Source organism: Acanthaster planci, linkage group LG10 (genome assembly GCF_054643075.1).
Source record: "Acanthaster planci isolate LZ-2023a linkage group LG10, COTS_SCS, whole genome shotgun sequence".
Classification (NCBI taxonomy): Eukaryota; Metazoa; Echinodermata; class Asteroidea; order Valvatida; family Acanthasteridae; genus Acanthaster; species Acanthaster planci.
The window spans coordinates 9,457,636-9,518,583 of record NC_141786.1 but is presented as its reverse complement, the minus strand read 5'-3'; the positions used below and the strand labels follow the sequence as shown (position 1 = coordinate 9,518,583).

Below are 60,948 nucleotides of genomic sequence, written 5' to 3'. Positions count from 1 at the left end.
CGTATTTCTAATTTCAGTTAAGCATTATAATGAATATTTTGGTACTTTTGGTTTTAACTCTGTAAAATCTTTACGGGCGAAATTGTGATGTTATTTCCGGTAAAAGCCTCCACGAATATTATTTTATTTGCTCAAATCTTAAACTTGTAAGTCTTTTTTTACGTTATCTAGCCTATCCTAAGTTTCCGTTGTTTTCAGCGCTTCACTGTAAAGACATTACGGCGTTATTGGCCGTACAGCAGGTAATTTATAAATATATAAAGTTGCACGAGAGGCAGCAGTGGGGAGTTGCCCCCCCCCCGATACGCCACTGACGAAAGGTGTATCTGAGGAAAACTCATTTGGACCCGATCTTAAATGTAGGGTGTTTGGATGTCTCTTCGGCAAGATCCTGCAAAGACTGTGCTGAGGTGGGATGGCTCTCTTTTGAGGGAGGGGGCTCATGCATATTCATATATTGGAGATACTTTACAAGCCCAACCCTTTATTCCTTCGCTGCATTCGACTCGTTTTTTGGTTTTTGTTTTGGTCTCATGCTTCCTGAAATTTCGCTTGGTTACCTAAACGTGCCATGGGTTTTGCACGGGGCAATGCCAAAGCCATTGTTGACCAGGATTGCAAGGTATGTTAATTCCTTTTTCGTTTTTAGTACTTTTTCATGGAACAAGAATGAGTGAATTTTTCCACCTTCCAGTGGTCTGGTCAAATATCTTTCACCGCGTGCTGTACTATGTAGGCCTACTGTGCATGTATGCTGAGTTTGCAAACAGGATGTGCGCAGAACTCCCTTTCTGCCTTGGGTTTTTATTGCATACACAGCCTTTGATCCAGACTTCTCAGACCCTGTCCAAAACGGACCACTAGAGCTACTGGGTCTATTGTCCGCGCGTCTGTGTATATTTCCAGTGGACTGAAGGCCCAGACCTACCTCTATGGGTCATTCCATGAGGTTGGGGCACAATTTGTGACGGTGTCCATTGTTACGTGGGTTCCATTAAAATGAACAGCTACTTCCCTGCAGGTGGATTCCAAATTGACATTGTGATACATCTTGCAATGATGAATACAGAAGCGTGTGTTATTTTTACAGAGTAAATGACCTACTCTAAATGTCATGTGGTAAAAGCTACCCATGTAACAAGGAAACCGTCATGAAATTGTTTTCCAACCTCGTGGAATGACCCACATACAACAGATTCCGATGCAGCTTGACCTTTTTGCACATGGCTTATAATTCGAGACGGTAGTTATACAGGGTGTCTTAAAAAAGGAAACCGAGATTAAACTTCAAATATCTTGGATACTACTCAATATTTTGAAACATGGTAGGTACAATATGCACGCTTTTGATCTCTTCTTTCATTTGATACCAAGACATCATAGCTACCTCGGCGGATGACTGAGCACTGGAATGTTTGAATGACCATGTCCAAAATGTTGGTGTGCAGGGTCCTTCACTAGCACTGGCCCCACCTGTCATGCTGCTGGGCTACTTAAACTCATCCGTGGATGCCTAGGACAATGCCAAGGTTCATAAATTAACTGGAATTAACTGGAAAACTGTGTTTAAATCAACGCATGGACCAACCATGAATTGAAGTCGGTGTCTAACTTCAAGTCGTCTTCCTTACAGGAGGAATCACGCTTCATTGCGTGCGAGCTTAGACCCTTGTGACCCCAGAACCAACACATACGTGTCACCTCGCTTAATTTCGCTTGGTGCAGAGGCTCGGTTTCACAGCTGCAAACTTCCTCACATATCACAGTACAATAGGTATACTGACAACGTACCTAACGAAGCCATGCAAACTCTGTTGGAATCAGGGAGAGTGAATATTCTAAGGTTTACTTGGGAAGGCCTATTGCAATAAGGACCATTTCATGGTCAATGACAATTCGTTTTCACTTGCCTACGATGGACAGGGTTCATAAATGCGGGTGTTTTGGACTCTCTAAGACCAATGTCATATATCTGTCTTAACCCGAAAAGCATCCCAAGATGTTGTGGTCAGCGTTGGTGTACAGTAGTACCAGTCAAAATGCTCCACCAAAATTTCCTGCAACAGCCGAATAACACTTTACATTGTGGCTCCACTCCTCGCTTCAATGTGGTTTCTGTGGCCGAACCACCTGACATCTGGCAAACATCAATTAAAAGTCCCTGCTCTTGTCAAGGCAGTCAGTTCCCCTGTGTGTTATTATATTTTGCGATCTGCCTTGAGCAGAAGCACCCCCCCATCGGTCTAAAACGCCATGTCGATGGTGAATCTTCATTTTAATGGTAACGATGCAACCGTAAAGTGTGCATTTTACAGCCGTTCACGAATCAGCGAAATACAGTTTCCACCGAAGGAGGCCCATTTGCTAAGAAAATCACGCCCTCTCATGGTCCAGCTTGGGGCTAATTGAGGCAGAAGGGTATTTTTTTCTGAGAGGTGACCTGTTTTCCGACGTAAGGTGTAGCGTCGACCTCTAAAGAACCCTGTTGAAAACTATAATCTTTACTTTTTTACTCGAAGTTCATTCCATCCTTAACAAATAATGCAGTCAGATGGAAAGGGTGATTATCTAAACAAAAAAGTTATTCAGATGTTGTCACCTGACATCAGTGCTAAGCCTATCAGAAGAAGTATAGATCATTAACGATCGATCTTTAATAATTTCTGAAAGTCGCATATTTGATGAGATTTCAAAAAAACTTTTTAATAAAATAAAGCCGTCAAAAGAACACGTTTGATTCTTCACATAGGTATTTATGTCAGACCCTGTGTAAGTTTGGGGAAAAGTATCATTTTCATGGTCCGGCAAGATTTCTTGTGTCTGAATTTCCCACGGTCAAACTCCCCCCCCCGGGCAAAAGTCCCCCAGATATCACCCAAGCAATGTCAGGCTTGCAGTTTCGGCAAATAACTGGGGAAAAAGTATCATCACGCTGGACAACGTGGACCAAGACTAGGACCAGATTGGTCCCCAGTTGTCCAAGGTTTTCCTTTGAAATGTTGTCCACCATCCACTTTCTGGTTGATTATCCCGTAATTACCCCATTGTTCTAGCAGTAGGGCTACTCAACCCTCTACCCCTACCTCATGTCTTAGAATGCCCCTTGCACTTTTTATTGTTCAGTTTGGAAAAGAGCCTCCTTAAATCGACTTTTTGTCACGTTCCTAACCTCTCGCAGCATCTTGCCACATGCTCTGTCGATACAGAGCACGATTCCCCCGCAGGCCACGCTTTGGGGAGCCGACCCAGTTCGTCTCTCCGCCTGGCCCGCTTCTCACCACCCAGTTTTCCGTGGGACTGCCGCCTCCCCGGAGTTACCAAGACGCAACGTGGACTTCGCCTGGGTTAAAGATCGGCTACACCGGTTATGAAGAGAAACCAACTGAGGCATTTTCATTTTTGACACTGTATTACGTTACATTGACTTATAATCGCATCCATTGACACCTGTTCTTAATTAGTGTGTATAGTTCAGTGGTTTGCGCTATAGAAGTGGTTTCACCCCAATACTCTAGACATTTCTAAATTGCTAGTGCTCATTGATAACTTTCCTTTTTTGAAACTTTGTTTAGCTGTTTCCTTTTTTGTTGATTTCACGCGTGTTACTCCCAGTTCATCCGGTTAATAATTACTGAAACACTACACGCTGAATACCGGTAGCTGACGTCTGTATTCTGCTTGGTTAACCAATAACAATACTTGTGTCCAGGAGAAAATGAGGACCAACTGAACTCTCGCTATCTGTGTGACCGGCACAGTCCCGCAGACCATGCTTGGGTCAGCCTTTGACAATAACAAATCGTGCCACGATGACGTCAAACAAGGGCTGTCTCTAAACACACAAATTCTGACTCAAATTGAAGGTTTTTTTTTCCAGTTTGACACTTGAACTCAGAAGAAATAGAACGTGATCACTACCTTGTTGATGTATATCTAAAATGTAATTCCCTTAAAGCAGAGAACAGAAAAATGTAAACAACGTTTAAGGGTTCAGGGGGAAGAACAAACAAACGGGAAGAAGGTAATCAGAGTAAAGCAGTGAAACATTCAACAACCACGTGGAGAAGTCCAAAATGATAAAAATAAATGAATAAATCACCCAAGCCCGAAAGCCCAGAACAATCTAAAGAGTCTAAGGTCATACCGTACTCATTTGGGATGATAGGGTGAACTGTTTTCCATGCTCAAAGTTAGCACTGTCTTAACTTCTGATATATTACATTTGACTTCTAGCTCACCACAATTATTTACTATAGGCCTGAAGAAAACCGTTTTTTGGTACGGCCTTTATCAGACACACAGAAGAATGACGTACAGATGTACAAGATAGCTTGCACGTAGTGCTTTTTAATTCTTATGCGAGTTTGAACCCTGCAATCTGGCCTAAATCAGCACTAAAGCACAGTTAGATGTTGCATCTCAGTTGATACCACCGGCTTTGTTTGTAGCACATCAGATGTTCACATTTCAAAAAATGTCTCGAAATAAAATGTAGGAAACAAGGAACAGCCAATTTACAGATTACGTTATTTTACAGGAATCATTAAAATTACCCAGAATGCATTGTTTTGTAAATTTTCTTTGTTCCTATTATACGAAGTATACATATTTATACAAGCATTGTGCTAACGTGGATACTTTAATGAATCGTTTGACAGTCATTCCCTATTAAATGCCACTTTGGCGCCAACAGCCACATGACGCCTTGAGTTGGCATGACATCTAACTTTATCACAGCATCAAGATTAACAAGAAAATCGCTTATTCCAGAGTCCACCTCAGTACACTGCAGGCAAGAAAGGAGAGTGCTCGATGTCCAGAATATTATGTTCAGACAATTCAATGTAGATTTTTTTCGGGTTGTACATGTGGACACGGTGCTGAAGGCTGGCCCTTATAAACAGATATGTTACAAAGCAACGCCTCAGCCTGTGCATTGGTCGAAAGAATCTTATTTTGGTCGGCATATTTTCCCATTACTGGAATAGCGCCCCCGGCCAAGGTCCATTTTCTCTGGTCTTGGAACATGGATGTGTTATACTCCAAGACAGGAAAGCAAGTACCCAGTTCCTCGTGTAAAGGGGCATTTCCAATAGCTGCTGGCCTCCGATCAGGAGCTACCTTTGGCTGTGGACCTGGTAAGGTTTATTACTTGCAACCGTGTTGGAGTACATTTTCATGAGGTACTGCACCCTGCGTTAAAGTGTGATTTGTTTCTTGCGAGTATAAGTACATTATCTTGAGTGCGAGTGCGAGTAGCCAAAAGAGCTCGAGTACGAGTACGATTAGTGACATGACTACACCGCTACAACCTTTTGTAAGTCCAAACACAACTCTGTTAATTTAATTAATTGATTTAAAACACTAGTGAAGATAAAATAATTCTGGAAAGTGCTTGAAAGTGAAAATGACAGTTTTCTGAAATGCAATTCTTACTTTCTCTTTGTTTTCCCGGTAAAGGTTCATTGAACTGTCATTTGAATGAAATGTACGTACCAGAAAAAGTTTGACACCGGTATCGAGTGTTAGTTATGTTCAGGACAGATTACATGAAGTGTGATAAATGTTAGAGTCAAACGGTAACTCTTGCACGCTTGACCACTTTTTCCAATTTGGTATTAGCTGGGAAGTTGAGGCATGTTTGATTATAAACAAACACGCCACATATAGGAGCCAAGACTCATGCAGTTAGATTATTTTCTTCTGGCTGTGACACAATGTAAGTTGTGAGCGTGTCCTTGCCTTCATGGGTACTTTCAGCAAATGAAAGAAATTACGGAAACCGTGCATGGAGTTATTGTCGATTACAGTCACTAGAGTTGAGCACATAATTTCATAAGCACGGGTACTTTTGGCACGACACCTAATACATTTTCGTGGGTACGATTGCCAAAGACATATACCTGAGTATGAGCCCAAGTACGAATGCTAGAACTACAACACTCACCCTGCCAGTGAGTTTGAAATCAAGTAAGCACTTTGTCAGAGTTGGGAGAGAAAATGACTGACATTCGGCATTCCTCTGGTCGGTATATATTCCTATAGTTCCAAAACTACCCTGATAACTGCTACTCAACTTTGCATAGCCTATTTTATAATTAAACACATAAAGTTTGCAATTTACAAAACTTAGAAAATCGTTCAGATTGGCTATTATCTAAGGTAGATTAAACTCTGTTTATACACACAGCAATGTAGATGGCTATTACATAATATTCTCTGAGATTTACGCAACTGTACAAAAATGAGAATTATCTCAAGATGGAAATGCTGTAAGCAGCATATCTAAAACAGCCAGTGATTAATGAGTGCGCCCTCTTAAATTTCATGCTCGTCAACCCGCCAACAATGTCAGTGCATCAAAATTTTTGTGCAAAAGAGAGAACAGATTCTAAGAACAAAACATGCAGTCAAATTAGATCGGTGCAAATAATTGTCTGTTTAATTACTTCATCTCTCGCTTTTTTTCACAGGCATCGCAATATTCTTGTGCTGGATTTAATGACCCTATTATTTTACGCCCCAGAGGGCGCACCTCCTCCATCTTAACTGTCATGGCAACAGAGACAGGAACTGGGCTGGTCTCATTTATAGACTTCCCTGCAATGTAGCCCCATCACCAGAGAGATCGACATGGTCAGTACCATTGCCATTGAGGGCGTGCTTTGGGGGGCAGCTGAATCGGGTGGAGTCCAAATGCGTTCTGCGTGGAAATAAAAATGGTTTATCCCAGGGACGCAACCTGCAAGGGGCATTTATCAATCTTTTTGTGGTCTTTTAAAATATACTTTTGTGTGGTTACTGCAATTATTGGCAACGTTGCAAGAGTAAAAAGAGCCAAAACCCTGAGTACAGACCAAACAAAGCGGCAGTAACAAATTTTACCATTATTAGTGCAGATGGCTAAAGTGCTAAAAATTGGAAAGATGTTATCTGGATAAAGTTTGTTAATATTATGCATTTTTAAAGAAGAAACAAATATTTGTTTTATTTACTCACCACCACGGATCGGTTCTAGATTTTGATTTTCTGTCAAGATAAAGACCAAATGAGGAATCAGTAATAAATCATTATATTACGGGAACAAGTATTTGAGTCAAATAAAAAGGTCTTTTTGGGAGAGGTTTATGACCCTATACGCTCTGCATATTGACCGATTGACCATTCCTTCTGTTCTCCCGCATTCGTCCATGCTTGGATGATTTCCCGTTTGCTTGTTTGTCCTGTCTGCTTGTTATTTTGTCTCAGTGAAAAATTATACTAGGATTGAAACGTTAGCCCCTCCTTATATTATGATGTGTATTTTAGGTCACTCTAGGCAGCAAGCAGTTTGTAGCAGTTTTTGTATTCACAAAATAGAGTATAAAATATACCATAGAGTGAATATCCATATGATTGCTAACTTAATAGCATACGCTCACCATTACATATGAAAATGTGCAAGGGTAAAATTACAATAAACAATAAGGAACAATAAACGTTTGTAAATTCCATTAAGATGGATCACTGCTGTCTAATAAATATTGCCACAGGCTTTAAAACCCCCATTAAGATATCTTGCAACTGTGTTAAAAGAGGAAAGTTGCTTCCTTTTTGTTCACGCCCTACTGATCTGAAAGAGTGCGTTTGTAGGATGAGCGTCATGTGCAGCTACTGCACGAGCTCGCTGAAGAATTGTAACCTATTACTGGTTCCCCTAGGAGCACGGCATGAGTGAAAGTTGCTCAATTTTTGTAAGCGAACTTGAGCATAAAAATGCAGTTGTCTGGGTACAACACGACCAAGCAATCGTATTCCGACGTTGATTAAAGGGGCGGGGGTTGTAGACCCGTGTATGTTAAATATGTCTTTGGTTGACTCTAAGTCAAACTTTATGTTTTATTGAAAGGAACAGGCTACGCTAGATTCCAAATCACAGGGACATGAAAACATTTTTTTAGGAATACATCATTAGGTTTGTTAGACCCAGAATCCGAACAGTAACAAAGAATGTGTTAGTTTTCACGGACGCTCTATAGCCCCAAGAGTAAGAAATCCTCTGATTTCAATAAGATTGTACGTACACTCTAGGTGCTAGGGTTAAATGACTTTTTTCGATTCGTTAAATTAGGCGCGTTTTGCCACAGAACGGGTTTATCGCTGCCGGAACCAGTTACTCGGACGATTCAGCTGGACTTTGGTAAACATTATTCCTCACTCTCTTGCACATGATCAGAACTTTACTCAATATATTTGGACTTGCAGGCCAAATACTTGTCGTGAAATGTTTTACAGCTTTTGGATAGATTTCCCATCCCTGTATTTATCGCAGTGTCTGGAACTCAGTTGTAAAACGTACGTCACTCTGCGCTGTGGTAGGTTACAGCGCCCACTTGGGATCGAAAGGTGTTCGTCCTTTTATTCCGAAGCTTTTGCCAAGATGTACTTGACGTCAGAGAGATGTCAATTTTAATTACGGGTTTTGCTCTCACTCAACGCATAAATATTTATAATCATTGTACATTCAATGCTTGTCCGAGAGCTTGCGAAAAATATCACAAACTTACTCATGTGGGACTCCGGAGCTTTTAGTTTTATAAGTTCAACTGTTTTATTGCATGTGTATTTTTGGTACTTGTTGAATTTTGATCGTATTTGACGTGGCATCGGGCGGCTGTAATGGCACCGGAAGACATTTTTATATCGGCAATGGGGGCGGTGTGCAAAGCGGTGTTTACAAATTAATAATGTGTTTGTGAAACAGGTCGCAGAATCCCTTAATTAAGCCGAAGTACCAGCAACTCACCTCCTCTACAAACTTTGAACACCTAGACATGGTTGGAACCGCTCTTTTGATTGTTTCAACGCATGGGCGTGCTGGAAACATACAGCTCTGTTTCTGAGGCATGTTCTGTATTTTTAATTTTCTCGTACGGCTTTCAATAAACCATTTTGTAGGAAAGTCAAAAGTATGCACACTGTACCTATGCGCTGACACATAATAACCTAAAAAATGGAAAGAACTAAAATAATATACTTGGTTGCATTGGAAGCGGACCTGTAGCATCTTCGTTAGAAGTTGTCACTTCGTCTTCTGTAAAGAAAGAACAGAGAAGAAGAACGTCATGTTACAAGTTAAAGTTATTAGGCCAAAATCATCTCCCAATTTAAAAACTTCCGAGGTGTCATTTTATTTTTCAATGAGTTTTCATTTTCTGTCTTTGCGGAGTTTTATGGATTCTAGGAGAGTTTTCATGAACTCAAACGGACATCGTGTTGGTTGTTGTTATCCTTGTTGTGAAATCAAACCCCTCTTTGCCAAATGGACACACGGCGTTTATCAACTTCGAAACGGACAGACAGTTTAAAACTGTAAGAACTTGGAAGAATAACACCATCTAATGTCCAATCGGTTGCTTGCATTATGCTAATGTTTAACTCATTAGCGAATTCGAATCACCAAAATTACGCAGCTTCTGCTAAAGTGGCAGCCTTACACTGGACAGATTTTCCTTTTTATTAGAACGGATTTCCATATTAAATTTTTGGATTCTGACGGTTTTAAGCAGTGCCGATCCAGCAGGAAGGGAGAACGTTTCCTCTGGTACACCTGATTTTTTTGTACTCAAAAAGCTCCACACGTCTAGACACGTTACTTTAATTTGGTTGGATTCTGTTAATTAAGGATGAAGAAACAAACATGGAGGGTGTAACTGACTCATCCTCGTAGTTAAGAAGATTGATCTGTAGGTAGTTTGGCAGTCAAATTTAAGGGGTTAAGAAAAACCTCGACTTTCCCGATTAACTGCTTTGGGAAGAGCCTAATTTGTTTTATTTCATTTCCAGTTATCTTCTGTATTCAATGTATTAAGCAAAATATAGCAACACAGCTATTTTCCTCGAGTAAATAATCATCCAGTGTGCGCAGAAATAATTCAAGATACAGAATTGCCTAGTTAGATGTATAGCGCTATCAGACAGAACAAACAAAAAATCCAGTAACCATTTACTCTGAAACTGACCAGCAGCGACGAGCAAGAAAAACACCATAAATAACCTGTTGACCTCAATAGTTTTCGTAATTGCTAATTTACCTTATTTACATGCAATATGTCAACAATGGGACCAATTTACCATACAATGAAAAATAACATTATTTTGAAAAGCACAAGGAACGTGCATGAATTGTTGAGATTATCGTGCAGATGAGTTTATATCGTTTATATAAACTGAGTTGGCCATTTGTTCCGCCCGTGGTTATCGAAGGCGAAAAAGGACACTTTAGCTTCGCTAAAATAACCCGGGTGTTTCTATGAAATGATGCACCGAGAGGGCGTCCCAGCAGGCCTTGAGAACCCTCTGAGGTCGGAAATAATTCCGTCTTACGGTGTACTAGCTTTGGTGACGCTGTGTATCCTAAACACCCCGCCATAGGGGAGGAGATATCATGAGCTTTTTATCGGGGGGGGGTATCCCGGTCCAGGGCCCCACACGAGAGATTCTCACCCAAGCAACACAGGACATCCCTTTCTGTGTTAACATTATTATTTCACGATGTTCACCGAATGAAAATCTTTCATGATGCGAATCAGTGGCGTAGCCAGGCTTTTGGGGAGAGGGGGGGAGGGGCAAGAGTTTCCGCTGGGGGCATTCGTTGCCATGGTTTCGTAGTCAGGCTCTCTGGGGAAGGGATATTTGACCCCCTTACGCCCCTCCCCCGCTTAGCTAAGCCACTGATGAAAATGCTACACTGAGAACTACTGAAAAAAATGTTAGTAGGCAGTTCAAAATCGTGCAATGTCCATCTAAGCCATAAACATCCTCAGCCTCCAACTCATTTAAGTGGTAAATGTCTTGAACCAAACAAGGAGCCGGGTTCTTTCGGAACATCTCACAACCAGCGGAGAGACAACCAGCCCCAAGATCTCACTGTCTCTAACACGGTCTGTTAGTTGCCCTGTCTGTTTGCGCCCTTAACCTTGTCAGTTGCGCATAAGAATTTAGGATGCCAGTGGGAATGCTTAACACTTTTTTAAGGAGACTTGTCTGGAGGAAAATAATTGTTTCGCAAAACAGAATGTCAGACATTCGTGAAACAACGGATAATCTCCTGAAGTCTCCATAAGCGGGAGAGGAGACGTAAATACATCAGTAAAAAGTCTAGGAATATTCCGCCCAGCTCCTTTAGGGTTAAAAGACGGGACATAAAATAGATTTAAATAGAAAAGAATTATAACAATATAACAAATCCATATCTTAACAGTTTGATTATAACAAATCTTGTCAAGATTTTAAAACGTAAAACTGGATGGAAAACGAGGTTTTGTCCCCTCCCCCGAAAAAAAAATAGTTTTGGCAGGCCTACCCATAAAAAAGTATAGGTTAGCCAACTTGTTTTAAAAATGGCACATTCGTGTAATCCACATACAATGAGAGGAAAAAAGGGGCTCATAAAACGGGATACGCATCTGCCGACAGGCTTGGATGTTCACAGCTTTTGAATGTCATCGGTAGTGCGGGGTTAGTCTACATGTATGATGCACGTGATAAGCATTTGTCACACCAAAGTGACAATGCAATTTTACCAGCGATGACATGCTTCTCTTCAGTCTTTTCTGGCATTTCTTTTTAATCTTCTGTACTGGAGTAATTCAATGTACTGTCCATCACTAATAATTTTTTTTCCGCTACGGGTACACAGGTATAGACAACTGCTTAAAAGGACAACTTGAGGTGCACACGAATCAAACAAATAAAATGGCCTTTTCCCTTTTTGACATATTGGCCATAGTTTTCACGTTTTGATTGGTCCTTGTTGGAATCATGCTATGATGACGACAGCTTGGAGATAATATGGACCTATTTAAACCTACCGACAACGCAATGTGACGGTCAAACAAAACGAAACAACCCCTGTATAATCATTTGCGGGCTAGCATGCAACGGAGACATGCACATGTAGCATTCGAGAATGAAAAGCGTGTCATTCCGGCGTGAAAGCGTAGTGCAACTACTGCGTCGGACATTACCTGTACCGTTGTAGTCGGCTCTGGCTACGTGGGTTGTTTGTGCAAGTGTGCATAAGGTGCAGGGCAAAGCAATGTACACAACAAGAGGTAAACGTCATTCAAGTAGGCAGGGAAAAAATCTTTAAAATATCACAATTGCTCAAAATTACAGTGCCCTGAATTTCCATCACTTGACCTGAAGACAAAATCAACCTTGACACAAAAGGACAACAGATAATATTGAATCATAGCGACCACTAACCATTTCTGTGCTATTAGCAAAGAATATTTCATTGGAATATCGAAATCAAGTTTACTCAGATGTGCTGTTTCAAAGAAAGAAACAAATCCCATATTATTATTAACTGAATATAGCACGCTTATTTCAGGTGATGGAATAAAGAAGGAAACATATGACCACTGACTAATTCGACACTGCAAAAATTCAGCATACATAACTCAAAGGCTGAGAAACAATTATCAGTAATTTGTCCCAAAAGCTAATGTGTATTTTGCACAAAGGTTAAAACTGTTGATCACTTCTACAACGAGGCACCAGTGGTTTATATGTCACTGGTGTGCACTTGGGGCGAAAAGTTTAAATATACCTAGCAGAACAAAACCAGTTTTCCTCAAATTTCATAACTTCACTCATTCCTAGCAACATTTTTCATGAGGACTGACAAGATGGGTCTTTGCTTAATGTATATGGTGTATGCGTCAAATAAAAAAACAACAAACCCACAAAAAAACACGAGAGACATTTACATATGATTCACATTTGTATTTACCAAAAAATCAATATTTTACGTACTCTAACCCTAATTTAGTGCCACTTTCTGCATTTTCTTGTCACATTTCATAGTCGCAGTGGACCAATTCCTGAAGTGTTTTTGAATGACAATAAGGAGACTAATGTAAATTTTGACAAAATAATTTTTCAGAAATATTAATATTTTGAACAATAATAATCGTTTCTTAGTATTTTCAATTGAAATTCACACAATGAACTTTACGTTGAGGTCCAATTTATCTGACCTCATAAAGCGAAGATAGGCAAAACTATTTCAAACGGCGAAAATTGAGGAAACAGTTTTTCTTCCAAATGTATGTAAACTTTTTGCCCCACCTGTATGTACCACAATCAACATTTAGCCAGACTGAAGAGGCGAAGCAAAACAACTGCAGGCAATTCTGAAGACTTACCCAAGGCTGTGTAAAATGTAAAATTGACCGGGTCACTCTCACCCTGGTCGTTGACGGCGTACAGCTGCAGGGCGTAGGTTGCGTTGGGTCGAAGGTCATGAAGACTGCAAATCTGCCTGACTTTATTGGGGTCCGGATAGATGATTTCCTCCAACATGTTTGCCTCATCATCCAGGGAAAACACCTTTTTGCGATCCCTAGTGGACTGGAAATTGCGAAGAGAAGAAACAATGCTTAGAAATGGATGCTGACAAAGTACCAAGCAGGGCTAGAGAGGGCGCAATTTTCCTAGCAACGCAAGATCTTTGCGCAGAACTGCACTTAGGTGGTTCACAACGACTATGAAATGCACGCATCATGACCGCATCGCTACCAAAACAAAAATAAGGAATACTCCCTGTCAACTGGATCTTTTCAATCGATGACGGGGGTGTTCGAGCTTCAGGTTAGAAGCCGTTTTAGTTCAAATTTGATCAGTCGTTTGTATGGCCACCTTTTAAGCACAATAATTTACAGCTATTTCCCGGGTTCCTGGTGCAGTTCAACCCACAGTTATGGAAACAGAATGGCGTCATACACTTCGTCATGCAGGACCTCGTGTTGCACCTCTGCACATCTTTATTGGGAATAGGCACACTCTAAAGACAACTACCAGTGCCGAGCGATGGAGTGTTGGATTACTGGGGAATCAGACCCTAGGGCAAGGATTCACCGCTGGCTATTAACAGCTGTTTTCACGACTAGATACAGAGGAAACCTCTGTCATGAAAATGATTGCGCGAGACCGGTGAGACTGTGAACGCAGCAACAGATCTAGTCGACAAGAAAATAAAAGTGTTGATGGGATGCAATTAGAACTGTCATTAAGGACGTAATCCTCTGCTGCATGAAAAGGAAGCAACTAACTGATGGATGAACTATATAGTTTGCGCTTCATTTCACACGTGATTTCCAGATCGCACCTTCGTCACTCTTCGTCTTTTTGAAGTTTTGTAGACACAAAGGGGCTGCGCTATTTAAATTGGTTAAATTTTGAGTGAACGTAAATGATTTTATCTGCAGAGCTGTTCATAGAGAGTATTGCGACACGTATGTGAGTTGTCTGAACCAAGATAGTGGATTGGGCACATGGACAGTTAGCAATTTTGTCTACAAGATCTACGGTGGGCCTTATACTCTCTATTATACAGTTCTGGTTTCCCGAACCAAACAGCACCCTTGTATTGTGTCCACCATATCTCGAATAGGCTAATGCTTACCTGCCTCCACCAGCCTCGGTACATGACTTTGTAGTAATTGACCGGGATGGTCCCTGGGTGGTTAGGAGGTTGGTTGCTCGGTTGTAGCCATGTCAACTTGAAGGTGTGCTTTCGTGTGCCCACGGAATCACTAATGATGGTTGGGGATAACGGCTTCCCTGTGTGGCAAAGGTCACAATTAGCCTTTTGCGAGTTAACTTTGACCCAAATCTGGTACACTGAGTTCTTTAAATTCACGTGAACATAACAACCTTAATTCTCCATACTAAAACCATTGTTGTTTATACCTCGTGACTCGGGCAAGCTTGTGCTTACTTACATAGATACCCAGGATAACTGCGGAACCAACCAACGGTGGAAGATGCTTATTTCAGTTGCTTCGAGTCCAGAAAATAGTACTGTGTAGCTAACGTTCCAATGACACGTACTCTGTATGAAGGTCAATAACTTAACCTTAAAGGAATTTGGTCTTCAAGCATAGACCGATGTGACCGTCAGGTTGTCAATACGAATCTACTGTATGTTATCGCCAAATTATGCTGTACACTGTGCACTTCCCGAGCAGGCTATAGTCTGGTTCCCGACTTGATGAATCGGACAAAATATGTAATTGTGAGACTTACCATTCAGAGTGATGTTCGCCTGTGCTGTACCCAACAGGTTGGTTGCTTCACACGTGTACACGCCGTAGTGGTGCGGCTCGATACTCACAATAACCAAGCTGCCAACAATAATGAATATTTTGTCAATGTGTTATTCACAAACATCTCCTCATTGGATGTGCACGTGTAATTACGTAAGCAGCACGATGTCAAGTATAACCGTGATGAACTTGAAAAGCGTTTGATTTAACAGTGCCAATTCACAACCGAACGTAAAAGGGGGTAGGCCTATATCTTTTCCAGGAGATCTAAACTCGAATAGGGTTGAATTATTGAAGGGATAAAAAAGTTGGTAAATATTTTTAAAATTACGTGCAGGTCTAGCACTGAAGGGCTTGTTTGGAATATCTACTCAGACCCCGGAAACTGCATTTTGTTTCTTCCAACTAGTGTAGTTGGGTTAACGAGCGGGCTTCTCAGTCCTACACCGATGGAGAAATCATCTTTTGCCTCCCCCGTGCTCCCTTTGCGGTCCAGAGGAAGGACATTCTCCGGAGACGTCGGATTAAAGTGGTCATTAGATGAATCATCCTGGTTTAATGTTGCCGTCACGCAACCGACACAACTAATCTGTGTGGATGGGAAAAACAGAGCCCGGGTTCGCGCTGTTAAACCGCGCAAAATTGCAACAGCCCGGCTAACGTTCAAATTAACAAGCGTAAAGTCTTTCAATGATAAAACCTAACAATCCAGTTGCGGACAGGAAATTTTTTTGTCTTGAGTAAGAATGGTATCTTTTGACTCATGAGTTTTTGAACTTTGATTATTTCACAACCTTTAGACTGCTCTGTAGAAGTCCCTCAGAATACGTAATTGGGCAAACATTCCCAAAGTAGACAGGGTGAATAATTGTGGTACAGAGGTACCCTTACAAACCGATGTGGAGCAAAAAATGAAATTAAAACCAAATAAAAACAAAACAGGTGAACTCAAGAAAGTTAAGTGTGAGGACCTTCAGTTCCGCCGGGCACTGGCAACTGCGTAAGCCAGTCTACCTTTTTTTCTGCCAAATTGGCGGTCCATTACAACTTCTGTATGAAAATCTCTGTATCAAAGCAGCAAGGCCCAGGTTGGACAGGAGCTGGACTGCCTTATATCGAGGATGCGTAGGGTTTAAGTCTTCGTAATCTATTGTCATCTCAATTGGCAACAGCGTTTCAGCACTATGAGCCGAAATCAGCCTGGTTTACCCTACGACGAATTTTGACACGCATCTCCTTCTCCGGCTTGCAAAAGAAAAAATATTTCGAACGAAAACATTAGCTATTGTTGCTAATGTACCCTATTTAGTCCTCTGACTAAATTTGTTTTATCTAAATAAGAAGATGCTGTTAAAATCAACAAAGACAATTTCAGACTTTATTTTGATTATGTACTTGGACATTAGTTCTGAATATGTACAATCACTCTATGGAAACAATGGAGCAAACAGCAGGTTAACATTAGCCAAAGGAGGCGGGGATGGTGCACCACTATTAAAAGATTGTTTCGAAGTGTGGGTGTCAATTTCTAAAGGGCAGCGTTCTTGTACTCGTTATTTACAACTGGTTGCAAGATTAATTAATTGGCTGAAAGACCTATCATCCTAACTCATAAAAATTTCAAATCTTGCTCATCTCACGAGCCTTGAGCCCCAGGTGCGTCGCCGGACCAGCCGACCCCGTACGCCGAAAGAACTGGAACGTGTGATTAAATACGTGACTGCGCCATCTCTGCGCTCCTTTTGAGCGAGCTATTACGAGAGTGTAGGTTTTGCAGGTGAACCTAAGCAGATCTTGATAGATCGAAAAAGCATATTTATATTGCCAACGAATGAAATCCAGTGTCTGTTTTGGCGACGTGACTGTGCACCTGTTTGACTAGAGATGGGCTACAAACTTTGTTTACCGGCAAAGTTACTTGAAAAAGAGCCGGTGACAATGATTGGAAGATTTTTTTCTTTGCTTGCTCGGGGGTTATTGCAGGATCTTTTTTGTGGGGAAGTGGCCACGGACTGCCGATTCTCGTTCCTATCCGGTTCGTAAGTGACTTCGTCACAAAGGCAGTCGGGCCACGATTTGCAGGCTCTCATTGGACAATCGCTGAACTTGCGCGTTAACTTCCGGTTCCATGGTTCCACGTAAACGGCGATCGATGCATGTGATTCTATGTGCGGTGCACGTGTGCATTGGGCGTGATTAAACTGAAGTGACTTTACACTTACGAACCGGATGCCAAAACACATATATTTGTTCATACTTAAGTGAATGTGAAAACGATGCAAGTTTGTCTTTACGAATCTAATAGTTAATTTTTCGAATGCGCAACTGTAACTACCTTAAGATCCACCAAGAAATCCGGTTGTATTGGTATATCCCACTACCCCGAAAAGAAGAAAAAAAATACAGCGCCGCCACCGGCTCTACAACATCTCAGAGACAGGAGATTTTGAGATGCTTGATTGCGACAAGCACAGTGACAACGGTCCAACGTGACCAGCTCACTTATTGTTAGCCTCACGTTTTAGTTGATATGCAAATCCTCAAAATAGCGCAAACAATCGTGGAAAGATCACGTGGGACCACTTTGTTTGCCGTCACCTAGCATCTAAAACGTATCCCCTTACGGATAGGAGAAAAAAAAATCAACCTGAACGAAATTAACACTCTGTCTGTAATGGTTGCTGCAAATATGCAGGGAGGGGGCGGGACACTGCAGAGGTCCGTAATGGCAGTGTACGGACATAGACAGGTAAGGGAGGAGTGCACTTTGCAATCGCCATTGTTTGATGCAGACGGTTCTTTCTACATTTATTCACAGGAGAAATACAGACCAAACAAATCGTATATCAGGAATCTGAAAGGGGGTAAGGGATACGTGGGTAGGGAAATGCTTGGTTGGTAGCAAAGAAAAGTATTGTTTTAATGCTAGAAAATGTGTCATTTATGCCCATTCGCCCAGTCCAATCCAAAAACAGACCTGACCATTGTTCTCATACAATGGTGAAATAGGGACACTCTGGTGTTGTTGTTGTTGTTTACTAAATCCAAAACTTCACATATTTGCTCTGACCTTTTCCACGAATATGGATCTGGTGTCGAAACAGATACTAGTTATTACTGTAAGATAATAACTTTATTGTCCCCATTGACCCCTCCACGAGTTGTGACGACTTGGCAACATCAATTACCTTCCCTTCACAAACACGTGTGTCAAAAACAAATGAGGTAAATGAGGCGTCGTATGTTCGTACACTACAATAACTACGGTGTATCCACAACACCAGTCATGAATGTGCCTAGTGGGTCAATTCAGTACCATAGTTTCGTGGTTTGCTGCGTCTTTGGGAGGATGGAACAATGACACTACGACATAGACGGTGGTACGTTTTAAGGTAGAAGTTAGCATATGTAGACATTCATGCATTCATGCGGGCGTACTGGCTGGTGCGAGCATGCGCTTTAGGAGACGTGGGGTCATTTTGAACGACACATCAACAATCATACTTTGAAAGACTACTTGCCTAGACGTATCAACATCACAACTTATGTGGATCCTTGGTTAGTAAGCACACGACACGGTAGGAGAGGAGAAAATATACAAAATGTTTCTGATAAGACGAAGATTAAGCTGAACAACGTACTAACTGCTCGTGGCCAACCTCAGGAACTTGTCGTTGAGCCTCTTGGATGTGTACCTAAGTGATGCACTAACTTCCACAAGATAGAGTCATGCAACTGTGCAGTATTGTTTTCATATGTATTTGTTTTAACCCCCCTTCAAATGTGAAAACTGCAAAATGCCCCCTTTTGAAAATGCTTGAATCTTGCTTTTCAAACTGTTATCCTGTGAGGAAATCAGTAAAGTTGGGTTCACAAGCGACTTAAGAAGGAGCTTTTCTAGCTTGTTCAATCCCACTGCCAAAAAAATAAATAAATAAATGTGCAGGTGTCCATAAAATGGATCAATTTTAGTGCAGACAGAATGTCTTGATTTAACCCTCATACTTCCAGCTAGCAGGTTTACATAAACAGTGCAAATCAAAGTAAAACAAATTCAAAGAATTCCTTGCATTGTTAGTAAGACAATGACCATTTAACACATCCACACAATATCAGCACAGGCCACGGAGGGTTCTGGCTGTAGTCACAGACGACGTTTCGAAAACCCCGTCTTTGCATTTTGCTGGCTGGATGAAAGCTGAAATGAACATCGGACTTTGGTAGTGTACGTAGCCGTGAAATCACCAACACAAACGATTGCAGCGGAATTTGGGCGGTAATGCAAACAGCAGCATTCATTCCTGCCCGTATATAATTGTGAAGAGGGAATGAAAGCCCTTGCCAAAGAGATTAAAATGGAGATTGGCACTGAACATACATCCTTTTGCAGCTATCACTGGCAACGGGCCCGTGAGTATACGAATATACGAAGATATTTCTGGGACAACAAAAGCCAACATGAAACCACTCTTGGCTGCGAAACCAAAATGCAGCAGCAGATTCGGCTGGCGAGGAGGCAAAGATGCAAACATTTTACCAACACTTTATCCTATGGCAGAAGTTAATTTGAAGCCGTGTCCGAATTGCCTGGCTGCAGCTAGAAATCACACACAAGTCTATGGTTGTGGCCGCAGCCAGTTTCCATAAAGTTGTGTGCAATTTCAAGCCGCAGCCAAGTGATTCGGACAACTTAACAACCTGGACCCGATTTCACGGCGTTGCTTACTGTTAAGCATTTTTGCTAACCACAGTACAAAGATTTGTCACCAAATGAAGTAACTTTATCCTCTCAGTAAAGGCCTTTTGCCGCGCTTACTGCTTACGGTTTCCATACGATGAGCCTCTGCTAGCGTATAATTGTGTGCTTAGCAGTGCCATGAAATTTGGCCTTGGTTGACACATGCATTATGTGAAAACATCAACTTTTTAAAGCTTTTTGTTATGACAACTATGTCACAAATTGGTATAAGACCACACCCTTAAAACACCCTAGTTCATGTGGATTGATTTTCCTAGTTATCCAAAATTGACTAGTATACAGATTCAGTCAAACACCCAGGCTTAAATTGGCAAATCATGCTTTCTGACAAGATTCTTATTTGATGCCTTTTGAAATATCAATGAGCTGACTAAAAAATCTAGTCAGGTAGACTAATTTCCAGTTGCACCCAGCTGTCCCTATTACTGACTTCTAGTTAAATGTAACTGATTAGAGTACAAGTTTTGTCAACCTTTAGTCACATTTGGTACTCAACAACGAAAAAAAAACCACCGGGAGAAGTTTTAGTCAATTAGGGTTACAAAAGGGTAGATCCACTGGTCTGGTAAACATATTAGACGGTCTAGTATCAGAATCGTCAATGGAAACCAAAAATACCGGGGACCCGCAAACCCGGAACAACGCAAGCGCAATAGGGGACTGTTATGCACTGTGCCGGCATTGAGATTTCGATGTATTGTGTTCACTTCAATACACTTCACTCTAAAGAGCGTTGTATTTTTCCCCTGACAATCTTACAGCCAGCGGCGGTGAGGTGGCAGGATCCAACCCGGGATACTAGCTGTTTCGTGCCCTTGTTGAAACTTGGTTCGAAAAGACTTTTTCTGGGGGGGGTACATAAGTGAAGTTTACATGAAATCCATCATGGCGAGGCTTTAGTGTTGTTATTTATATTTCACCCCCTTACACACGTCGGCCAACGTACAATGAGCACGTTAAAGAGATAACGAACGCCTCTTTTAGGGTGAAAGTGTCTCACGAGGGTGCCGTAAAAATCATCGGGTTACAACGTCCCTGGATGGTAAGAGCCGGACATGAGCTACGTTTGCCCTTCCTAAATTACAAACCATCCCCAATCAGGAAGAATTCGCAATCCCTACATTGACTGCTGCTGCCGGTTGGTAATCCTTGAGGACGGCGGTACCAGCACGCCGTCTTTCCTCCATGTGAATGTGACCCGCGGCGAGGCATCAGCCCTGCAAATCATTTTCACATATCTGCCCACAGCCTTGCGGATTTCGACGTCTGTCTGATACAAACGGATCTCTGGCATGTCTGAAGATGCAAACGGAAAACGAAATTCATTTGTTGGCCGTTAGACTGCGAATATGGCCTGGTTTCATGTTGGACAAAAACAGAATCATTCAGGCTCGCCAAAAACTTCAAGCACATATATTCGAAGGCTTTAGGTTAATCTGACATTCTCAGCTGCGTTTGTTCTGCGCACGCTGGGACATTGGATTCATAAACCTAAGATGTCCAAACAATGCAGGAAGGGAGGATATTTTGTGGACTTAGCTGCGCCCACAGCACGTTTTTCCCTCTCTGAAAAAGAGGTTGCGAGGCATTGTAGGTTAGGGTTATCAGTCGCAAAATTGAGGATAGTCAAGGAAATCATTACAAAAATCCGTTATAGCTTAAAACAGCTTGCACAGATCAAGAAAAACAATGAGTAGTTTTCTTAAATGGACGGAAACAGAACAAACGGTAATTTACTGTCCTTGGTGGTAAACCTATTGCCCTCGATGGTAAGAGCCTGTGGTTATTCTGTTGAACAATGTTACACTGTAACAAACACAATGCCCCTTCCCCGATGGCCGAGCCATGGAGGAAGGGCATCATCGAGCACTTTGATGTGCCAGAGTTGTTACTTCTGTGTCCTTCCTCCGTGGTATAGCAAAGCACGACCGTGTCTTGTCCTCCGTGCGCAAACGTGTTACGCAAGTACACACAGAGACAGACACAGGGGAGACACATCCAATCTAAGAAAGTGGTTTTCAGGAACTTCAACTCACAGTTGACTTTGATGGTAACGAAACGGACATCTGGGACGTCATTGAGGCCGTTGTCAGCTTCGCATCTGTAATCGCCATCCTGGGTGCGGTTGATACCGTCAATGCGCAACGTTGTGTAACCCATTCGCTCGCCCGTTGGACCAATCCACGTCAGCCTAGGCATGTAATACAGAGTTACACTTAAACCCCAGGGCTCACTAATTTTACTGCCTACAAATACGTGCCACCGAAGGACACTGGTAACTATCACCGACATCTAGACGAATACAGACATTAAAATAGGCACAAAACCCTTGAGAATATTGGGAAGGCACGTGAGCCTTTTTTTTACTAGCATGCGGCAAACGTTGATGCAAACGCAGGACTGAACGGCCCCATTCAGTTGCAAATTGTTTTTCTTATTGTCACAAAGTAAGAAATAACCTGAAAAATGGACAATTTTTCGATATACAGGGCGTCCCAGAAAGAACCGAACCCTGCGGAATGGAGTTAAAAATGCCCAAACCATGTGATATGATTATAATGTATAAGTAAAAGAAGTATTCTTTCTAATGATATCTTGATGGTATCCCTCCCGTCATGCATGACTGAACACTGTTGTCTTGAAAATGGGGCATCCGAACTCAGTTGTAACACTTTGGATAAACCAGTGAATGAGGTTGTCTTCATGGTTTAGGCATATCAACCCCTTTCCTCAGGGTTTTTTTTTTTCTAGGGCACCCTGTAGATTTTTTCCTGCCATTTCATACGTTTGATTTAAAAGGCATCGTTTTAAAGCATATTTTTGTTTATTTTCATACCAATGGCACAAAAATATTTGACAAAACGTTTGATAACTGTGTTTCCCCGCTTTCAGGAAGTGACGCAAGTCACCTCGTGAGTGGGGCAAATAGGCAGCGCAATGTTCTGTACGAAACAGGATGCGAGTTTATGCATGCATGAGAACGATGTTGAACATAAACACCTGCGTAAGTATCTAAATATTACATAATGTATGGTGAAGTTCATAAGGGAGTCCGAACCTCCAGACAGAGTCGTTGAACACCTTATCGGCCACAGTTCTACCAGATTTGTTGCTTGTATGTTTTTGCAAAGTGACAAAAACAGTGTGATATGTTATAAAAAAAGACCCCCAGGTGGTGCTGTTTTCACGAATCAAAAAAAAATATATTAACGAGTAACTATCAGAACCAGTTTTCTGCAACTGAGTGTGTATTGGCATTTTAATACTCGCAGATGTCATGAATGTGCACAACATTCCCGAATCCCTAACAACAAAGTACCCGAAAATGTGTCGTGAAATAGGGGAATATTTGAAACGCATTTATCATGTTCGAATGTCTGTTTTGCCTGACATGGGGTTTTTGTGACCTTGCAAAAACACTGACGATTAATACCTGTCCGCTAATTGTCCTTTTTTTCTGCGACGTCATTTTGCGCTCATATCTTAACACGCATGCATGATGCCTTGCAAGTGCGTTACATGCATGTACGTGGTGTCAACACTTGGCTGATGCATTAAAGTGCTACGGGCCTACCACACCCGTATTTGATAAATAAAGCACTTCAAATATCGTTCATACATTGATGTTGTCGAAAATTATCCGAAGAAGAAAGTACTTTAGTGCCTGACTTATGTGTATAGAACACGCGAATCGCCTGCCGTGCATGCCTTTGATGTCAAAACGTATGTAGCTTATAAAGCACTTTATGTGCATGACATATACATGTACCTGTATCCGACGTCAACACTTGTTCAGGTTTTAAAGTACTTTAAGTGCCTGGCATACATTTATATGAGGTCAAACCTTATCTGATGAATAAAGTATATTTGTAGTACCTTATATACGTGTATCTGACGTCCAAATTTATCCCGTTAATACATGTCGTAAAGCATATGGTATACCTGACGTCAAAACGTATCTAATTCATACAACACTTCGAGTACCTGACATTGACATCTATCTGACGTCAAAATTAACTCGAGCGATGAATAAAGCACTTCAAATTCCGGGCATCTATTTACAAGATGTCAACACGTATCTGATGAATATAGCACTTTTCGGTGCCTGCCATGCATGTATTCTCTCCCACGAGTCAGGCATTTGTTTCTGGATGGTACGCAGCTGTTTATCGTCCAAGAGACTTTTTTCTCCCGCCCAGAGAAACTGCTCAGATTCCTTTATATAATATCAATTTCAGAGATGTATGATAAAGCTCACTCTCTCTGCATGTTGTAGGAGAGGAACTTCCATCAAGTTATTCACGAAATGATACATTTCCATGTCAAAAAAAATAAATGACTCAATATGAAATTATGTAAATGAATATTCGAATATGAGGTCTTTAAATACAATATAACGTAACAATTTTTAATACGCGTTTATATGTCTTCCCGAAGTGACTAGCAGTTTTACAATGTTATAAGAAAACAAAGATTTGCCGGTGGTGCTGTTTTTATGAAGTAAACAAAAGTTTTATCTACGAATTACTTTTTATTATAAAACAAAGTTTCTGTAACTGGGTTTATGTTTTCCAAAAACTAAACAATAGAAATGAGGAAAAACAAAAAGGAAAAAGACAAGTAGAATCCATGGCCTTGATGTTGGGTACATGCACTCAAATAGAATTTCATAATTTTGCAAAACATTAAGAAGTTTTTCCCTTTTTATTTCCTATATTTTCACCACTGAATATTAGATTTCGCTAATGAATGGCCTAATCTTCGATAACAAATCAAATTACATCCGATCAAGCAATCATCTGCGCAGCCCGACTACTATGTTTTTCCCCGAATACGACAGCCGACTGGGATGGTTGCTTATTCAACACCACCCGAGATTTTTAAACGCATAAGCAGTGATCTACCAGGGGCCATTTCCACAACCCTCCCCCCTCGAGGTAACTTACCCCGCTGCCGGGATGCCCTCGCCAATGCATTTCAGCTCCACGATGTCGGACTCGTTAAAAACGAACATACGCTTCTTGTTTTCCGCGACTGTGGGCGACACCTGCTGGACGTCCTTTACAGTTGCAACGGCTTTGCGGGTAGAGATGAATAAAAAAAAAAGTTTCAAAAAGAAGACGTAATGGAAGACTTTGAGACCGTTGGTGGCGGCAAACAGACCAATCCTTTTCCACAATTGTGCACGTGCTCAGAACTACCGCGAATGCCCTGAACTGCGTGCGCACGCGCAGAACTGGTCGAGTTGACTGCCGCCACAAATTTAAGCTTCTCAAAGCCCCCATTGAGGGAAACACCTCAACGTGGTGAAGAACCTCACAGCTTGAGCTTCTTTACAAGGTCTGCATCGAAGCTCTTAAAACGTCAGCGCGCAGATTAAAACAGTGTCTGAAGTTATTTGACAAAATAAAAAAATGCTTTGGAAAGATGTAGATTTTTTTAATTGCTGCACTGGTATTTCAGTTCAGTGTGATCTATTTATTCAGGGTCACCTCTTTTGTTGACAATTTGGGTTCTACATCAGTCATCAGGAAAAACCAAATATCGAAATATGACAGCGTGTACGCTTGGGTGTTCCTACTCTGAAAGAATGTGTACGTGACATACCTTTGGCGAATATCCGGGTCTGGTTTTATAGGGGGGGGGTCAGTCGCACTAAAGTGTCTCCATTAATTTGAGACTGGTTGTCTACGTCTTATTACGTCAGTATAGGAATTAGGCTGCCTGCCTGATCACGTATCAGAACTTTCAGTCAGACTAGTAAACTGCATGTAATTTTAGTTACCGAATGTCTCTGCGAGTTGCATGCGTGTACGTTTTGCTTAGAGAGAGAATACATCTATGAATGGCGATCAGTGGATTTGGTCGGTAGGGGGTTGATCTGTGTGCCGTGGCGCAGTAAATCTCGGTACGATTAAAGGAAAGGGGGCGAAGAGTACTTTGGTTTGCTGAGGGTGAGTAGAAAGCCGTGTGGAGTGTAGGCGTGCCAGCTCTCCATGCGGTCAGTATTGATGGACTCGTTTAGTGGATAGGGTGTTATTAGGGTATCAGTGTTATGTTGGATGGACGTATGATATCCTAGGGCTAGGGCCACGGGGCTTTATATTCGAGACCTTTAAGGCCATCACAAGATACCACATGGACAGCACCAGACATCAACTGACATCAACAGCACCAGACATCAACTGACATCAACAGCACCAGACATCAACTGACATCAACAGCACCAGACATCAACTGACATCAACAGCACCAGACATCAACTGACCTTTAGTTTGAATTCGTGGCCTAGGGCATTTCATTTACTTGCTACGAATGCATTCCTCTGTCTATGTCCAACGTGTTATACGCACATTGTCTTGTGCCAGGCTTTGTGATGGTTTCTACTGCATCAAACATTGACGGTTAAAAAAGGACTTACAAACAATCTGGAGACTGACATTCCACGATATGGGAGGCTTCGTGTTGACAATACAGGCGTACGTCCCGTTATCAGCTCGGGTCAGTCGCTCGATGCGCAGGTGGAACGTGCGATTGTTGTCCGTTTCAATTTTGTATTTGCTATCAGAATGGAACATCGCATCTCCCACGAAGATGACGTCTAGTGAGTGATACAAATATAAACAGCTTAATTTACATGTACATGTGAACCTTTTTAAGGCGATCCCCAAGGACAACCCCCAACACCAAGCAATTCTAGCTACGTCGCTGTGGGCCTATCGTTTTGAATGGGGCGCTAACTTGCCCTCCTTCCTTCCTTTCCCCTTCCATTGTCACTCTTGCCGGCAGCACCGCGATCACTGCCAAGTAAAATAACTAATGAGGGCTTGGCCAGAGCTATTTAGGGACAGAGTTCCGGCATGGGTGTGTCACTTGCTCGAACCGTGGACTTTGCAGCACTTCACGTGGACAAATTAGCGCACAATGGCTCAATGCCATTGTACTGCTGTACTGCGCACACAACGAGAAGCCATTTTGGTCCCAAGGTCTGACGTTGGCGCTATTTACAACTCAAGGTTTGACACAAAGTAACCAGAGTAAAGCTAGAGGTGTTGGGCCTGTTCTTGAACGCTACGCCAAGTTTGCGCAAGAACAGGGCCACATGATGTTCCACATAAACGCGCACACTTTTCGGGATCACACGTGCGTGGGCGTCTGCAAAGTTCGAAGTTGTTCGAGCTTAATGGTGCAATTGTACGTGTCCCACGTCGACTCTACTTCTACTTACGATCTCTATGGTTTGGCCACCAACTGCTATTAACGAAGTCTGCGCCAATGATAACAAACATCAGCGACTGCAACAGCTTTTATTTATTTTTTTTTTTTACAATTGTTGCACATGTCCTGCTGAAATGCAAAGCTGACTGGTTAACGCGTGGTCCCCTCCATTATAGCATGCTGTAACCTTCATCCCGTGCGTTATTCGTGCGTGCTTTTGTATGCTGGTCTGATTTTTAAACAGTGCGCGCACGTTTGACCTCAATCACGTCATTTGTGATAAGTGCGATTGACATGGGGCGGGGCTTTTGGATCAGCCTCATGAAGTTGCAACGACAGTGTCTATACGTGGGCCCTCACCCGCATGCGGTCCTGTCCTCATCCAGGACACATCTCTGTCTCCCTTGTTCTCTACCGTGCACCTCAGAACCGCTGTGTCACCGACGAATTTGGACAGAAGAGTATGCGCATCGATGCTGTTGAACCAAGGCATGCCGGGAGCTGTCGATGAATGAATGTGGCGAGGTGTTATGTAAGAATAAGATTGAAACTCACAAAAGTGCGGGCAGAATCAGTGAATTTCACAACATGGTGAAGTTATAACTTGTTTGACTAACTAAAATGAAAATTAAATATTATGGCAAGGGTGTCATTTTGAAGAGAAATCCTAGTGTTTACCAAAACGTGTTCAATTAAGGACAGCTGAAGTAATTCACCGAGTGAAATGCATTTTCCACGAGATTTAGTTTTTCGTTTATCATTATTGGTAATGTACCAGGAGACATGCATTGCATTATGGCGTTGATGTATAATTTTAAGGGTTGATTTTGTGATATCAATTGTGAGATACAACAAACAATAAGTGGGAAATACCAAGTGAAGGTGGGTGAAAAGTACATTTGTTCACGTCATGCAGAAAAAGAATGTGACCGTGACGGTTAATCGTTGGCGAGTTCATGCACATGATTAGTTGGAAGTACGTACTGTGAGTAACATGGCAGTAAGCTGAAACACGTGGTTAATTAAGATGTTAAGCTTCTTGCGTAAGCTGGGAATCGTTTCAATTGGTGTGCAAGCGTCATCGAATAAGTACAAGTAGTTATACTCTGAACTTGTGTTGCCGGTGACTTTGACGAAATGCCATGCTCAATGGTTTCCATGCAATTTACAGCATGTGTAACCTTACAGAGGCATCCATGCAAATATACGTTTTGTTTCTCTAGTAAGGGTGCCTCCTTGGATGTGTAGGCTTATTCAAGGATAAATACATAAATTAAGGCACCGTAGAAATGACATGTATCATTCTATTGCCAGGATTGATGAGAGATGACAAAAAGAGGGCGTCTGAGTACGTTAAAAAAGGGTTGCTCAGAGTTGCAGACTAGGAAGCCGACGGACGTAAAGATTGAGAGAAATGAATCTTAAATGGACCCTGCGTGGGAGCATTTTGTTGGGTACGTTAGGCCAACCTCGTCCCCAGGTGTTACTTTGTTCTTTGCATAGTTTCCAGTTGTAAGCGCCTACAGTTCATAAATATCCCTTCGTTTTAAATCGACACTGTGTTAGCAAACCAATAAATTCATATCTTGTTCTTGTTCGTTGTAAAGGTTTGTTTTGTGTTTAACGCACGTTGTGAATGCCTACGTCCTCTCCACTTACCCAGCAATCCTTTATTTATCACATGTTTTTCATATTGATACCATCAGATTGCCAAATGGCACATAAGCCCTAACACGAACTAGTCTGAAAAATCACGTTTTTAGTAAAATCGCGCATCCCGCATACCGAATAGAACGTTACTTGTATTGCGCAGCTATAAGCACCAGACTATTCCTCAATAACACAAGTGGGTAATGTTTTGGAAATGCAACTGATCTGTTATTAGGCTGGAGAGCAATAGCGTTGGGGAGCACAACTCAACACCTTGGGAACGAGGTTGCGGCGTTGTGTGCCCAAAGGATCCACTGTATGACCGCTTAAATCTAAACGTTAAAGGGTAGCTGTAATCAATTTGTTTTAACACAACTTCAAATGCACCGGTGTATCCCAGTTAACCACAGTGTTAACTTTCGTTTCGCTATTTCAAAGGGTAGTTTACTCCCTTTTTGTTTTTTTTTAAAGATGAGTATTTCCATATTCATGAGCAAAACGGAGGTGTTATGCCAGGAAGAACCCCTCAATATTACTTTATTTTTACACAAAAAAAACTGCATTTCGGTAGAATATGCTGGACTAAATCTTTGGAAGTGTTTTCATGAAGCAAAGGCGGGGTTCCTAATTTTGAATGGAAAACCTATACACTGAACCATATCTTCTCTGGATGACACCACAGCAACAGCGCCTTCAGTTGCCAATGAAAGCATAGATAATTTGAAGTGTTCAGAAAGCGCACTAACTTTTCAATGCATTTAGCCAAATAGGAACATAAAAGAGCATTCATACATTGAAAAAAAGTACAGAGTTGCAAAAACAGTGTCTTTAAAAAAATCAATGCAGCTACACTTTAACCTACACGACATTTTACCTTCCGGTAAACACGAATCCTCAAATTGGATTAGTTGATCCATGTCATCAAATAGTGTGTGATACCCATACGGCTATGGACTGGCTATTGGGTCACTACTGCCCGTTTATGCCCTTTTGACGAAGAGAAATAGGAACCCCTTCTGGTCTCTCACGGGCCCGAGAGGGTATAATCGTGCATTAGAGACTGAATTATGGACTAAAAAAGAGGACCGGAAAAGATGACATCGAAATAAGTATTTTCTCTGGCTCCTGTTTTTGTACTCCATCAATGCTTCATTAATTTCATCTTGGACTGGGTTTTGTAATAAACGACTGCAGTGAAGGCAAGAGCATATGGTATGAGACGAGGAGAGAAGTTTGCAAATACTATTTTGTTGTGTCAATGATGAGAAGAGCATGTGTGATTTAAAGCGCCCTGCTTTGCTCAGACCTCCCCAAAAATAGTTAGGAAAATGGTTAAAAACTTACCGCTTGGACGGGTATATTTCCAAAAGGGCAACAAATAATCTCTGGCATACAAGGTGAGAGGAGGATTACTCCGGCCTGACAAAAGGTTTCATGCACATAACGTCAGTAAGGCATGCGGGAGGAGAAACACGTGGGATTAAAAACAGTCATCACATTCAGATCATGCTGCAATCAAATTGTAAAACAAATGCAGTGTGGTGTAACGGGTTTGTTCAACCATAATCTAGAACACCCACAGGTTAGTAACTAAAAGCTGAAATTCGCCATCTGGGAATACTCCACTAATGCACTCTTTGCATTGGACAATACAAACAGTTCAAAAAGACATGGCATCACATGGACAGATGTCTGCTCACAAATTCGACGTAGGCAATCGTTTGCTTGCCTTTTCTCGTGGTTTCTTAACGAGGTAACTTCTCCAATCTTAATGTACTGGGTGTCCCAAAAAAGAGATAAAAAGTACTGTAATGGCAAAAGGGTACTGAAATCGGCACTGTGACAAGTTTGCATATTATTTTGATTAATTAACAAGGCTCAACCATGCAAGTGTGCGGAATACCAAATGTCTTTGCTCAGGAACACATTCTTGAAAACATGAAATGTACCTAAATCAATCTAACCTGCCTTGGTTTCACTTCTTACCTCATAAGTTTACTGTGATGTGCCCTCCACATGGCTACCATTACTGGCGATACCATCTGATATCTTCGTAACATGTCCCTTACTGCTCGTCTAACGTTTGTTATTCGAAATATGCAACTAGTCAGGGTACTAATTTCAGTACCCTAAACACCGGTCTAGTATGTTCACTCATCTGTCTCAATAACATCAAAAGCTTAATACCATTGCAGAGAGGGCTTCTGCCCTTTCTAGAGAAATATTACTCTTTCCCATATTTGAAGTAGTTTTGCCATTATAGTAATTTTTATCTCGGTATATTTTTTTTATGTGGACACCCTGTATAAAATTGTCTTTATAGTAGCACGGGGCAATACGTCTGTCTACGGTCGACACGTGTGCGTTGAATATGCAAACATCACAACGACAAACTACTCACGAAATTTTACATATCTTTAACCTTGGCGTCTCTCCTTCTGCACAATTTCGTGAAAGATATCAACTGCCCCCAGTACCCTAACAGGATGATTGGAACGAGTGGACAATCGGAGTAAGTGTGATGGTCTCAGGGAAGATGCTTCACGTCTTTGCAACCAAGTGTAAGGCTTGCACGCGAACGTGATAACCAACTGAGTCTAGTTCCTTGACTTTCATAATTAGGGAAATCAATGGTGTAATTAGTGTAGATCAACCTCGTACCCATGAGTACGATAATGCTGCATCGTGTTGGTTCCCACCGAGTGCCTTGCGCGATATCAAAAACTGGTATTGTCCGATATACATATCTGACTATTTTGAAGATTAACTGCAACTGATGTAACTACAATAGTTGCCTTACCGACGGATACGGTACTTTCTATCAAAAGAAACAAAGCATCTTCAGAAAAAACAAAACGATCAAAGAACGGAGCCAAACGATCAAAGGACAAAAGAAACGAACTAAGTAAAAGCGAACGTTGAGGGCAGCAATTGATTGTTCTTGTAAGTTTACGAACAGCTCGATTTATTGTTCGTGGGTTGACCACTCGAACGCCGTGTCCTTCAGGGGTTAATGTTTGAATGACTAGGCTGACTTGTATTCTGTTTAAAAAATAACATTCTTTTGTGTGGTAGAGAAAATTACTAATGTTAACTTTGCCAAACGTCCCGTTGTCTCCGGCTTTGTAAACCGTCTCGCTATTTTTTCCCGTCTGTTCAACAATCCAAATCTCACGAGTTTTCCCGTGTGTCTGTGTAAAACCCTTGTGTGTGATCCTGTTACGAGAACAGTGTTCTTGAGTCGCCGTGTTGTCGCCGTTTGAGCGCAAGAACAAGAAAGCCGTGTCAAGAACAGGCCACCCGAATGCGACAAATGACATATTAAATCCGATCTCAAATCCAGTTAGGCAAAGAAATCATAGGTCATTGTTGCCATGCAGGGCTTCGCCTACTTCCAGTTGCACGGACACTGGCATGTCCTAGGCCTACATTAGGCATCGTTCTTATGGTTGTTCCAGTGCTGCCAGTCATACTGATGTAACAGGTAGTGACATTTGGCTTAACGGAACTGGGCCCACGCCTCGTGGTCCTGGCATCTAAACTGGCCTAGTGGGAGGCCTACTGGTAAGCCGAAGCCTACCGTCAGTGACGTCTGAGGCGGTAACGCATCCATCACTCTGTCAAGAGCAATGAGTATTCGGTTTGCCGTCTCCTCGGTTATCATGACAAAATATTTTTTGTTACTATAGATAACTAAGCCCACCAAAAGTAACGACCTTTGACTTCTCTGACAAACTGGATTTGAGATCGGATTTACGCGCGCTGTCATACCGTCAGCAATTGCTGCCCTCAATGTTCACTTTCACTTAGTTCGTTTCTTTTTGTCCTTTTATCGTTTGGCTTTGTCCTTCGATTATTTGGCTCCGTCCTTTGATCGTTTTGTTTAATCCTTCGATCATTTGGCTTCGTCCTTTGATCGTTAAGTTTTACCTGGAGATCCTTTGCTTTGTTCTTTGATCGTTTGGTTTTGTGCTTTTATTATTTTTTCTGTCCTTTTATCGTTGACTTTTGCCCTTTAATCTTTTTCCTTTTTTTTTTCTGACCGATTGAGGTTTCATCGTTTGTTTCGCAAATGCAGTTCTCAAAGCCGGATTTAGAGCTCGACTTTATTTTTCTGTGCTTCGTTTTTAATTTACCTTTTTATTTTCTCGATGCCCTTTAATTATGCGGTTTTTATTTTGCTTGTTTTTAACTTTTGAGCTATGTTTTTCTTTTGGATCATTCGTTTAGAAGAATTATTAATTTTGCCCGTGATGGCGCCTCATACGTCAAGATTTCTATGTGCTAAAAATAAAGGATTAAGTCCAAACAGGGAGTGCTAGTCTAGCCTAGGTCTAGTCTTCGCCAATTGTGAATGCGTGTTGTACACGACCTTATAGCGATAACAGCTCTGCGCAAATGCCATTATTGACGACGCCAGCATTTTCAAAGTCAGCAGCATTTCCGAAGTGTGTTAATGTTAGCTTTCCTTCAACATCGTTCCCATGCAAACAGTGCCAGTGCATCCAGACTAAACATGCCCAGGGGTGACGGACCTAATATTTCTCACTCCCATAAATTAAGCAAATGTTTGACTAATCTGGCCAGCTTGCCTCAGGCAGCTGTAAACGACGTTACCCCTAAAAACCATTAATTAATCTGCACCACCAACAAGCTCGTCTTCCGGATTTCAGTAGATAAGCTACATATTAAGGTTAGTGGGAAGATCGCATAACGGACTCTACATTCACACAAACGATTTAATCATTAGAAAAAAGGTCTATAGTTTTACCAGGGAATGCATAAAAGTGTAATTGGTTGGCAGTGGTTTTGGGACTTAATGTGAAAATGTGTACATATCTCCCACACAAACTTTTACTTTGTGGCGTGAGTCTGTGCTATCAGGCAAACAGTTGTCCGTTTAATATGAATGATGCTAACTAGAATGACGTCATCTTCTAATTGACTCTTGACCCTACGCTCAAAGAAAAAAATCGTTCTACCCTCGCTACATATTAGAGCACGACTTAGAGCTTGCACATTCACATAATTACATGTATGTTTGAAAACAAAAACGTACACTGGGCCGCATTTGGGGCAATGTGAGAATCTGGACCATTGCATTTAGCAGCACTAAGAGCAAATAGTTTGTGACTTTGGGTTTCAGTGGTCTGAGATTCAGCCATTGTGTTTGAAAAAACCCCACGCACAAAATAATAAAAACTTTGCTGGCTCAACAGCGACAGAATAACGCAGCTATAAACCTTTCCACTAAAAAAAACAAAATCACAATTATGCACGCATGAGCAGAAATGGCTTTGGTTGCCAGAGCCATTGAAAATGTATCATTTTCTCTCAGGTCAATTTGCTTTGTTTATTTTTTTCTTCAGAAAATCCTATTAAAGCGTTCTTGCTATTAGTTTCTAATATAAGCGGGCTTTTTCCTGCTTAATCCCGTGTGCACAGGAAAAATCACGATTGTCAAGTCTTTTTACAGAGCAATAAATAGAAAGGTCTATTGTCATTTGCTCTCGGTGTTCAGCCTCCTCTTCTTTTAGCGTACTTGGTAATCATGAGCAAAATAGCGGAGTAATCAGCACAAAATGGGTACCAGTCGACGCTCATCGGGGGAGGAGGTTGGATCTCCAAATGCAGCAGTCCAGAGACATCCATTACCGCGGCACTACAGACATTGATCTCTTCTCACTCAAGTCATAATCCAAAACGAAGAAGAAGAAATTAAATTTTGCCCATGAAAGACAACATGCGTGATTGCTACTGACAAATGCCTGTCAAAATGCTCGGGTTAGTATGTTATATGAGGCAAGCGGGCTCGTCGGCTTTTAACCAGCTGGGAAGCAAGCAGGGGAAAACAAATTGATGTTAATTATTGTTAGTAAACACGAGCACACAGCAATGGTGGATGTTAGTAGCACACACACAAAGGTGGAAGGAACTGCCTCCGTAGTTGTTCCCATTCCAGGGGGAGGGATGGAGTGAGGCGTCATACCTATTGTGGTCGTCGACTTTCTGATCTTTCTCATGCATTTCCAAAACTTCTCGGGTACTTCCGAGATTCCAAGGCAGTGCAGAGAATTCTTGGTTTCTGGAACAGTCGTCGACCCAACCCCGATCACACTTCTGGCTATTCTTTCGGCTGCGTGGCCGGGAGGTAGCGTGTAAGCACAAACATGACAACACCAAGAAGGTTTTTATTTTTATGAGGCTGATTTCCGAATCATTAATTCTTTATTGCTATTGAGTGCTTAACCGATTAGCTACCACTGTCTAAAGGTCTAGATTTTAGTATCTTTTTCATATTTGTTTTCAACCCAGCAAATCATTTATTTTTAAACCCTGTGCAGGGCTACTTCCTACACGGACACGAAAGGTGGAGTTCACCCTGTCCTGTTGGATCAACACGCAATGACTGCAAACCGGGTAACTTGTTTCGGCACGGAGTAGGCGCAGAAAAGTGTCAGAATGTAATCCTCATGACTGGCTGCCAAACGGCGTACTATGCATTCGGTGAACACCCAACAGGGGCTGCCTGTAAGCCCCCCCCCCCAAAAAAAAGTCGGTCTCTGGTCAGCGCGCGCGTCAATTGTTTTCCCATTTTTTCTTAAAACTTTCAAAACAGCGCCCTCTATCTCTGCACTGCCTGAATGTTCGCGAGTACACTGATTCCCGGCAACAAGTCCACAAGTGAGAAGGGCACTTTGTTCACCGAACCAGACTAATTCGTGGGTAGCTCTAGATCTGTTACGACTGCGTGATGTTGATGTCGAACACAAACAGTAGACCATGGGTAGGCAGTTGCAGCCAGCTGATCAACAACAATGGCGGCATGAGGTGCGACGCGCTACTACTAGCCTTTGCTCTTATGCAACTCATTTCCGTGTCCGTTGCCAGTCTTAAAAAGACAACTTCACCCCAACCCCCCCAAAATGCATCGCTGCATCAATTCTAGAACTTTGGTCTGATCAGAGACCGAGTATGGGGGGGGGGCTAACTGCAAATTCGTGGACGCGTGCAGAGGGTCTGAGCAAGTGTATGATGTTCCAGAAAATATCCCACAGAAGCCAGCCTACAAGGTGCGGCCACTTAGGGTCATGCCTCTCAGGAAATGACGTGGAAAGGGGGCCAGTGATTCCTAGAATAAGGGTGCTCCTACATTCGTGAGCACAAGATTGTAGGCAGAGACTTGATGGGACCATGCACTGCAAAATACCACGCTGTCATTCTTGCTCGAGCCCACACTAACCATTGGGTTAGTGGGACATTAATAAAGCATTAGGAAGCACGGGCCAAAGTCGCCTTGGTTAAAATTGTTAATGCAACGATCAAGAACCAGAGTTAGCCAGCTGTGAAGGAAAAACAAAACTCATGTTAGTTGGTTAGAAAAAAAAACAAACAAATAAAAAACAAACAAAAAACAGAGAGCAAAACATTAGTACTCGAAGATGACGCAGCAAGATGACGTGACGCCAAGATGGCTTATCACTGTTTCAGACTCAGTTTCGTTCCAGAGGGTGTATTCCTACCTCCCTGTGACGCGGCAGTCGACAACAGACACCGCTTAAAGTCCCTGACGAAAAGAGGGCTGTTCTGTGTTCGTTTGGCGCAGGCCTGTGACTGTTCCGTTTCTATGATGGCGGTAGATCCAACGACGAACATATCGTGCCTGGGCTGCTGATGGTCTACGGAGGGCGAAAGCGTCAAAGCGTTCTTTTAGAACACTACATCGACCACCGCAATCTAGATGGCGCTTGTGAGATATGTATTTTATATTTTCATACCCTCACAGCGTGAGGACTTGAAACAGCTGAACAATAGCAGCAACTGAATACACAGGAGACTGACCTTAACCTCCTCTGGTAAATAAAATAAATCCCAGAGCATATCACTTCTACCGAAGATAAACCCGTATTGTAAACAATGTTACATCCACAAATAGTACACGTACATACTTCCGGAACCTTCTCATCCAGAAGGTCCATTTTGTTGTCAATTTCGCATTCATTTTGTTAACAAGTTGATTTGATAGAGAAACCCTGAAATTGCCATTTGTAAGTACATTTTTGTAATGTGCAAGGATTGCAAACTTAAAAGCACACGTAACTCGGGAACACGTCATCGTTAGCTTGGTCCAATAGTTTTTGACAATTGCAATCGGGAGCATTTTAACCTGTTTGTTTTGTGCAAAGTGTCGTTTGGTTACTAGCTATCCACATTTCTAATTTAACCTAACAAGGTGCATTATCTTATTCTCAACTCAAGTATGTATTGTACACTCCCTTACAGGATTCGTCCACTGTGTAAAACAATATAACTCGGGCAGAGTTACGTTTTCTGTAAAAATCATCATAGTAGGTAACACAATGGCCCGTCTTTAATTTAGTTAACGTAGGGCTGTTGAGAGTTAATATTCCGGACCACTGTTGAACAGATGGTGTTCATGTCTGCATTTGTGTTTTGAATGTTTGTTGAGTCACCAGTACAAAAAAAAAAAAAAATCGCCTGACGAGGGCACGTGCAAAGCAGAAGGACGCCATGTTATTAGAGGAATCATAACCATGCAGTGCATCCACTGTCTAAGTCTTCATTTTGCCCCTCATGCCTTCACGTTAGTTTGGTTAGCCTGTCTGAACAAGAAAAACCACACTCGGGTTAGTTGGCTCACGATCCCGGCCATGCTGGTGTGTAATGCAATGCTCCGGAGGGCACATCGACATGACGTCACATCAAAGACAAAGCGTCACTGTTTCGGCCATTCCGCTTCCAGTGGGCTGAAATGTCCTACCTCCCTTTGTGGCGGTGGTGGTACTCGTTTCCATGCACAGTTTATAGTGTCTGAGGTTTATTTTGACGCAGGGCTGCGACTGCTCCGTTTCTATGATGGTTGTGGGCCCCAAGACGATTACAGTTTCTCTGGGTTTGTCTTCTATGGAGTGCAAAAGCGTCAAGGTGTTGGATTTCAAAAGAAATACATATGATATGAAAAAGTAGATATAACACAGCTCTTCAGAAAACGTTGAAAGTGAAAGACATAAACCATAGACTACTGGTAATTCTCCAGGTGTAAGAGTATAAAAAAATTATAGTCAACTCTGGTAACATTTGAACTGGAATTTATTTTGGAGGCGCATATATTTTGACAGAGCCAAGGTCTTGTTTGTTACCGTAAACCACAACTTGCTCTGTTTAGGAGGAAATAATGATGTACCAAAAAAATAATAATCGTCTGGGACTTACCTTTACAGTGTGCACAGGACGACTGAATCACAAAGTTGGCTATTTTTGTGATATTTATCAGACATTATCAAAGCTGAAGAGAATTAACATCTATGCAAGATAGGCCTCATGCCATGCTCAGTTTGTAAATAAATAAAAAGTACATGTACTTGTTAAATTAGCTTTGCTACCAAGCGTCCAGAAATCTGAAGTGATTCATCAAAATATTTTAAGAGTACATTTTACTGTTAAGTGTGTTTGGTTCTGTATCTGTTTCTGTTCGAGTAATACACCAAACAAAGCAACGGCACACTGGGGAATTAAAATGCCTCTTAGCAGGACGTATATCATCTGCATATATTTTTTATATAGATCATAACACTGTCGTTGGAGATAGCAAGATGAAGGTTATCAAATGAAACGATATTTTTCTTTGCTGATCTTAAAACAACATCTAGTGCGCACAGTTGGTCTAAACGCCCCTCGAACGTGTAATTCTGAACCTCACTTTCCCGCTTCAAAAGTCCGTAAACCCCCGCAGCCGCGCGGTTGTGCTTTCGTTTCCACGTCAACCTCGAAATAAGGCGCGCACCCTCTCACACTTCGCTTCATTTAAAATTTATTGGTAATAAATTGACCTACTGAGTCGTTCCCAGGGGGAGGGGATGCGCTGTGGTTTAACTAGCCATTCCGGTCCACGCAGTTTGACTACAGTAATGGCTTGTGAGTCTGTGTGTTGGAATCTGTGTGTTTTTAGGCATTCGGAATTATAAGATTGAAAAGTGCTACGGTCGGGTGTTTGAGAAATTCCAGAAAAATCGCCAAATCCTAACCTCTAGTATTACAAATTTTAGGGAAATTCCACGGCACAATACGCGCAAAGACTAAATGGTGAACAATGAAGATTAACTAGTTTATCGCTCAATGGTAACAAATATATTTTCACCAGCCCCCCCCAACTAACTTCAGGGGCAACTGCAACCATTAGCAGCAGCGTGGCAGAGTGGTCATGGAGTTTGCATCATCAACTGCAGCGAAGGATGTTCATATCTAGTGTTCGTTCAAAGAAAAGGTCTCCTAACAATCAAACACTGCTACATCCCTGCCGTAACGAGCACTTAAGACTAATTTAAATCATGCGATGTGTTTACTTAACACAGGGCAAAACTTGTCCTTCTGTCCACTGGGTGTCGATCCACTACTGCACGTTTCGTACACGCACTGATTAGTATTTATATTTCACTGCACACTCCAGATCTATCTTATAAATAAGCCAGCAAATATGCAACCTATATATGAAAAGAGAGGAAAAATCGACTGTTGTCGAGATATATATTCTGAAGAATGATTAAGAGCCCGGGAATTTATACCGTGTCTATTATAAGACCGCTTACATATCACTGCGCATGGTGACGCACAGAACACTGTTAATTATGAACGGAAGTAAGAGGCGCTGCCCTTAGCATGCTGATGCACCCCCGCAACAATGAAGCATTAGGCTACAGTAAACGGCAAATGATGCATGTGCCAACAAGCGTGACCAGCCATCCTCTTACTCCTCTGTTGTTTGTCAATCTTCTCAAGGTTTGCACAGCATCGTGGGAAGGGATAGCGAGCATGATCATCATCCGAGACAGGAGATGAGTGGGCAGAGAAACCGCTGACGGGTAGCTCGAGCAATTACATAAACAATCAAGCATGATCATTGTTTTACCTATCTGTTGTTAAAGACCTCTCAGAAGTTTTCAAAGCCTCGTGGGTAGGGATACCAAGCAAAACTACGACCACCAGTCCGACGTAAAAAGAAGAGTGATCATCTTTAAAATAACGACAAGCCGCTGTCATCAATCCTGTCTCTGCAGCCAATTTCCAAAAAACTTTATGCAACAGCGCAATACCACTAACGCCACATTTGATTGCGTTTGCTGCGCAACAAATTAAAAGCGATTTCAAGAAACGTTTGCACTGCGTAAGTCCGCAACTTCCGCACCAAATTATGACCTCATTTACGCACTCATTTTAGGCTGGTTGTGACAAACAATGCGAACTCGAATGAATTTACTAACTGGCTGTGTTCGATTAAGGCTCATCATTGCTGAACTTAGCAAGACTTAAACAAGAAATCGTTTAAAAACTTAAATTTTAATGAAAGTAATGAAAACCTTGTTTGGCTGTGAGAGAACCGAAAGATTTCCTATTCCTACGAATAAAAGACGAAGACTTTTTAAAAAATGGTGGGAGAAAGGAGTTTAACGATTGTTTGATATTAAAAGGGGAAGCCATGGAAATAGCCATTATCCTCCCAATCCAAGGAATTGATATAATTAAAACATGCCACAGCTAAGCAAGTACATAGCCCAGTACGGCACACAATTGTGGCGTAAGGAATACTCATTGTTCAAAGTCACGACACATTTTGTGAAATAGGCTGCACTGGTCATCTTTAATTGAATTTGGTAGAAACCAAATTGTCAAAATTAAAGTGGGGCCCGAGACGAAATCCCACGTATGATTTGACCATATTACGCCTTTGCCATTTCTTGAATATTTAACCACCATTTCATTCGATGCATGTCGATGGAAAATAAATCCCCTCATCTCATCGTTTCGTGTATGGTTTAAAGTGAAATTGGCTTGACGTTGATACTCCCGTGTTTTGCAGACTTTGTAAATTTGTCCGGTTGAATTTCACTAACATTCTAAATAAGGGCTGTGTAATTTAATAGCAAAAGAAGACTTTGTTACACATTTTGAAAGGTTGGCATGGAATTTCAAGCATGCATGGCCATTGAGCTTCTCCCGAAAGGAACTGTCGAACTGGAATGTTGTTACTAACCTGACCCCTTATTATGGCCTTTCAGAGGGGTAAAAATATTTTCGGCATTTTGCATACTCTTGTAAGGAATGAAAGTGAGATGTTACCAAAAAAAATCTTCTTTAATTATTTCTCAAAATCATTCGTATCCTCTAGGAAAGGGACTTTGGCCACTTTGCCCCCTCCCTTGGGCTCCGCCATTGTGTCGAACCAGTAAGGCGTGAAAACTATTTTTTTGTATCAATATTGGCCCAGCACAACTTTCGTCAAAACACTGTGTATCATCTTAAGCAGGATACAAATGAGACGGTTCTAGTACCCAGAAGGTAATTAAAAGAGCACCCATCCAGATCGCTTTGTACAAGTATTTCCCACTTTAACGCATTCCCTGTGCGAGAAAGGTGTGTCTTGTGAGTACATAACAACCAAATAAAATGCTTAAATGGAAGGGACCTTTGAAGAACGAGCCCTTGTTTGATTTTGAACGCCCTGTAAATAATGTCTCATTTTACAACGGGCAATTTTGCCACATTTCGTTCTCAACTTAAGCCTTTGTGTTATTGTGATAACCTTTTCTGTGCTTTCCTGGATATTACCCGTGTCTTATTTAAGGCCACAGACAATCTCAAATAAGTAAAAAAAAAAAAAAAATGTTTGGACTGTATTACAGTTTACGGGCAAAGCGATGGACACATAGCCTACATCCTGTGGGGTTATTATTGACAAACAAGTGTTATTAAGTATATTGGCTACAAGAAAGTGAAGCTTACAATGTAGATTTGAACTTCAACTTATCGTGCAGACTTAGATATCAACCTAGCCCAGGTTGGACGTTGTCTTCATTTACACTACGATTTACGTCCAGGGTATGAAAGTCCTCCTACAATGCGAGTTTTTTTCAACTTTTTTTTCTAACATTTGTACCTGGCAAAGACAGATGAAATGTTGCTCACAAGTGCATTGTATTCCAAATTCCATAAATGATGTGTAGACATTACTAAATACGCCTGCGAACAACGTATCTTGCAGGACCCTTTGTGAAACTCCATGCTCTCCATCGCGATTCGTGAACGTTCGTCCAGTAGTACACATTTGCGCATGTTATGTTGCAGTTATGTCGCCTAGAGCTAAGTCTAGGTGTTCGCCCCACTGGAGATGAGTGGAGACGCACAGACAACAGGCCTAGCCGTAGCTTTAGAAGCCCCGTTTCGGACACGGCCTTATCTGCGACTGCTCACGCCCACAGCTCTTCCCTGCATGCATAAGGGGCGGACGGTTACTATGCATTTCGCACATGTGCTAGTACCCGTACAAGACGAACGTAGATCGTTCACGATAGAAAGCGTGGAGTTGCGCTAAATCTCCTGCAAAATACATTGTCCGTGGGCGTATTTAGTAATTTCAACACAGCATTTATGGAATCGAGGTACACGGCACTTTTGAACGATATTTAAGCTGTCTTTGGCCAGTTCAAAATGTGAGAAAAAGCTGTTGACAAAAATTTCACAGTGTAGGAAGGCTTTTATACCCTGGACGTTAGTCGCAATGCAATGTAGACGACGTCCAACCTGGGCTAGATATCAACCCTGTTGGGTAATGAAGGACCACCTGCGGCAGTACAGAAATATTGATTGCTTCGAGTGGCGTAGAAAAACTAGCCTCTAGTGGTACGTGGAACATTTCATTTTCCTTTGACGGAGCTCAGGGGAAATGTAATGCTTCATGGATCAGCGAACGAGGCTAAGTGTACTGCACCCACGATATAAAGCAGTCATTGCTACACAGATCCTTCTTAATTTAAGTGGTAACTGGTTAATTTGACATAAATTCACTGGAAATAAATCGATTAGAATAAGAAATGAGTTGCAAATTTACCAGCACTTTAAAACTACCTTCTCACAAAATTTGTGTACCCAGATATGTAAGGCCAGCATATTGGAATATGTGTAACGCGCAGCGCAACGCGCACATCAGTATGCATTTTCATACGATGCTGGTGGTCATGCGTATAGTTCTTTGGTTGCTAAAGGTAGAGTTCCTTCTATCGTGAAAAGCAAGATAGCAAAACCAGCGAATGTCATGTGACTGCCTCAAGGCCAATCAAAATATACAATCTGAGATTAGGGGTGTGATAATCATTAATATGGTATGGAGGTTGGTGTAAGATTTCTACCCAACTTTTCTAAGATAGATAACACGGCCCTGCTTGTAACCCATGAAAAGTACCGAAGCTACCAAAGATTTGCTTTTCTGCATTGTATTAAAAGATGTATCCCTCGAAGGTGGCTTACACACAGTGTCGATAGAATCAAATACTCCTCGGCTTACCTCAAGAACTTTGACTGTATAAATCCGAACGGGAATTGAGCGTAATATGTGATATACCCTGAAAGTGGCCTCGCAAATTACCCATCGGGAATCCCACGCTCGTGCAAAGCTTCTATCTTCAACATGGTCTCCTCAAATTGAAATGAGAGCAAGGTGTGAACTTGCCCGTGGCCCCGGAGCATTCTTATCCTTTTCTTGATTACACACCATCCGCCGGCACTAGCTCATTCAGTGCACCGAATGATGATGTACTGAAATAAAAAATGAACCCCTTTTGAAAGCGGTTTCGCATTTTCTATAATTTTACGGTCACCTTGAACAAGGACTGAGAAGGTTGCCACAGTGGTATAAACGACAGTGATGCTAAAGGACAAAGACTAAACATCATCCTGACATGACAGAAATGACAACGACGACATTAATGTTTGATAATGAGAACATTGCAGACGTCATCAGTTGAGTGAGAACTTAAACCATGTACATTGTCGCGTAATAGATTTCCAAAGATCATGTGCCTTACTTTCAAGCTAATAGAAGGAGGGGAGAGTGGCAAAATGAAACGTGATGGAGATTTTGAGAACGAAATTGCGCGGGGGGGTGCTGATAGACGAAAAAGTTTTTGCAATCTCATTGAGATTGCAAAAATAATAATCAGAAATGCCGGATAGGGACAGTTCAAAATAAGAGTAACATGTAGTGCGAAACAGGGCTGTCAACAAAAATGATAAAACCAAAAATTCTCAAGTTGATATCTACTTCAAATGATTTTTTTTTCAACGGGCAACAGATGTTTTTAAAAAAAAAAATGCTCGACTCCCTCAACCTTAAGACCTGCGGCTCCTTAGCCACTCTGGCTTACGCTTAGGCTCCAATAAACACAGCGCCTTGACAGATCGAGATGTGGAGCGTGGAACCCTCTGACTTCTATTTGGATTCTTCTAACTCCAAATGTGTTCAAGAAAAATGGAGAGAGACCCTGCGACCAAAAGGAGCCTGTGATTTCAACCAGGGGGCAATATGGATATTTTTGTTATTTGAACCAATAATTGCGAAAGGTGGTTAAATTTGAATTAATATCAACGGTAATAATTGCAACTGTTCCTTGCTCTTTGCAATGCATCCCCCGCGCCCGCTACGCCCATGTTTACGCCCCGATACGCGGACTGTCGCAGTTGGTATGCTTCCCCTGGCTTGCGCGTCTTGTGCTGCATGTAAACGCGGGCGGATGAATAATTCTCGGCACATTAACACCATGAATTTTTTGTTTGTTTTTTAATTTTTTCTATTGATTTTAGTGCGCCCGTATTCTATGTCCTAGTTGCTACACTCACGTTTTGTCTATTCCACAATGCCAGTTTCCTATGACAGCGATACTATATTTCTGCCCTTTTACTAAAAGACCTGCTTTAGCTCTGTGCTGTTTCCTCTTCCTATTTCGTGGTCATCGGCGTCAAAAACAGTCTATGACGAATAAGGCCAGGATGTTTATTATATCCCGAAATGTAAAATCAGTTGTGTGGTCTCTCTTTGTATGCATGTAAAGACAAAGCAGGATGGCAGTTTGCCGTATCGACCTCGTGGTTTACACTATAACACAAAATTAGGGTTAAAAAAAAAGGATTTTATACCCAACACGATATGCGGCAAACTGAGACCCCATAATTTGATGCATCTGCTACATACCCTTAGGCTATTGTGCCTACTTCATCCCCAATGAAAATTTGAAAGGAATTTCAAATATTCCATTAACACAAAGAAAACAAGATAATGGGGCCCCCCTTTGCCACATACCGCTCATCAAATGAGGGATTTATGCGTGGCTGAAAGTTACCGACTTGCAAACTTCTCACCAGTGTAATAATTTGAGCGTCTGTAAACTTCAGTACCTAAGATTAATCTCCCAATAAGATACACCTGCTAAACAAATTTATTCACGCGGTATCGGCACTCAGTTGGTTTGTAAAACCTTGCCCATGGTAATTATAACTATTTTGCTATATCAAGCACTAGAGGCCAGTGTATGTACAACTTCAAGACAGGTTTGCCCAGCCAACTGATCGACGAGGGTGGACCCCGGAGAGCCCCAACGTATCATTTTTTTCCTTAGTCTGATGAATGTTTCAATGCAAACCCTCTCGCACAGGAACAGACTCTTAAAATATTTAGCCGCCTCTGGCGCCGAGATAACCCGGGGCCCATCTTCGCCTACCCTACATGTCATCAGTAACTGCCTCGAGAAAAACAGAAAGCTCCAACAGAAAGACACACTCGTCAAAAGGCCCGGCACTGTCAGACTTGCTAAGTGATTAATTAAATATGCTATTGCACAGAGTTATATTGCTACGAAAACGGCCATCAGTGCTGCTGGTGCCCTATAGTTGAATACTTGGGAATATGATGGAAACTATTTGCTTGTTAAGCTCAGCTGGTTTGTTTTGTGTTTGTCTGTTTGTTTTTTTTTGAGTATTTGGCTTTGGTTTGATTAAAGCAGTATTCCCGCTTAGTGGCTCAATGCAACTAGACATTTCTATTATTTAGCACGGTTGGCATAATGGGCCTACATTTCTAAGAGGGTAGGACTCCGAAATGTACGCAAAGTTAAACATCCAGACGTTAATGTATCCTCCTACTGACATGGGCACCACCAGTTCGGAATTTCATCATTTCATATCTCGTTTTTCCACTGTAGTCTGAAATCCTAAAACCTTTCTCACGAAAGCTACGTAAGGTGATTAAATTTCCAATCTCAACACCGTGCACCGCGGTGATACAGTTTGAAATGTCAACGGAAGGAAATGATATATTTTACCCGAGTACATTTTCTTTGTTACTGTGGAGTTGGAAAAGTTCTTCACAAAGCCACAGTTTTGCTAAGTGGGCTTTTTACGGCGAAAACTACTAAGCAGCCTCGTACAGAATGCCGGGTGTAACTGAAAACAACTTATCCCTAGAAGCCCTCCTTTTTGAGAGGTTGTGACGATACATTTATGCAGAATAAAGATCAGGCATCCCATGCATGGATCATGTGCTGAATTATAGATCGCCTCGCTTGAGCGGGATACTGATTGGGAAAGCTGCTTCCAGATTAATTGATTGCGATGAATAAATAAGAGACGCCGACAGCATTTCATACCTCATTCGAGGGTTTATGATATTGGCTACTAAGCGGAAATAACACTAGAGGTTAGTGTTTAATTCCCATCTAATGTTCTGTAGCCATTAATATTTCATCAAGGAAATTTTTTAACCTGTATTTACTGATTTTCCTCTTTGGAAAAGTATATTGAAAAGTTATGCTGACCATCTGAGTGGTGTTATACATCATGTCCTCGCTAAAATAAGTATTACAATGGGGACTCCAGCGGTAACGAAATCAGCCAAAACACTCGCAGAGGAAAATAAAGTCGTTCCTTTCATATTTTCTCAGTTATTGCATAAGCCGGGGAAATTCTCATGTTTTTGCAAGTGCATAATAAAAAAGGGCTCTGTGACGTGCTTACAACTCGATGGGACATAAGATGGGTAAGACTATAACCGCCCGTAACAAAAGGAAAATTTGGCAGTGACCGCGTCGACTGAATAGAACAAATACATCGCCAAATAGAGTTGGACCCCTACTGGAAATAAAAATGACACATGGAAAGACATATCGCTTTGGTTGTGGGCTCAATCGACTTTGCTTCTGAACTGATGAGATGTCCGCCAAGTTCAACAGCGGTCAGTCTAGCCATGGCCGGCGCAGGAAACAATTATGTCAGCCTTACAGCTGCTTGACTCAATCAGAGCCCCTTACTCCTCCGGAGACCCTCTACAATTCCCAGGCGTCCCCTTGGCTCCTCAGCTGATCGCGTCTTCAAAGAAGATATAGTTTCTTCCGCATGATTATGTCATGATTAAAAACCGACCTTTCATAGTCATTATGGTCGTCAGCATCCACAGACCCACTCGAAAGGGTGTCATGCTGTGCCGGCTTCAACAGTGGCGAGTTGGGACTAAGGCTGCATCCGACTCTGTTGTCTAGAGCTAGGTCTAGGTCTTCCCTCCATTGGAAATGTGTGGAGATGCGTAGACTATATAGACCTAGCCGTAGCTCTGGAAGCCCGTTTCGGACACGGCCTGAATTTATCCAGTTGGTGTCTCGGAGCTCGTTATTGCATAACAATTGCTAGGTTGCAGCAAATCATTCGACTCTTTTGTCTTCAACATGTAAGGTACATTTCCTGGTTTCCGAATATAAGCTGAAAGCTAACATCCACAAGAGACTCCCCTCCGTACGGATGAATTCCCTCAGTGGCCTCTTTGTCCAATTTCAAAGTAGCTTGAGCAACAAATTAGAGTACCAAAAAGGAAATAAAAAAATGATGCAAGGAGGACGGATCGTACAATTTTACTAACAGACTCCAACCTTTACCAGTGATATAAATTCTAACCAGTTAGCAAAGTACACTCTACACACTAACTCCTACTGCACGTATAAAGCTACAAGCTGTAGCCTTTACGCCCCTAAAATAACGCATCCACAACCTGAATCATTTAACACATCCATGAAGCTCGAATCATGATTTTACCCACATTCAATCTAAATTAACCAAGGGCTTTTCGCGAGACAAAATACAACCATATTCCTACGCTACCAATGGCCCATCTCTATTAGGAAAATTAATGAAGGCCGAGTCATTCATATTTCCCAAGGGTGCAATACGACCTCTGCCTTGTCCTGCGAGTAATCATTTTCCGGCAGATAGAAGGATTATCCCTACTCATCAGTGCCATGATAAAAAATGTCCTTCTGCCAACGCCCGTCAACCTGATCTCGCTCAGACACGCCACCTGCCCCATTCAGCTCTTCTATAATTTTCGTGCGTGAGTCAGATCTTGGCCCAAATTCATGTACTGCGTGGAACGGTAAGAGAGTAATAATTAATCTCAAAACTCATTTTGTGTATGTCTGAAGGCATAAATACATTTGTTACTGTTGAAAGAAAAATAACAACGTAGACAACAAACTCTTAAAAGCAATTCAAATAAGGACTTCATTTTTATAACGGTCGAGTATTTTTTCTGTCGATGTGATTCTTTCCCTCTTCACAAGTGTGGAAGTGTAACAGCCAAAGGTAAATTTAAACAAAGCCAACCAAAGGTGCATAATTTAGTTACCTGTTATTTTAGTTGATAGCAACGTATAGGTGTAATCCCCCCACCCACAAAAAAAAAAAAAAACAATCACGTAATCACAAAGACCAAGGTTGAAGTTTGGAGAAAATTCTTTGATGCCAATAGACCTAAAACATAATGACGTAACGCAATGTTTGCCGTGATGCATTGTGGGTAGAAGGTGTGGACGACAGTGCGCACTCATGCTAAAATATCTTGCGCATGGAAAATTGTTAAACAGATCCTGAGATTGAGAAGGTTTATATTTTCCAAACTGGTTCCTGTAAACTGTTGTGTGCCATTACGTGCATCAGGCACACGACGAACGCCAGGGCTGCATTTTTCAGGCTTTCACCAACAATGCGCTGCGGTGAACATAGCGTTACGTCATTGTGATTTAGGTCTACTGAAAAAATCGGGCATCCACGCTATCCGATCAAGGGTATTTGTTTCTAGAAGTCATGTTGGATAGCATGATGCGACGTTGTCTTTTTGATGCCTCACTAGTTCATTTAGGCATTTTGTTCTCCCCCCCCCGAAAAAAAAGAGTTGTTGCTTTTAATAATCCCAATACTACACTTTATTATTCCAAAATACCATTCCTTCTAATCAAGGTTCCTACCCATATTGAAGACAAAAACATCTCACTAAAACCTGTGGATATGTGGGAAGTAACCTCCATCTCTGGGCACGCTTCTTTCTCTCAGAAGCTGACAGAGTAAACAAGTTACACTTCTCACCTTTGGAGATAAAAGGGATAAAAAGACTTTGGACAACCAAGCTAAGGCTACCACTCCTGCAACGCAGAAGACAGTACAACAGCTGAGTGATGTTTCACCAAACCACATATTACAATGCTCAAGTGGACATGAGAGATTTTCTCCGTCGACAAGAACCCTCATCATCATGCACACAGATGACAACGAGGAGTCGCTCACCAGACCAGCTTGTACTACAGTCAACGTCACAACCCCATCTTCATTCCTTCCCCCCCCCCGGATGGCAAAGGAGTGAGGTGCTTGCCAAAGCAACCTTAGAGCTTTCACAACCATGCTGCAAAGTCATCTGTAGTTGAAGTGAGCACCACCGCCCCCGTTCCGTTCTGAGTGATGCTCACGTTTATCTTTTCCGAGTACCTATCCAGCATTGTTCAAGAAAAAAAAAATGAATTCGTCATCAAAACTGTTCGTGCAATGTGCGTCGTGTACTTTGCTATCCGAATGCATCCGAATCAGCCTTGCATGCAGTCCCCAAGCAGGCGATTGTGTCGACTGCGCTGCATTTCTCTTGATTTGGCGATGCTTGAGCGGCCATCAGCAATTACGCCACATCCTCTGAGCTCGTCTATTCCCCAGTCAATCAATCAACAATGGGTCATGTTTGGAGAGAGGGAGAAAAACGAAAACACTGTGTGCCTCACGTCTGATGAGCATCCTCCACTAAGCTGTGGAATGTACGATGGGAATACACCAAAATTTACATGACTTAAAGCAGCAACAAATTTGATGCAAGGTATCGGACAAAAAACACACCCCGCCCCCGTGTTGGTCATTATTTGACCAGAGTTTCAGGAGCTCTTTTCAGCCACCTAGGGATAGGCCTAATGTGTTACTTAACAACAGTCTAGAGTCTTTTTAGGGCTTGGACATGTAGAAGGGTGCTCTTCCGTCCCATATCATCCGGGGTATACTGTAACACATTAATCAAGAATGACTGCAGCTCGATTTACAAAACTACCAACCTCAACAATTTAGAACAAGGCAGACACTGGCAAGTTTGAGGTGGTGCAGACGGGTGTTCTGCTCTTTGGTTTGGAAGCCAACATGTGCCCTTTTTGCCAAATTCACAAGTCCTGTGAGAAATTGCTCCAATAGTCGGGACCTCTGACCTGCTCTCCCAGCTCCTTCCCCGTGAGTTCAAATATGCCAAGAACACATGAATGTTACATAATCACTGAAACGTAGCATTGATTTTACCGGAAGTGTTTTGGTAAAAGGCAAATGTGATCTGTTGTGCACCCTAGATTTGTCTGAGGTCAGCGTTCCGTGTCAGAACCAAAAACCGGTGTTTAAAGTTACGTAAGTACCAACTGCTTGACGCCACTCACCGAAACTACCACCGTTGAGGGAATCGTGAATGCAGTTTGAGGAAGATGAACAGGTACCAATACACAATTTTGACAATGTATATCAAACTGAAACTTTGACCAACCTCAAATACCATCAAGATAGAAAACCGAGATGTGATCTCAAGAGAAGGTGCTTCCTGTATGTCATGAGAATGCTAATAATGATGGATTTGTTCATCGTTTCCAGTGCACCTGTGTCAGAAATTCCCCAGTAATTACCAAAACGCACTTGTCACCCTCGCTGATCTCAGGCAACATTAATTTTTTCGAAGTGCTTATTGACTAAATCCCCCATGACAGCGATGGGCACGTTAGCCAATGATTCGATGTCCTGGACGGACCTGCCGTTGCACAATTCGTCTCGCACCTTTCGAGTGAGACCGAGGTGTCTGCTCGGCTGAACACGATGCACGCGTGTTTTCACTCCGCCTTGTCTACGATTCATTGTGTTTGGATTGTATCAGTCGAGTAAACAGTACATTGATGCCTTCCATGTGCTTGGGCACATGGTAATACTCCACAAGGTATACTATAATGGAAAACGAATTGGTGGACAGTTTTGGCTTCTGTGGGAATTCAAGTTGAATGATGAGATATAAGTCCGTGCGATTGCGGTAAACGTTCCCAATCAATTACATTGATACACTGCTTTTTTCTCTACCTGTTCTTGCGCTTCGCATTCAACATTCTTCATTTAGCTTCTGTATCCAAATGTGTACCTAATCTGTTTTCAAATTGGCAAATATGTCTCAAAAATGTGATTATATCTTTTACATTACTGTTTTTTTTATTAGATTTCATGTATACGTTTCCAAGTGTGAGAGTTCTCAAAATGGTTCACATTTGCTTGACAAAAAGAATACCATCCAACACACGATGTATAGATGGATTCTAAGAATGTATTATACTTTTAATATCAGCAGTAACAAAAAACACTTAATTATTGAAGGCTGGCCACTGACAAAACCTAATGTCTCAACATTTATTGCAGGTCCACGTTTTTTAGAGGCAGTGTTTGAAGCATTTGGCTCGTAACGCCTCGAACGTTTTTTGCTACCGTCGGCAATGTTTAGACATCCCACCCCTCTTAACTTCTGCATTTGCCAATCTGTAGCTTCGAGGAAAGAGGGCAGGAAATGAGAGTGTAGGGGTACCCCAATTACAAGGAGTCCCCAGGAGCACCTTCTGGAAAAGTTTAAAATCGAGTAAATTCCAAGGCAAGTTGAGAATACATTCAGGAGCCTTGAGCAAATTGGGTCCCATTTTACAGGTATTATAACACTTGTGAGCAGCTGAACGGACGACTGTATCTCTGGTCCTATGACACGCCCAAGACTCGTTTGACAGTCTCTCAAGAGCAGTTAAGTTGATAGTATTCCGAGAAAATTACTTACAAATAGCAACAGTCAAGGTCGCATGGACCTGACAAGCCTCGATAATCGGTTTTGTAATTGAAAACAGAACTCTTTAAGGTTTTAAATGTTGTTAAAAAACCAACGAAATGTAGTCACCCTTCTCTGAAATCTATAACGAAATATACAGTCATAAACGTAAAGTCTTCATATCACTCCTGCTAGAAGTGAAGTTCAAGACAAAATCTTGTTTGTTTATTTGGTATCAACATTGATTCCTATGCATTTAAGTACTGATTCGCATTTCCTATCGTTTTATAACGTATTAGATATCTTTTACCGAAAAAAACAAGGAATTTTTTAAATATTCACCCAATTTCCCCAAAGTTCCAAATTCTTTCTCAGAAATCGAGCCAAGAACATTCCATTTGGCGCCCATTTCACTGAAAGTAAGTCTATACAATTGCTCTAATATGAAACATCTGAACACATCGCTTCTGACGGCTATTATGATAATTGTACGCGCCATTTGTTACATGCTGTCATGATGAGACCTTGTGCATTCTCTTTGACTGTATCTGATGAAAGTGCAGTCACCTTCATTTAATATTTATTATTACCAGTACTACATACCTCTGCGTCAACAATAAATATATGATGACACGCTTAGTTCCACATAATCCCCAAAACTATAAGTGCTATATACATTATGGTGTCACCTCCCTGCAGGTTCCCGCGGTAAGCATTCCTGGAAGCAAATTTAATCGCAAATTGAAGATATAATCCCTTGCTTTTGATGGGTGCACTGGAAAAAGGTGCATTGTGAAGGGAAATGAAAAGGCTGCTGGAAAATGAAAACAGCACTTGGGGTAAATGGCACTGTCGGAGACAGCTGCAACGCTCAGTGTTTCCATTTAACACCATTAATATCTCACTGGTTTTGTTGTCTCCGGGAAGGATGTTCGTATTCATTTTCTCCCACTCTTTCTAAACCTTCGCTCCGAGTAATTTTACAGCAGGAATTAAGTTTCCCCTTATAACAACATGCTGATCATTTGTACGAAAACAATGATTTGAAAATGGTAAAATTTTATATCGGTACCACCGCTTTACTTCAGGTGGGTTATGGGGATACTGTCCGGATAAAAAAAACAAACAAGAAACCCGAGAGTCACTCAAAATGCTTCAATACCAATGTTTAAAAAATAGTGCTGGCCGGGCATTCAATGTAGAACGCAAGACAGAAATCGCGAAGAATCTTACCAGCTGGGCAAGGTCCAAAATAATTATCTCCGCCGTTGTATTACCTAAAACTAAGTAAGTAACCTAGCGAAACCCGGTTGATCTTTTGAAACTAGGCTTGTACTTCACTGTATCAATCAATAACGCTAATGTTTGCCTTAAGTAAGGTATGACATCATATTGATAGAATTCACTTGTATTTACAGTAGTAAAGAGTGGTGAAGTTTTAAAACAGTGATGTATTTCAGAAAATCGGAAGCAATATACACGCCTGATATTTGCAAATATCAATGGCATTGCCCACAAATTATTTAAACGAGTCTGGGAATTTTCGGGTTTTTTTTTGGGGGGGGGGCAAATTTCGGACGTGGGAGGAATTCCTACCGTTTTAGTTACGTGACCGTGGCGACTAACCTGTACTTATCAAAATCGTCGGTATCTTTTGGTCTGGGAAGCATGTTATCGGCAACCACGTGGAAGGTCATGTGGGGACGAATTTACAGCTTTGGGTCCAATCAAGCTTGAGCGCAAGCTTTTATTGTCTTTAATATTAAGTAATTGCCGCAGGAAATCTTCATTTGAATCATTTTTGTTTCATTTCAGTGGAAATTAAGAATAACATTATGCCATGCTCAAACAGCCATATTTAGAATCCATCTGTATCGTAACAGCTTTTCCTACTTTGATCTTTGCAGAAACACCAGTTCCCACAATAAATCAAGCAGAAACATATTAACGTAGACATTTTAGAGGGTTACTTTTAAATTTTAAGGCGTTTCTGTATATATGATCTAATGGACGTTGTATATTCCTGCCGCGAAGGAATGTCTTTGTCGGTGTACCAGCAGCCTTGTTGACCGCGACTCGCTGTCAGTTCGTCTCTTCCAAAATTCATCTAAGTACATGCTATACTGATTCCATGCCACCTCGAATAAGCAGAGCGATCCATTTATGCCTCCGACGGCACTAAAATGATGAATTGGGCCCTTTTATGGCTCCTTGCAATTTTAGTACAATTAGTCTGAAGTGAGTTCGGGCAGCCGTGACGAGTTTTCCAAATGGCCAATAACGGCTGCGTGACTGCATGCTTCAGTACGTTTATGGCGTGCATTTTGTCCCCCGAACACACACGGCCAAGGCAAGGTTCAAAGGAGTACACAGTGCACCATTAGAACGTTCCATGGAAGTTGATTGGAATTCAAACTAAGCCACGAAAACTGACTCATAGTTGTGTAAGCTGTAATGATGCTAATTGCAAAAACTGAAATTGACAATAGTTTACTTTCCTTTATATGTATTTCTTCTTTTCATGTGCATGACCGAAAATGTGCGAAGTTATGTTCGGAACATTCCTGCGAGGTTTGGTCAATAATAATCACTGTAACAAGACCTACCTTATTGGACGTTGATGCAATCGGCAAAATACAACAATATCTATTCACCTATTTGTTTGAAATCTCAGAAAGCTGCTAAAACAGTATGGCCTTTGCGCATAAACGCCAGGGCTGCTCAAACCAGTCCAAGTTTGTAGGGGGGGGGGAACCACAAAATAGAAAACGAAAGCTTGGTATTGATGTTCCTTCACTTGGCATCAATATCCGTGTAGAAAGTGAACTTGAAAACACTTGGCAAAATTGGTCAACACTTGGCAAGAAAGACAGCAAGAACGTGAAATTGTCGCGAGTTTGCAAAAGTTTAAGACACTTTCAACTCGTATGAATTTCGCCCATAAATGTTTTCGGAGTAAACCTTGTTTCGCTTTGCGTTCGCTCGAGCTACGAACCTGTCTTTACTTTGTTTTCAATGCAAAGAAAGTGTAACCGAAAACACTTATGCCATGCACACTCAGTAACGGCAAGTACAAGGACAAATGCAGCTACTAGTTCTTGGATACCTTTAAGGCCATTTGGGACCAATGGCGTTTTAAATGACTTAATTAGAATAATGACCGGCCTCGAAATGCTCCGAGTTGGAACCGCAGCTCTGCAATAATTCAAACAGATTAATTGTCACTGCATTTGGTGTTCGTGGCGTCAACCTGATGGATGACTCCATGAAAGGTAACAACCTCGTGAATTGCAATTGTATTTCAATACTTTTAGATTCATCTGCGTCACACCGAACTTGATCAAATTCTCCACCAAACATAGTGCGAGCAATTTCGCTGGGTATGTGTCAAAATTTATCAAACTAAACTATATTGACTTTCTCCAAAAAGGCACTAGCAGAGCAATAGTTAAAATCACATAAACAGGAACGACTCTATAAATATCGAGTAGTGTATCAAGAACAAAACATACACAATTACATCCATTCTCCACTCTGCGTGGTCATTGTTAACATCAGACGCCCTGATAAGAAAAAAGTAGAAGCAAGGAATATACAACAATATAAACATGTCTGTTTGTTGTTATCCATCTCATCCGTACAAAGGAACAGCCACCTTGATTTGATACAACGAAAAACACCTGTAAATGCGAATGGTACAATTCAACATTTGTTGGCCCTATTATGGTTCCCACTTGAACAACAATGACCGATATCCCTATTACATTAACCCAATGGGAGGCTGGCATGTCTGAAGGGAAAAATAATGGTGCATCATGGGGAGGAAAACAGGAATTCCAATATTGTTCTTGCTGGCGCGGGGGGGTGCGGTTAAGTGACACTTGTGGAAAATAAATGACATATTTTAACATTTCTTGGATGGAGGGAAGGTTGGTTTGGGGGTACTGCGACGTACGCTGCTAACAGGATGGATGCACTAGCAAGGGGGTGGCTTTGGGGTGCACATGGGAAGGGCAAGGCTGTTTTTACCTTTCTTGGGGGGAATGCTTGGCTTAAGAGAAGTGTCCTCGTTCTCTGGAATACAGAAGACAAAAGAAGCACCGACTCTTCGTGTTTTAAATTCATCAGGTAAGGCTAGGGTTTCGTTCTTTGCAAAGCTGTCACTAGGAATCTCGATGATTGCACTTTAGCAGGTAAGCTTACAAGTTGCCAAATAAACAACGTGTCCTGCACCACTAACCGAGCCAAAGTAAAGATAGGAAATCATCGGTTACGCTGACCATATGTACATGCATTGCCCGGTGTGGAGGGAATTTAAATCGCAAAAGTCTGTTTCCCCATTACAAAAAAAAAACAAAACAAAAAAAACAACAAAACTGTTCTAAGGGCAACAGAGCCATTGCTATACATTTTTTTCCTTCCGTAGTACGCTCTACATTGTTTTTTTGTGTATAACTGCGCTCAATCCTGTTGAGGCCTTATGATTTGATAACCAGTGATGCCCGGCAAACATTGGTTTCACTTCCAAGCAGAAAATACTGCAAACGATGTAACATTTAGGAAACTGAAACGGGAAATATAAATAAAGTTGAAAGTAACCTTGTATTGTTGCATGTTTCTATCATTAATAGCTTCAACCAGGACCAAAATCTTTAGAGGCTTGTGTAGGCTACAAATGCAAGAACTACCCGTGTATGACTTTCTCAAAATTCTTCTCCTGATCTAGTTGGACAAAATAAACTAGAAAGGTTTTGCTAATGGAAACTGCCTTACTTTAGAGTAGGAGATGGAACCTTTTTTATCCAATAAAGATATTGTCGTGGGTTTAATCAAAATCATTACACACTGAAAGCTTCGTACCCCACCCACTTACCCACCCATTCACAAACCCACTAAGCCAATGACCCTGTTCCATTATCAAAAGGCAATTTTTACATATTACATTTTCGGGAATTCCTTGCAAATAGTTTAAGAACAAAATTTAAAATAAAGTTTTTAAAAGAAAGAACAATTTTCACCTAAAACTGGATTTTGAACAGTTGAAGCAAAGTGCAATACTTTAAGGACACAGAACGACTAAAATGACCACGAAATGTAGATAAAATAACGAAGTAAAAGATACTGATAAAAAAACGAGATCCCTTTCGACAGAATCATTTCCATAAGGCAAATTTAATAGAATTTACATTTCAATTACAATCGAATTGAGTATACATACCTTACCGTGAAACGTAAATAAATTTCATTTAATAACAAGTTAAGAATGAAGTACTCAATGTGGCTCAGCCAATTATAGTCAGCTATGCAATCGAAGAATTCCCATCTGAGCAACTGGCATCCAGAGAGATAGAGATGGGAAAAAAAGAAAACTGCGAAAGGCGCGAACCAAGTCGTATTAAATTTCACTCCCACAGCAAATAATTGAAACTGAGCAGAGCAACTCACCTGCGCGTGAAGGGTCCGCGATCAGCAAAAGGAGCAAGCACGCCACGGGTAACAATGTCCATCTGACCGGCTCTGTCTTGCGAACTGTGCCGGTGAAACCTCGGGGTCCCGCCAGCTGCATTGTTCCTGATGAGCCACACCGATGATTACCTTCAGTTCTGGTATCTCTCCCAGTAATGTTTGTATGTACGCTGGTTTAAGAATGGATGCCAAGTAAAGCGTACAGTGCCTTACGACGCACCAACGCCCAGACACTTTTTGGAGAGCGCAGCCTTGGAACTTACCAGCGGTGTACCATTTCTGATCTCATCGGCAGGTTGGATGATGTTATGTATTTGACATCCCTTGTTGATGCAGCGTTTTTGTTTGCGCAGAAGGTACCTGTGTGATGGTATTTTCATTTTTTTCGGGGAAGTCAACGGCTGTTTCAGTCAGTGCAGAGGTATACCTAAGCAATTCCATTCAATACAGAGCCAACAAGCAACATTACAATCATTGTTCCTGCTGGCAAATGAGACCGACGGAGATGAAACAGTCGTTCAAACGGATAAAATAAGTCCGGGCTCGAATCCACAGGGGTATCATCAAAGATTCAACGCCTCCCGTTAATTTATAAACTATTCATTGCCTATCTATACGGGCTGGAAACAAAGAGAGCCAATAGGAATATCAGTCGTGACCGTGAAGGATGCCGTTCACGCGCGGGTGAGCCGCCCAGTAGCATCAGAGGCCGAGGCTCGGTATACCAGAGTTTATCAATAAGTAACAAACCAACGCCTCAGGTTTTGCGGCGTCAGGTCGGTCCTTTTTGTCTTTTTCTCGCGCTAACGGGTGTGTAAAACTGGACATGACGATCTCGGCAACTATATGGTGATTTATCGATTTATTTTATTTTCGGGGGGGGTTAACACTCTGTCATTGTATTACAACATATATGGATTTCTGTCATTATTTGTGCTTTTGACGTTAGGCACAGCTCGATTCAAAATGCTAGCATGCATTTTTAATAAGCAAAATATTTGTTATGTATTGCACCCTCGTTTCTACAGTGAGAAACCTTTCTTGATCTGGGTTTTATAGAGGTTCATCACATATGGAATCTATAACCTGAACTGGTTGAAAGTAGGCTTTTGCCTAGTAGACAGGATTCCGTTCAAGGACACGGACAGGTATTCTCAATTATTTTAGCACTTTTTGGTTTTAATGCTGATTAAATTTACCAGCAAATTTGTGACCTTACAAACAAAACAGGAAAAGAAAACAAACAAACAAATAAACAAACTACAATGCCATTAGTTGTCAAGGCACTTCCCGTTACACAAAAGGGATTAAGATGAGGGTTGAATAGTTTTGATACTTTGAAGAAGAGTGCAAATATACACAAAAAGCGTGTGTCCAAGAAAGATGCGTCTCATTGATCACTTATTAAATGCAGGTGTCTGGGTATCGCGCCGGCAAGATCCGGCAAGGATTATGCTCAGTTGAGTCGTCTTATTTCTCCTTAGCTATGCGTATTACATACTCGGATGCAAAGTTACCTTAATGAAAGAGTGAAAGAGATGACTTTCTACTGCCTAAAAATGGGTGTGGTTCTTGGATACTGGTGTTTTAAGACCCGCTGTCAGATATGCTATTCCAACGCAAACAGCAGCCAAAGAGACCCAAATGTCTTTCACTCTTACCGTCGGTGTTGTACAACACCAGTTCACTTTATTCGCCAGTATTCCCTACACCGGCTGAGTTACACCTAGACCGATTGCGCCCGCTAAATCACGTGACCTATTGTAGTTTGTCAACCCATATATAACAGCGTGTGTTTTGAGTGTTGTTTACAAACAATGCAGCCAAGTTATGGTATAGTACGGTACCCAGCACATCAGCAGTCTAGCACAATCCAGTACGGTAACTGCCATCAGCTTTATTTTTGATGAATGATACTGATGGAACCCGTTGCGTTTGGCGGACGCCGTGTTTGTTGGTATTTAATACCCACTTATAGAACACATGACGTAGCGGGCTTCACTGCTCTCTTCCCGGTGGGTTATGAGGCCAGTGCGTCTAACTGCCTGCAAACATTAATAGTCATAGCCCTGGTCAGGCCAGTAAGTTTCCCCTGTTTATATTTCTAGAGTACTGACCAGTTTTCGGACAAGAGGTGTTGCTTGGACTTCATGAACACCTTTTCTGAATCTGTTACCTGAGTTTTATTGTTTAATTTATCATTTGTTTAGTAAGGGTATATAAAGCTACGCCGTTAATCGCATTTTATTTGCAGGTTTTCAGCTGTCATTTCAGACTAAATATATAGCTTTGCAGCCTAAAAGGGGAACAACCACATTTTGCAGATCGCATTGAGTGACTGGACGATTTGGCATAGACATTTCATTGGAGGATCTCGGACAGGGAAGTGGCTCTAATAGAATTCCCACCGGTCAAATTGAGTAAGCCATTTGCGAGTTAAATGTGAATAAAATCTGGTCCGCTAAGTTCTTTAAATTAAAAAACAACAAAACAACTTGAATTCTCCATACTAAAATCACTATTGCTATACCCTGTGATTCGGGCCAAGCTTCCGCTTAGTTACACAAGAGACGCCTTGCAATAATACACTGTTCTCAATGGATAAGAACGGCACAAAGGAACCAGTCCATTGGTCGCTATGCAAACGCTTGCCCCGAACCACGAGGTATAGCAACAGAATCTTTAGTCAGGGATTCAAATTGATACATTCCTGTGGCATCAGGTAACACAGTGTATTTGTTTTTCAAATTTAACTTGCAAATGGCTTATTCAATGTCCCTCAAATTTTCCTGTACCTAGTCCTGGAGTCCATTTCACTCTTTGGGAAGAACATAGTGCCCAGGTGCTGAATTGGATTGGGGATCATGCTGTATAAGTTAAAAAAAATTCCCAGGCACACTAGTATGAAAGATGTTGACACCTTTGAGAGCTTGGGATTGGAGTCCTCAGAGAGGAGGAATGCTTCGGATTACTAGGGGATGAGGTGACAAATTAATGACAGCCTGCCAAGGGTGGATTAATGTAATCATCAAGGCAGACGCTCGCGGAGCAGACGTGGGCAGGGCACCTTGTTCGCACTGCGCGCTTCGTGAAGGAGCTCCGACAGACTGAGTGAAAAAGGATAGGGGTGCCCGCGGGAGAAACTTAAGCCGAGGAAAGGGTGACATGATGGAGCAGCAGCCAGGTCGTTGAAGCGGCCGACCTGGACGTGGTGTCAACATCGCATGAGCTGGTGGTCGAACCGCTCCCTTTTCTATGACTTGGGCGGTTGAGTGGAAAGAGAGCACCGTCCCCACGAGGTTAAAGGCCGATTCTCGGGGTGAGGGCGTCAAATGGACATCGCAAAAATACCCCCAAAAATGTCTTTCCTCGGGGCGATTTGACCCTGAAAACTACTCACCTCTTCTAGGAGCGTAAATCCCAGGGGATGGGGGATATAACATCCCAATTTGTAGATGGACGGGTGTATTAGTCACGGGATCATCCACCCCAGTGTTTCGTGCCAAGCGAAAATGGAAATGCCGATTAACAGACCAATGTAATTCATTTAAATACAACAGTTGTTACAAGGTAACTCAATAGCCTATTAGGGTAAGATTTGGCATTGGTTTCAGGAACGATAGACAGGCAGATTGCAGGATATGATTATGTAAGGTGCTTTTCATAGTTTAATGACTTTCAATAATCAGAATTAGTTTGGGCATTTTCGGTAGGCCTATGTATTGATATGAGAGCCAACT

General features: G+C 41.7%; 1 protein-coding gene across 15 annotated transcripts; it reads right to left on the bottom strand.

Moving 5' to 3' along the window:
- Positions 1–4,327: 4,327 nt before the first annotated feature.
- Positions 4,328–57,735, bottom strand: LOC110978113 (limbic system-associated membrane protein-like). Of its 15 annotated transcripts, none has more exons than XM_087142379.1 (17): positions 57,188–57,735; positions 55,772–55,816; positions 34,712–34,858; positions 30,067–30,141; positions 27,433–27,573; positions 26,276–26,455; positions 24,801–24,930; positions 21,891–22,045; positions 20,976–21,150; positions 18,617–18,649; positions 15,076–15,173; positions 14,453–14,610; positions 13,194–13,398; positions 12,009–12,032; positions 9,017–9,073; positions 7,000–7,029; positions 4,328–6,703 (listed from the first exon to the last, which is right to left on the bottom strand). In XM_087142379.1, the coding sequence occupies exons 1-17, from the start codon at positions 57,306–57,308 to the stop codon at positions 6,585–6,587; spliced, it is 1,893 nt and encodes a 630-aa protein (XP_086998505.1). In that variant the 5' UTR covers positions 57,309–57,735; the 3' UTR covers positions 4,328–6,584. The 15 variants fall into 15 exon arrangements, with proteins under 15 accessions (XP_086998505.1, XP_086998500.1, XP_086998499.1 ...); XM_087142374.1 differs by lacking the exons at positions 30,067–30,141; positions 34,712–34,858 and adding exons at positions 36,246–36,401; positions 37,505–37,645 and having other exon boundaries at positions 9,038–9,073; positions 57,188–57,730; XM_087142373.1 differs by lacking the exons at positions 30,067–30,141; positions 34,712–34,858 and adding exons at positions 36,246–36,401; positions 37,505–37,645 and having other exon boundaries at positions 57,188–57,729.
- Between the last annotated feature and the right edge of the window lie 3,213 nt (positions 57,736–60,948).

Bases quoted from the DNA above. Each gene is read 5' to 3' on its own strand.
- LOC110978113 (XM_087142373.1), bottom strand. From the start codon at position 57,308: ATGCAGCTGGCGGGACCCCGAGGTTTCACCGGCACAGTTCGCAAGACA. The intron at 27,574-36,245 runs GTAGGAATACAC...ATTCATCGACAG, and splicing joins GACTGCCGCGTCACAGGGAG to CTCCCGGCATGCCTTGGTTC. The intron at 9,074-12,008 runs GTAATGTCCGAC...CTTTCTTTACAG, and splicing joins AGCCGACTACAACGGTACAG to AAGACGAAGTGACAACTTCT.